The sequence below is a fragment of the Urocitellus parryii genome, chromosome 7, assembly GCF_045843805.1.
Source record: "Urocitellus parryii isolate mUroPar1 chromosome 7, mUroPar1.hap1, whole genome shotgun sequence".
NCBI lineage: Eukaryota > Metazoa > Chordata > Mammalia > Rodentia > Sciuridae > Urocitellus > Urocitellus parryii.
In genome coordinates this window covers 58,294,287-58,366,208 of record NC_135537.1, presented here as the reverse complement: position 1 = coordinate 58,366,208, position 71,922 = coordinate 58,294,287, and the positions used below count along the sequence as shown (strand labels likewise).

The 71,922-nt window shown below is 38.7% G+C and overlaps 3 protein-coding genes, 1 non-coding gene and 1 pseudogene across 4 annotated transcripts; 2 read left to right on the top strand and 3 right to left on the bottom strand.

Annotated features, from left to right (window-relative positions):
* Positions 1-1,016: 1,016 nt before the first annotated feature.
* On the bottom strand, positions 1,017-23,105 carry C7H8orf89 (chromosome 7 C8orf89 homolog). Its single transcript, XM_026397318.1, has 4 exons — positions 22,979-23,105; positions 20,169-20,310; positions 16,503-16,558; positions 1,017-1,165 (listed from the first exon to the last, which is right to left on the bottom strand). Exons 1-4 carry the CDS (start codon positions 23,103-23,105, stop codon positions 1,017-1,019), a joined length of 474 nt encoding a protein of 157 aa, XP_026253103.1.
* Positions 7,649-8,285, bottom strand: LOC113188815 (U2 small nuclear ribonucleoprotein B'' pseudogene; annotated as a pseudogene).
* Positions 23,106-38,520: 15,415 nt separating the features above from the next.
* Positions 38,521-41,768, bottom strand: Rpl7 (ribosomal protein L7). The gene is made up of 7 exons (XM_026397309.2): positions 41,670-41,768; positions 40,758-40,866; positions 40,346-40,512; positions 39,726-39,863; positions 39,492-39,601; positions 38,860-39,069; positions 38,521-38,584 (listed from the first exon to the last, which is right to left on the bottom strand). The coding sequence occupies exons 1-6, from the start codon at positions 41,714-41,716 to the stop codon at positions 38,861-38,863; spliced, it is 780 nt and encodes a 259-aa protein (XP_026253094.2). The 5' UTR covers positions 41,717-41,768; the 3' UTR covers positions 38,521-38,584; position 38,860.
* An 840-nt stretch (positions 41,769-42,608) lies between these two features.
* Positions 42,609-71,318, top strand: Rdh10 (retinol dehydrogenase 10). Its single transcript, XM_026397308.2, has 6 exons — positions 42,609-43,639; positions 45,209-45,444; positions 66,671-66,769; positions 67,962-68,107; positions 69,755-69,886; positions 69,991-71,318. Exons 1-6 carry the CDS (start codon positions 43,351-43,353, stop codon positions 70,112-70,114), a joined length of 1,026 nt encoding a protein of 341 aa, XP_026253093.1. The 5' UTR covers positions 42,609-43,350; the 3' UTR covers positions 70,115-71,318.
* Trnat-ugu (transfer RNA threonine (anticodon UGU)) lies at positions 47,363-47,435 on the top strand. Its single transcript has one exon. It is a non-coding gene; the product is annotated as a tRNA-Thr (tRNA).
* Positions 71,319-71,922: the final 604 nt, after the last annotated feature.

The following is a 71,922-nucleotide window of genomic DNA, read 5'->3' as shown; positions in this document are numbered from 1 at the left end:
CTCCACTTACCAGTATAAATGCTCCAAGATGTGTCAATGTCAGAACTTGCAAACTCAACTCAATATTAAGAAATATTTTTGCCTGTGGAAGTGTTACCTTGCCCTAAATTTTAAGGAATTAAATCATGACTTTATCAACTGAACTTAAGGTTTTAAAAATTATTATGCCATGAAGTTTTGTATGGGAGTTTTGAATCCTAGTAGGTTAGAATCTTAGTTCTTCCACTTTCTAGCTAGAGACATAGTATAAAACAAAGACACTCAATTTATTCCATTTATAAAACAGGAATAATATCATCTTATTTTTTAAGGTCTTCGTAAGGTTAATAAATAATACTAAATGTCAAGAGGACATGGTAGTTCAATAAATGAAATCCACCTGACAGTCAAAGAAGTGCTCGTTCAAGAGAGGTCACCAAATTTTTATTGAGAATACTTTTTAAGTATAGGTAGTATTTAAATCATTCTCAATCAAAATTTATATGATTTTGAAAATTCACATGTTCTCATATGATCAAAATTCATATGATCCCAATCAAAATATAAACAAATCCATTTAAATTAGTTATCCTCCTAGGAACTAATCCATTGTAATAATGCAGACAAACACATACATATTAATAGTGTATTTGTGTAAATTAATATAAAACATGCAAGGACACGGACTCTCCTCCTCTTTCCGTCTTCTTTTGTCTTCCAGGAAGACTTTCTGCAGCAAAGTTCATTGCACAGACAGGTACTCAAATAATGTTGAGTCAATTAAGTCTAAAGGAAAAAATCAATGTACATAAAATTCAGGGAATATAATTTCTCTAATGCTTATATTCCCTTAATTTAAATGACTCTTTGTGATATTAACAAAATACAAACCATTCCACGTATAACATAAAATATTTATTTCCTATTTACATTTCCATTTTTATGTAAATCATTGCACATCATATCACATATCAAAAAAAAAAGCAACTATAAACCTTAAAAAGCAGTGAAGAAAGCATCACATCATATGGTATTTATCAGCAGTCTCGTAACTCTCGCTTCTTGCCTTTTTTTGATTTTTTACTTGTTTCCTGACGAATGGTATTAAACTCCAAAAGAGCCATTTTGGAAAGTCTTTGTAAGTACTGAACTGGTGCTCCAGTAACAGGGTCACTGAAATTAGAATCTGTGGGGGAGAAAATCAGCTTTTCAAATTAAATTAAGTTTGCACGCATAATCAATCAGTTTACAAAAAATTGCGAGTAAAATAGTGATTTCACAGTGACCATAAAACACTATTAGATCTTCACATAATATATACTTTGAGTTAGAAATGCCAATGCCTTACTTCCCACAATATCTGTGACTATGATGGTAAGTCACATAAAAAATATTTAATTAAAAAATAATGCATTTGCCTGGGCATGGTGGCACATGCCTGTAATCCCAGAGACTTGGGAGGCTAAGGAAGGAGGGTTGCAAATTTGAGGCCAGCTTCAGCAACTTATTGAAGACCTTGTCTCAAAAGAAAAAAATAAAAGGGGCTTGGGATGCAGCTCAGCATTAGCATGCCTCTGGGTTCAATCCCTATATTTTTGCAAAATAATAATAATATTTCTATTTAATTATCTAAAACTATTTCTAAGTCTGTATCATGCTTCTTTTGGGAGGGCGCAGTTACCAGGGCTTGAACTCAGGAGCACTCGACCACTGAACCATATTCCAGCTCTATTTTGTATTTTATTTAGTGACAGGGTCTCACTGAGTAGCTTAGCGCCTTGCTTTTACTGAGGTTGGCTTTGAACTTGTGATCCTCCTGCCTCAACCTCACAAACTGCTGGGATTACAGGTGTGCACTCCCAAGCCTGGATTGTATCATGCTTCTTAAAACACAGGATGGCTGTGGAATTTATTCCAAAGTAAAAGCACAGTCTCCATAAAGAAATACCTGTTTCATATCTTACACATTCATCAAGTTATTTTCTCCAAATAAAATAGTTTCTCATAAATGCTAAGTAAAGTAATATAGCAAAGTTATATAGTTAAATAAATCATTCATGTAGGTGAAAAAAATACTAATCTGCTGAGAGCCATAGCTAAATAAGAATGATGCATGGCAATTTCCTTGTCAGCCATATTGGGGTAGCCATATTGCTTAGAGGAAGGACTCTCCATTGTAGAAATGGGCTTCCCTTGGACCCAGGTCATTTGCAGTGACATTGCATGAAAGGTGACCCTGCTCAAGGACCAGGGTGGATCCGGGTTTAGGGAGGATCCTGCTGGATTAGGGTGGGTCCAGGTTTAGGGTGTATCCTGCTGGGAATAGGGAGTATCCTGCTCCTTGGGTTTAGGGCGGTTCCAGGGTTACGGTGGACCCTGCTGGGAATAGGGTGTATCCTGCTGCCTCAAGCACCCACCCGCTCCTTGAGTTCCCATTGAGTTCTCGCGGGATTCAGAGAGTATTTGGGGATGCAGAGCCCAGTGGAAGTGTGGATTTTCCCCAGAACGTGCGTGTAGAGTGCCAGTGTGAGTTCGGAAATAAAGAGTTGCTGTTTGAATCTACAAGGTGTATGGTGGCTCGTGATTTTGTGCCCAGCCAGACTGCGGCACTAATCAAGCATCTATTATGGAATAGTAGTAATAATAATGGCACTTATTGAATTATCTATGTCAAGTTTACAACTATTTTATCAATACAACAACACAATAAAGTAGTAGTAAGTAGTATTATCCCAGATTCCAGATCTTTAAGAAGTGATTTAGGGAGGCCACCCAACTTGTCCACGGGCACATACCTAGGGACTCCATCAGCAGGGTTTCATCACAGAACCATTAAACTCAAAGTTCCCACATAGTCACTATATATTGCCTTAAATACGTAAATATGTAGAAATACTTCTATTGAGAAACAGATTGGTCTTTGAAAATAATATACTGACCCATATTCATTTAGGTACTGGGAATTAAACCAGAGGCACTTTATCACAAAGCTACATCCCCAACCCTTTTTACTTTTAATTTACTTTTTCTTCTTTCTTTTTTCTTTCCATTTCTTTTCTTTTGTATCAAGATTGAACATAGGGGCACTTTATTACTGAATTATAGTCCCAGTCCCTTTTGTCTTTTATTTGAGAACCTGCCACAGCCTCCCAATTAATAAGATTACAGGCATGCACCACTGTGCCCAGCTTTATTTTTGAGACAGGGTCTTACTGAGTTGCTTAGGGTCTCTATTGTAATTCTCCTGCGTGAACCTCCTGAGTCACTGAGATTATCAATGTGCCATGTTTCTTTAAAATACCATTATGTAACTTCACCTTGAATAGTTTCAAGTGTAAAAAGAGATTTTCAGTTCTCCAATGCAATTGTTTTTGTTTGTTTGTTTTGCTTCAAACAAACAAATGGGAAGCTGAGAATGAGAGAGAGATAAACCATAAGAATACAATCAGGGTTGGGTGGGATGGGACACACCTGTAATCCCAGCAACTCAGGAGGCTGAGGAAGGAGGATTGCAAATTCCTGGCCAGCCTTGGCAATTTCACGAAAGTCTCAGCAACTTAGTGAGACCCCCTCTCAAAATAAAATATAAGAACTCAAAAAACTTAATGCCAAAAAAACCAAATAACCCAATCAATAAATGGGCTAAGGAACTCAACAGACACTTCACAAAAGAAGAAATACTATTGATCAGCAAATATATGAAAAAAATGTTCAACATCTCTAGCAACTAGAAAAATGCAAATTAAAACCACACTGAGATTTCATCTCACTCCAGTCAGAATGGCAATTATCAAGAATACAAGTAACAATAAATGTTGGCAAGGACATGGAGGAAAAGGCACACTCACACATTGCTGGTGGCACTACAAATTGGTGCAACCACTATGGAAAGCAGTATGGAGATACCTCAGAAAACTTGGAATGGAACCACCATTTGACCCAGCTATCCCACTCCTCAGTTTATACCCAAAGGACTTAAAATCAATATACTACAGTGACATAGCCACATCAGTGTTTATAGCAGCTCAATTTACAATAGCTAAACTATGGAATCAACCTAGATGCCCTTCAACAAATGAATGGATAAAGAAAATGTGGTTCATATACACAATAGAATATCACTCAGCCATAAAGAAGAATAAAATGATGGCATTTGCCTGTAAAGGGATGGAGCTGGAAGATATTATGCTAAGTGAAATAAACCAATCAAATCAAAGGCCAAATGTTTTCTTTGATATATAGATGCTAATTCACAATGGGAGAGGGTTTAGAGAAGAATAGAAGTACTTTGGATTAGACCAAGGGGAATGAAGGCAGGGGAGGGGGAACGGGAATAGGAAAGATAATAGAAATAATCAGACAATATCCTATGTGCGTATATGATTACACAACCAATGTAATCCTATGTTATGTATAATCAAAAAAATGAGAAGTTATACTCCATATATGTAGAATACATCAAAATATATTCTATTATGCATAACTAATTAGAACAAAATTTTAAAAGTTCCTATTCATATAAAAATTAAATAAAATATAAAAAGGGCTGAGATGTAGCTCAGTGATTGAGTGCCCCTGGGTTCAATCCCTGGTAACACACACACACACACACACACACACAGAGAGAAAAACAAACAAAAAAACTCTCTCTCTCTCTCTCTCTCTCTCTCTCCACACACACACACACACACACACACACACACACACATATGAATTGAAGGTTGAAAATGTATAAGCCTAAGATACATGTTAGAAAAAGAATAAAATAAGCCCAAAGAACAAACCCAAACAGCATAGAAGAAAAAAAATATAATATAGGAAAGAGGGAAAATCAGTGAAATAGAAACCAAAGTTAGAATTTAAAGTGACAAAAGTTTTCATTGAAAAGTCGAATGAAAAAAAAAATGCTTCTGGCAAAAGTAATTAAGGGGAAAAAGAAAAGAAGGTGCAAATACCTAATATTAGGAAAAGAGGGACAGAAATACAGCTAGAGCAAAGAGTAACTTTTGGGTCAATAAATTTAAAAACTGAGATAAAGGCAGAAGTTTCTTGAAAATATAACTTACCAAAACTGATTGAAAGAATAGAATGCATTGAGTCCTAAAATTAAAATTACTGAATAAATATTAAATGATTCCCACAAAGAAAACAAGTAACCCAAATAATTTTACAAATAAATCTATCAGAGTTTCAACATAGAGATCGTTTCGAGTTTAGGTCAAATCCTTCAGAGAACAGAAAGAGAGAGAATACTCTCCAGTTCATTCCATGAAGCCATTATCATCTTGACATTGAATTCAGATAAGAACAGGACCAAAAGGAAAATGAGTGGCAGTCTCATTCTTAAAAAGGGATTTTTAATTCCCTTTTAATGTTGAGTAATATTCCATTATGTTTATAAACCACAGTTTCTTTATCCATTCATCTATTGAAGGGCATCTAGGTTGCTTTCACAGCTTATGAATTGTGAATTGAGCTTCTATAAACATTGATGTGGCTGCATTACTATAGTATGCTGATTTTAAGTCCTTTGGGTATAGACCGAGGAGTGGGATAGCTGGGTCAAATGGTGGTTCCATTATGGCATTTGCAGGTAAATGGATGGAGTTGGAGAATATCATTCTAAGTAAGTCAATCCCCCCAAACCAAAGGCCGAATGTTCTGATAAGTAGATGCTGACGCATAATGGGGGGGGAGGAACATTGGGAAAATGGAGGAACTTTGATGGGGCAAAGGGAAGGGTGGGGTGGGGAGGGGAAATGGGGGTAGGAAAGATGGTGGATGAGATGGACATCATTACTCTAGGTACATGTATGACTACACATATGGTGCGGCATTGTATTGTGTATAACCAAGAAATGTAAAATTGTGCTGCAGTTGTTTTACAATGAATCAAAAGGCATTCTGCTGTCATATATACCTAATTAAAATAAATAAATAATTCTATTTTTTTAAACAAATCTTTTTCTTTTTTTTTTTTTAGGTGTATTTGGACACAACACAATGCCTTTATTTTTATATGGTGCTGAGGATCGAACCCGGGTCCCGCCGATGCTAGGTGAGCACTCTACCACTGAGCCACAATCCCAGCCCAATAAATACATTTTTAAAACAGGGATTTTATTAAAATTCCAAATGAATTATTAGGTAATTTAATATGGAAGTACATAAAAAGATAGCAATCATGCCTAAACTGGATGACCCCCAGAAGGCAAGAGCCACTTAGCATCATATAATCTATACATGGTATTTTTCAAGTGAAAAAAAAATCAGATCATCACTTCAATCTATCCAGGAAAAATATTTGATAAAATTTTAACTCTCATTTATGGAAAAAAATCTTAGAAAATTAAAGGGGACTTCTTTAACTTCCTAAAGGATAACTACTCAAACCTGTAACTAAGCCAGGCTCAGTGGAGCACACCTGTAATCCCAGTGGCTGAGACAGGAGAATCTCAAGTTCAAAGCCAGACTCAGCAAAAGCAAGGTGAAGCAACTCAGTGAGACCCTGTCTCTAAATAAAATACAAAATAGGGCTGGGGATGTGGCTCAGTGGTTGAATGCCTCTGAATTCAATCCTGGGTATTCAAAAGAAAAAAAAATTTTAAACCCTGTAACTAACATTATTCTTATGGAGGAGATATTAAGGGAAGTCCCTTTGAAAATCAGAAATGAATCAAAGATGCCTACTATTCCTTTCTATTTTGCATTATATTGGTGGTTCTTGCCAGATTAGTGAGATAAGAAAACTAAGGTTTAGGATTCAGAAAGGAAGAAACAAAACTGACATTACTGAGAAATGACTATGATAATCTGCATAGGTAATCCAAAATAATCTATATATTAATGACAAAAAAAAACAAAAGAATTTCAGCCTGGTGAATGGCGAAAAGATCAAACTACCAAAAAAATAACTATATTTCTAAATACTTGAAATAGAAAGTTAAAAATTTTAGTTCAAAAAGAATTGTGGCAAGGTGTGGTGATGTACACATATAATCCCAGCAATTTGGGAGGCTGAAGAAAGAGGATTACAAGTTCAAGGCCAGCCTCAGAAATTTAGTGAAGCCTTAAGTCACTTAGTGAGACCCCATCTCAGAAAGGGCTGAGTATGTGGTTCATTGGATAAGCACTCTAGGTAAAATCCCCAATGCTAAAAAAAAAAAAAAAAAATTAGGGTAGCAAACTAAATTCCCCTTTCTACTCCTTCTTCCATAATGGAATTTTAGTTAGGCAGTTGGTCATTCAGGTACAGATTACATTTACTTTTTAGAGCTAAATATACAGAAACACTAAATAAATAAATTTCTGTTTTTTATAAGATCCCCAGTTTATACTAGTTTGTGATAACAGCCCAAACAGACTAAGACGTTTGGATCATTTGTAGGTCTGCCTCTGTTGTCTGTTCCTTCTCTTGGTTGTTGTCCCTCTTCTCTCTGGTAACTTTTTTTTTAATAAATCAAAGAAAACTTTAGTGTACAAAATTAAGGCCTTCATATTTCATAGTTCACTAAAGCTAGAAGAAGACTCTATGATTTTTATGTCCTTCACAAACATTTCACTTAACTTCTCCCCCCGCCTCCAACCATTTTAAAATGATTTGACCAAATGTTTTCAAAACACATACCATAGATAACACCATGTCCACTTAACATGACTATCCCAAATGTTATTTCTTGGCATAGGTTATCTTCATGGCATGGAATGGTGTGATTGCAACACCTTATAAAGCATCCTTTCCAAATTTGACAAAAGTAATGCCATGCCTCCCAAGTACCAGTCAAACTTCCCTAAAACAAGGGACCTGATTCAACGGCATGAATAACATTCTCTCATAGGTCAGTAGTTTGGAGGGTAATCAGGGATGTGAGGACTTGGTGTGGAATTTCTTTGGGGATTTGCTGGATTTGGGGTTCCCTGATCAGGCTTTTTGTTTGCAATTGTTGCAGTCTGTTCCACGGTTTTGGCTTATTTCTTTTCTTTGCCGGCAAAAGTGTCATGCAGTTTAGACATATATCAGAATCTGTTTTCACATGCTGGTTTACATTGGTTTACCATAAAATGAAAATCTTTGTAACTGTCTAGAAGTATTTGCAGATGAGCCCAGCTGCTTAAATATAACAATGCATATTTGTTATATGGGAAAAAAAAGTTCTCTCATCTTATGGCCTTTAAAGCCACAGCATCTACCATATGCCCAAACTGAGAAAATTGGGCATATAGGAAACTCTTCAATTCTTTTTATTAAAAAGATTTTTGTTATTCGTATGGTTGACATAAATTGTGTGATTTGATCTGATATCCATGTTTGGGTCAAATTCTTCAGATAACCTTAGGGCTATGTGGTCTCCCAAAAGAAGCCTGTCTGGTAAATATTAATTAAATATTAGACACTCTGTGCGATTGCCTTCAAGGATATAGTTCATTTTATATTACTCTAGAGATAAATTGATTTTCTTCTAGGTAGAAGGAAATATGCTTGAGGAATTTTGGCTCACTTCTCTTTGGTTATTCCTTCAGGATTTTGGCCTCTCAAGTCGTCTGCTGGTAAAGTTGTTCTAATACAAGCTATTCCTTCCATCAGAGTTAAAAGTAGGAATTTTCAAGGTCATTTTAAAAAAAGAATAGCTATTGAAATAGATGGCAGTTGCCATAGTGATCTTTTTAAAACTTAGACCACATTGAAATCATTCTTTTGATAAAATCATTCAATGGCTCCTCATTTCAATCAGAGTCACATTCAAGGTCCTTTCTAAGGTCCTACATGACTAGAGATCCCGTTGTTTCTCCTATCTCATCTTCTACTCCTTAGCTAAGCTAGACTCCTAATGTTCTTCCAACAGGCCAGGCACCATCCTGTCTTGGGGCGTTTTCTGGACCTACCAGAATAACTTAACTCCCTTACCTCTTTCAAGTTTTTTTCTCAAACATTATCTTCTCAATTATACCTACCCTCATGACCCTATTTAAAGCTGTAAGTTAGATTGTAAGTTAGAATGTGGCTCAGTGGAAAAGGATTTGCCTGCCTGGCATTCCTAAAGCCCAGGGTTCGATCCCCAGCACCTCAAAAAAAAAAAAATCAATAAATGTAATTCAGCACTTCAATAGTCTTAAAGACAAGAATCACATTATTATGTCAATAGATGCAGAAAAAGCATTAACAAAATGTAGCATCCATTTATGATTAAAACACTCAAAAAAACAGGAATAAAAGGATCATACCTGAACATTCAACATTGTAAAAACAATACATGACAAACTCAAGGCCAATGTCATTCTAAATAGAGAAAAACTGAAAGCATTCCCTCTAAAACCAGGAATAAGACAGGGATGCTTACTTTTACCACTTCTATTTAACATATTCCCCAAGTCCCTAGCCAAAGTAATTAGGCAAAAGAATGAAATAAAAGGATATCAATAGGAAAAGAAAAGCTAAAACTAGCTCTGTTTGCCAATGACATGATCCTGTATTTAGAAGATCCAAAAAACTTTACCAGAAAACCTCTAGAACTCATAAATGGAATTCAGCAAAATAGCGGGATACAAAATTAACACTCATGAATCAGTTGCATTCCTATACTCCAATGACAAATCAGCTGAAAGAGAAATTAGGAAAACCATCTCATTTGCAATAGCCTCAAAAAATAAAAATAAAAAATGTGGCAATCAATCTCACAAAACAGGTGAAAGATCTTTATAATAAAAATTACAGAACACTAAATAAAGAAATTGAGGAAGACCTCAGAAGATGGAAAGACCCCCTGCCCCAAGTTCTTAGCTAGGTAGAATTAATATTGTCAAAATGGCCATATTACCAAAAGCACTATACAGATTCAATGCAATTCCCATCAAAATTCTAATAATGTTCTTCATGGAAGTAGAAAAAGCACTCATAAAATTCATCTGGAAATACAAGAGGCTCATAATAACCGAAGCACTCCCTAGCTAAAAAAATGAAGTAAGTTGCATCACAATACCAAATTTAAAATTATACTATAGAGCTATAGTAACAAAAGCAGCATGGTATTGGCACCAAAACAGGCAAGAAGACTAATAGAAGCGAGTAGAAGGTGCAGAAACAAACTTGGCTCATCCACAGATACTTTGAGAAGTTACAAAGATTTTCATATTAAGGTTTAGCACAAAGGTGCTAATAACATACATTGGAGAAAAGATTGCCTCTCTCAACAAATGGTACTGGTAAAACTGGAAATCCATATGCAGCAAATTAAACTTAACCACTGTCTCTCACCTGCACAAAACACAGCTCTAGGTAAATCAAGGACCTAGATATTGACCAGAGACCCTGCACATATTAAAAGAAAAGGTAGGCCCAACACTCCAACACGTTGGCACGGGAACTGACTTTCTTAATGAGACCCTTAAAGTGCAAGAAATAAAATCAATAATCAATAAGTGGGATGGCATCAAACTAGAAAGCTTATTCACAGCAAAGAAAACAATCAAGAAAGTGAAGAGAGCCTACAAAATGGGAGAAAATCTTTGCTACCTGCACCTGAGATACAGCATTAATTTTCAGGATATTTAAAGAACTCAAAAAACTTGACAACAAAAGAAAACCAAATAACCCAATCAATAAATGGGCTAAGGAAATTAACAGACACTTCATAAAAGAAGAAATATGTTGGTCAACAAATAAATAAAAAAGTTCAACATCTCTAGCAATTAGAGAAATGTAAATTAAAACTACACTGAGGTTCCATCTCCCTCCAATCAGAAAGACAATGATCAAGAACACATGTGGTTGCAATGGATGCTCCTAGTATGAACCAGATTTATTTATATTTAAAACTATAAAATTAATTTGAAACAATTAGAAAAATCTGTGTATTGACTGAGCATATGGGATTAAGGAATTATCTGTGATTACTTCTGCTGTGAAAATATTATTGTGGTTGCATTAAAGAGCTCTTCCCATTTAAAAAAAAAAAAGAAGAACACATTTGGTGGGACTGCAAATCTGTGGAAAGCAGCATGGAGATTCCTCAAAAAACTTAGAATGGCAGGCTGAGGTTGTGGCTCAGTGGCAGAGTGCCTTCCTAGCATGTGTGAGGCACTGGGTTCAATTCTCAGCACCACATATAAGTAAATAAAATAAAAGGTCAATTGAAACAAAAAAATATAATAAAAAAAAACTTGGAATGGAACCACCATTTGACTAAGTTATCCCACTCCTTGGTATATATCCAAAGGCTTAAAATAAGCATACTATAGTGCACAGCTACATCGATTCTATAGCAGTTCAATTCACAATAGCTAAACTATGGAATCAACCTAGGTGCCCTTCAATAGATGAATGGATATATTTATATGGAATATTACTCAGTGTTATGGTTTGGATGTGAGGTGTCCCCCAAAAGCTCATGTGTGACACAATGCAAAAAGGTTGGGATGAAAAATAATTGGGTTGTAAGAGCCTTAACCCAATCAGTGAGTTAATCTCCTGATAGGGATTCATGAGTGGTAACTGAAGGCTGGTAGGTCATGGATGGAGGAGGTGGGCATTACTAGTGTGGCTTTGGGGGAATATATTTTGTATCTGGCCAGCAGAATCTCTCTCTGCTTTCTTATCATACTGTGAGATGCCTCACTCTGCCACATTATTCTGCCATGTTGTTCTGCTTCATCTCAAGCCCCAAGGAATGGAGCAGCCTTCTATGGACTGAGACCTCTGAAACCATGAGCCCTCAAGTCAACTTTTCCTCCTCTAAATTTGTTCTGGTCGGGTCTTCTAGTCACAGCAGCAAAAAAGTTGACTAAAACACTCAGCCATAAAGAAGAAAAACTTGATGCCATTTGCCAGCAAATGGATGGATCTGGAGACTATCATGCTAAGCCAAGTAAGCCAGTCTCAAAAACCAAACTTGAATGTTTTCTCTGATAAGTGGAAGCTAATCCACAATGGGGGGAGAGGGAGGGGAAGAAAAGAAGTGCAGTAGATTAGACAATGGGGAATGGAGGGAAGAGAGGGAGATAGGAACAGGAAAGACAGGGGAATGAAACTGACATTGTTTCCCCATGTACATATATGAAAACAAGACAGTGAATCCCACCACTGTGTACATCCATAAGAATGGAAACTAGAATAAGATGCTTGTGTGATTATATCAGAATGGATTCTGTTGTCATATATAACTAAAGAGAATAAATAAAAAAAGAAAATTAAAACTTTTTAAAATAAAGAGGAATTTACACACATACACATACACACAAAACCACCACCAACAACAAAACACTAGTTAGCCCATCAACATTGATGTTTCCTCTTAATTCAGGTACTACTAGGGGAAGGTGCCAAACCTCAATAATTAGGACAATGTTCCTATGAAATTTATCAAATCCCAACAAATAAAGAGTCCTTATTTCTCATTCATCCATCAAATAAGAACTACGTGGGGGTAACACTTTTGATATTTTGGAAGGGAACAGTTAAAATATTTTTAATCAGGAAGAAGTCATTCTCCCAAGTTACAGAAAATTATTTTCACTCACTAATCTGAGAAATGTCCTCAAACTATAATTACATACTTTGGTATAGTCAACCTATTTTCTTTATGAAGTCCTAAGTATAAAACATTGGTAAAATTAAATAATACGAAGAATCCAAGTACATACATTTCCAATTCTCTTTGAATATGAATTTATAAATGCCTCTCTAAAATAAAAAATGAGGGGAAATATATATATATATATATATATATATATATATATATATATATATATGCCTCCTTTAACTATATCCCATAATTTTCCTTACTTTGCTCTATTTTTATTGTTTCTATCATGCCTAATTTTTTTTGTGTGTGTGCTATTGGGGATTGAACTCAGGAACATTCTGCCTCTGAGCTATATCCCCGGCCCTTTTTAAATTTTGTTTCCAAACTTGCCATCTTCCTGTCTCAGTAGCTGGGATTACAGGTGTGCATCACTGTGCCAGGCTGTGCTTAATTTCTAACATGCTACATAATGAACTTGCTGATTGTATCAAGTGTTTGTGGGCTATATTTTCTTACTAGAATATACACTTCACAAGGGCAGGAATCTTTGTTCAGGGATGTATCCTCAAGGCTTAGTAACTAGAACAATACCTGACATATGATCAATACTTAATTCATGTTTGGTGAAAAAATTAACTGCCTTCTTGTATGTCTCTGAAGAAAATAATTTTCAGCAAGTATATTTGTTGCAGAACCTTACATAGGTACTGCAGGGGTACAAAGTTAAGTAAGACAGAGTACCTGTGGTTCTGTTCCTGCTGCTACACCAAAATAATGCAGGCTGGATAACTGATAGAACAGAAGTTTATTTCTCAGTGTTCCAGAGGTTGGGAAGTCCAAGATCAAATGCTGGCAGAATGGGTCACTTGAAGGCCTACTCTTTGCTTCCAGGATGGAGCTTTATTGCTATGTCCTCACATGGCAGAGTGGGGAAGGCCAAAAGGGGATGAATGCTGAGTTCTCAAAAGGGTGAAGGGCTAGGAGGGCACTAGGGTGCTCCCTTCAACCTCTTTTTTTTTTTTTTATTGTTGGTCGTTCAATACATTACATAGTTCTTAATACATCATATTTCACAGTTTGATTCAAGTGGGTTATGAACTCCCAATTTTACCCCGTATATAGATTGCTGTATCACATCAGTTACCCTTCCATTGATTGACATATTGCCTTTCTAGTGTCTGATGTATTCTGCTGTCTGATATAAGGGGAGGAAACAAGGACAGGGTAGGGACGAAGAACTTGAGAAGAAGATTTACATTAACAGGGGTGAGAGGTGGGAGGGAAAGGAAGTGAGAAGGGAAATCGCATGGAAATGGAAGGTGATCCTTCAACCTCTTTTAATAAGAGCACTAATCTACTCCTGAGAGCAAGATCCTCGTGACAATCATTCCCCCAAAGTGCCAGCTCCTCCTGTCATCATCACATTAGGTATTAGGTTATAACGTATGGATTTTGAAAAGGCCCATATATTCACACCCATTCTCAAAGAGCCATAAAGTTGAAAGAGCCATAAAGTTGGTCTTTTGGAAAATAGGCAAACAAATGTTTGTTTGGGCCAAGATGCAAAACACATGTCTTTTGTTCCGATTAACATTCTTATTTTTCTTTTATGCCTCCTGTTGATAACAGAAGTTTTTATGGCTTATGGAAATCCAGAGTAAGGAAATAGCCAAGGAAAATTTTATGAGCATGTAACCTTATGAACTTCCATAGATGTACTCACAAAGCTACTGTCAATTCTGTTACCAACCTCGTCAACAGAAGCCTTACAATTTCAGTTTTTGTTGTTGTTTTAAGTGTTGAATGCACTAGAAGATGACAACCATGGTTATGTTAAAAATAAAGCTGGGTGTGGTGGCACACGCCTATAATGTCAGCTACTCAGGAACCTGAGGAAGGACAAACATATCAAACATATCAAAAACAGAGAGGTGAGAATGCCTAATTTTTTAATATTTATTTTTCAGTTGTAGCTGAACACAATACCTTTATTTTATTCAAAGCCAACCTCTGCAATTTAATGAGACCCTGTCCCTGTGTTAAATGTCCTTGGGTTCAATTCCCATTACCACAAAAATAAATAAATAGAAAGGGTTTGAAAGTCTGGGAAGGAAATATTTAGTGCATTTGGATAAAGGATAGATCATTTGATAGCCTGAAAGACAAAAAGTAAATAACGTAATGCTGTGGGTGCCATGCTTAGACCAGTGTTTCTCAACTGAAGGGGATTTTGCTGCACTTTTTTTTGTTTGTTATTGTTTTTCAATATCTAGAGACTTTTTTTTTTGTTTTATTTTTCACAGCTGTGGGTGCCGGGGCGTACAGTGGGTAGAGGCTGTGGATGCTTCTAAACATTCTACAATGCACAAGACATGGCTCACAATAAAGAACTATCTAGTTCAAAATGTTAATACTATCACTGTTTAAAATCCCTGGCTTAAGCCTGGCGTGATGGCAAACACCTATAATCCCAGTGGCTTGGGAGGCTGAAGCAGAAAGATCAGAAGTTCAAAGCCAACCTTAGCAAAAGTGACGCACTAAGCAATTCAGTGAGACCCTGTCTCTAAATTAAAAATAAATAAATAAATGAATAAATAAAAAGGGCTGGGGATGTGGCTCGGTGGTTGAATGCCACGAGTTCAAAATCTAGTAACCCTCCCCCCAAAAAAATTAAAAATGAAATCCCTGGCTTAGACAATAATCAACAAAAGACCCCCACATTTTTTTTAATGGAAAAGTTTTAACTGTATGGCTCATGAATCTTTAACATTAACTTTGGACAAAATTACCTCAGGGAATAGCTAGAACTTAGATGCTAGTCATATGCATTATGTCATGTGTCAGGTATGGTTCCTTTGGTATAATTTCGTCATAAATCAGTCACATATAAAAGGAAGGAATGAAGCATAAGTGTACTTCTAGGAAGTTCCTTACAATCTTGAAAATCTGAGAGAACAGATTTTCCAGTTTCTATTTTTGAAAAATAAAATTCTGATCAAACAAATCAAAAACAGGGAGGTGAGAATGCCTAATTTTTTAATATTTATTTTTTAGTTGTAGCTGGACGCAATACCTTTATTTTATTTATCTTTATGTGGTGCTGAGGATCGAACCCAGGGCCTTGCAAGTGCTAGGCGAATGCTCCACTGCTGAGCCACAACCCCAGCCCCAGAATGCCTAATTTTTAAGCTTCAGAGGATGCGCTGTCCCTCTGAATATGGCAAAAATATATCACAGTGCTGTAAACCCTCTTAGTCACTGTACACTTCAGAATAAATTGATTCCAGAGTAGCTTTCGAGATTCCTGCAGTGGTACACATCTATAATCCCAGCTACTTGGGAGACTACTCATGAGGATTACAAATTCAAGGCCAGTCTCAGAAGTTCAAGCCTGTCTCAAAATAAAAAGGGCTGAGGATGTAGCTAAGTGATCCACGGTTCAATCCCCAGTACCAAACCAAAAAAAAAAAAAAGAACCCCAAACTAAAAAAGAGTGGTTTTTTGTAACCCAAACTGTTGGTGTAGTGAGATGTCTTTAGTAAACAAGATTCACAAAAAAATAAATAAATAAAATTAGAAGATAAGGTTGGAATGGAAAGTTAGGGGAAGTTGGTAAAGGGTTCAATGAAAGACGAAGAAAGTCATACTTAAGTCTGCAGGTAATGAGAAGCTATTGTTTTTTGAAGAAGGCAGTAATGTGATTAAAGATCAAGGTGTTAGGGCTTTAAGTCAAAGGATTTCAAAGGTCAAAAACTCAAAACAGGGTCAGTTTACAGGCTACTACATGGTCCAAGTGAGGGCCTATCCTAGGGTCCTGAGATTATAAATGTATGTGCATAATGGACTCAAGATCCTCTAAGTTTATGAAATAAATAAACAACGTTAAAAAGAGCATTAATAAAACAAAGACAAATCAATTAAAAAATAATAATAAAGGAAATAAAAAAGATAAGTATGTGACACTCTAACAAAACATTTGGTGGGAAAAAAGATGAGCCAGTTTACCTTTTGATTTCTCCTGAAGTGGTACCATGGCACATGTACCCTTTGTCTTCTTTACCCTAAAAGAGTATATATTATCATAAAGTCACATGTATATAAACTTTAAAGGATACAATAACAGGTAAACAACACACTTTCAGTAAAATTCACTTGTTTTGTTTTTTTGGTTTTCCTGTTGTGGGGAGGTGGGCAGTGTTGAGGCGGACCCAGGGCCTTGTACATGCAAAGAATGTGCTGAACCACTAAGCTACACCTCCAACCCCAGAACTCACTTGTTAAATGACATCACAGGGAACTTAAATAAATGTTAAAAAAGGAGACCCCTTCCATTATAACTAATCCAATCAGAAGCAGATATGAACCAACCCAATGTGTTGGGTTTCCTAGCAAGTTTTACCAGTAGATGGGTGCCATGTCTAACTTTTCCTACAATCTTTACTATAACACTTTGTTGTTATGACACAAGAAATACTAAGAGGAGGAGAATCAAGAGTAACATGATATCTGGATGTGTCAGATGCCAACTATTCCTTGTTTGTGTACTTCTTACCTATCAGCCACTGCAGTCTGAATTCTGTCATATTTAACTGTTGTTCCTGCTGTAATCGGCCTAGATAATAAGTGATTGTTAGGGGAAATACATCATGATTGAATCTGCTATGGATGAGATACTGGGTCATGAGAATTCTCAACTTCTTATAGCTATATGAAACTTTAAAAGTCAGGAGCGAAACAAATTAGAATTTTTAAAAAGCCAGCAGGGACTTTTAAATACTCTTCACCTCTAGGATGACCATTTTCAGTTATATTTCCAGAGTGTGCTGTGAGAGTCACCAAAAATTTCTGATCACCATTAAAGAAATTTGAAAAAAAAAATTCAATTCTTATCAAAGATTTTAATTTCAAATATTCACATATGGAGAGTAAAAGAGGGTAAGGAGTTGTACACAAAACAAACTAAGAAGAGTACTTTCCTGCTTTGCCAAAATTGTTCTTTCACAGGGCGCTGTGCGATGTGCAGAGGAGAATAAAATACTTGCAGGCAACTTGACATGTTCTCACTAGAATAGCTAAAATGAACACACGCATGTCAGAAGTAGGGGTAAGAATTAACATTTATGCTTGGCAAGCACTTTGTGTACATTCTATAACTTAGTCACCACAATTCCACTTTACATAGAAAGGAAGCTTGTCATAACATGAATAAAATGTGTTCAGATCATCCTTCGTTGGCTTAAATTAATTCACACTCGAGTCAACATAAAATGTTTAGAAATGGGGCTTGGGGGTAAAGCTCCTTGATAGAGTACTTATCTGGCATGTCCAAGGACTAGAGTTCCCTCCCCAATACCACAAAACACACACACATAAAAAAAAATAATTAAGAGTACTTTTGGTGCTGGGGAGGGAACTCAGGGCCTCGGACATGGTAAAGCATGTGCTCTCCTCTTGAGCTACACCTTTAACCCCAGAACCCACTTGTTAATTGACATCACATGGAAATTATATAAAGAGACAGAATGGGCTCTTTCAGGGGTGCTTTCCAGGCTTACCACTCCTTTAAGATGACTGTGTGTTGTGTTATGAAGGAACATACAAGACTGGTCTGTACAGGAACAAAGTCTGTTGCCACTGGCAGAGCACTGTGTCCACAGATGGAAATGATAGAAGTTAAAGGTCAGGGACTGGGTTCTTGGTAATGAGGTAAAATGACTGTCCTTGATAGGTTTTATGCTCATGTTTCAAAAGGTGTCTCATGGGGCTGGGGATGGAGCTCAGTTGGTAGAATGCTTGCCTCACATGTACAAGGCCCTGGGTTCAATCCCCAGCACCGCAAAAAAAAAAAAAAAAAAAAAAAAAAAAAAAAAAAATTATCAAAAGGTGCCTCATCTTTAGCATCTCAACCTCCTTCCCTGTAGATACACCAAACTACCCTGCTGCTAACAATTCACTATTTCTCTTCCATCATTGCTAAGGCTGTCTTCTTTTCTTATAACCTTACTTCAGAAAGAGTAGTTTTGTTTTTTATATTTTTATTGCTTGAAAATCTATCTTCAGATAATATTTAAAATGATGAGAAATGTTGTATATATGATTATTGTTACTTATGGTATTATTTTAAAAACCAAGCCGGGCATGGTGGCAAATGGCTGTAATCCCAGAGACTGGGGAGGCTGAGGCAGGAGGATTGCAAGTTCACCTTCAGCAATTTAGTGAGACCCTAAGCAACTTAGTGAAGACCTATTTCAAAATTTAAAAAAATAATAAAGTTAAAAGAGCTGGGTATGTAGCTCAGTGGTAAAGCGCCCCTGGGTTCAATCCCCAGCACCAAACAAAATGGGTAAAACATGGACATATTAATGGAATATAATGTAGCCAATAATGTTGTTTGAAGAGTATTCAGTAATATGAAAAAACACATAATGCATTAAGTTTTAAAAAGGCAAAAAAAGAATTGCAATTACACTAAAATCAAAACTAAAATAAATCCATGAAACTAAAGAAGATAGAAGAAAATGCCTAACAGTAAAAAATGGACATTTTAGAATGGGTAGATAATCAAATAATTATTTTCCTTTTTTCTCCAAAGCTCTTATTTATTTTCCTAATTTAGATAAATATTATCACAACTTTTCACTTTTAACATGCTCTAGTTTTCTATTTGTATTAGCACAATTTATTTCAAGAGTCCCTAACAACAATATTAGAGCTGGAAAACTCAAGAAATATATTCTAAAACCCCAGTGCTATGTATAACTGGATGACTTTAAAGTTCATTATTTCTGGAAGATACTATGAAAATATAAATCCTCCCATTTAAAAAGTTGCAATTTATAATACCATAAATACTTTTTTTTGGTGTGTGTGTGTGTGTGTGTGTGTGTGTGTGTGTTACTAAGGATTTACCCCAGTTTGCTTTACCACCGAGTTCCATTCCCAGCCCTTTTTATTTTTTATCTTAAGACAGGGTCTCACAAACTTGCTGAGGCTGGCATCGAACTTGAACTACTACTGACTCACCCTCCAAAATGGCTGGGGTTACAGTCATGTGCCACACTAGACCTCATTCTAGAATTGAATTGCAGGTTCTATGTTCAAGATACTGAAAACTGTTAATACTATTGAGTTAGGTTTTTTGTTGTTGTTGTTTTTTGTTTTTGTTTTTGTTTTTGGTACTGGGGATTAAACTCAGGGGCACTCAACCACTGAGCCACATCCCCAGCCCTATTTTGTATTTTATTTAGAGACAGGGTCTCACTGAGTTGCTTAGTGCTTCGCCATTGCTGAGTCTGGCTTTGAACTTGTGATCCTCCTGCCTTAGCCTCCTGAGCTACTGGAATTAGAGGCGTGTACCACCGCACTCAGTTAGAGTTAGCTTTTTTTATTTCTGAGTATTTCAATGTTCTCATGGGCATGATCTAGGGTAGGGTACTCAAGATTTTTCAAAGGAAGTCCCTAATCCTTTCTGGCAATGTTACACTTGAAAACATAGTAAAGTGCCTGTTGTCAATCTGAATAAAATGGTTTAGATTTTAAAACATAAATCCTTTATGAAAAAAAAAAATCAGTAGGCAAGAAAGAGATTCACTAAGAGAAAAAAATCTCTACATCGAACAGTATTTCTGTGAATAACTATTGCTCAAAAGAAAGTTACCTATCAAAATCTACCTGACTGTAGGCATCTGGGCGTCCGTGCGTAGCAGTTGTTTATGATTCTCCAGTGGAGTTGAACTTACACTCTTTTGGCATGTTGGCAATACTGGTAAATATGGCATCTTGACACATTCTTTGAACTCTTCCAGACCAAATGCTGAGGGGTATTCTGATATAAAATATTATCATAATCATCTTGGTTAAAGTATATTACTTTACTACAAACTCTAATTCATAATAAAATATATCTAATCAGCCATTAAGTAAGTTAAGCAACTGTAATTTATCTAGTATCTCTACCAAGAAAATGTCTTCCAATTCCTGTCCATGGAGTATACAGAATAGTAGGATAAGGGACTGATTAAAGGCTGGGGTTGTGACTCAGTGGTAGAGTGCTTGCCTAGCATGTGTGAGACATTGGGTTCAAATCTCAGCACAGCATATAAATAAATGAATAAAATAAAGGTCCATCAACATTAAATATATATTTATGAATTAGACTATAGAATTCATATATGTAAAAATTAGATTAAGAGCTGGGCATGGTGGAGCATGCCTGTAATCCCAGAGATCTGGGAGGCTGAGACGCAAGAATTGAAAGTTTACAGCCAGTCTGGGCAATTTAGTGAGACCCTGTCTCAAAATAAAAGGGTCTGGGGAATATAGCTTTGTGGTAAAGCACTTGCCTAGCATGTAGGGTTCAACTTCTAGTACCACTCACTGTTCACATTTTTTATTATTTTATTTAATCAGAACTGCTAGAATATTAGCATAACATTTAAATAAAGCACTTTCAAGAGTCTGGTATTACCTACAGCTTTGAATCTTTTCATTTTCCTGATTTTGTGCAAACAATTAACAGGTAGAAGTACATGATCATTTGAGTTAGCAATGAGAGATAAAAGAATTAATTCTCTTAGGCATTGATTTTAATTTTCTCTGCACAAAATTTCATAACAAATCTATAAATAGCAGCACTATGCAGATTGCTGCTTCTACTGACCTTACATATCAATGGACAAAGAGATTGTCAAATTATTTTTAAAAATTCAAAACAAAGGTATTAAATGGAAAAGGTAGATGAAGAAGTTTAAAATTGGGTGGTCTTTAAGCTTTTGTAAATGTGTCTACTAAGCAAGTCCAGCAGCAACATAGTATTTAAGATACAAGTTATTCCATTGAAAGTTCAAAATGCCATTTTACAACCTTTGATTTTTCCTCTTTTGGAAAAAATACTTTGACTAAAAATCTGTAATACAGATTCACTTTTCAACAGTAGATTGAGGGGTAGGAGAGTGGTCAATCAAGTATTTTCTGAGCACTTTTAATGGGGACCTGGTGAGAAACTTATAAAAATATTTGTATGTATAGCAACACACCCAAAGCTAGAAGGGATGAAATGATTGAGTAGTCTGAATTTCGCTATTTCAAGAATTTTATGTCCATCAATAAAGCTGAAGGCAGAGTTCAGAATAAATAAAAAACAGTTGTAACTTAAAGGTAAGGGGGGAAGCTATTCATACATATGTCAATCATTCTCAAACTAGTCTTTATTGAGCAACTGTAGAATATAATATAGTCTCCATTTAATATACTCAAAATAAAGTTTTGGTTGAATTTACTGACACATAAAGACATTGTTAAAGGTTTGGTGTCCTGCTGGGCATAGTGATATCCCAGCAGCTTGAGGAGGATTTGCAAGTTTAAGACTAGCCTGGGCAACTTAGTAAGGCCCAAAGCAACTTAGTGAAACCTTGTTTCAAAATAAAAAATAAAAAGGACTGGGGATGTGGCTCAGTGGTTAAGTGTCCCAGGGTTCATTCCCTGGTACAAAGCAAAAAATAAAAATAAAAAATAAAAATAAAACAAAAATTGAGTGTTCTAAAATATAAAAAAAATTGAGATATTTAAAAGGATACACTATTTATGAAAATTAGTGTGATCCAACAGAGACAGTAATGCATTAAATATGAAGAGAAGTAATTCTTTTTTTTTTTTTAAAGAGAGAGTGAGAGAGGAGAGAGAGAGATAGAGAGAGAGAATTTTTAATATTTATTTTTTAGTTCTCGGCGGACACAACATCTTTGTTTGTATGTGGTGCCGAGGATCAAACCCGGGCCGCACGCATGCCAGGCGAGCGCGCTACAGCTTGAGCCACATCCCCAGCCCCAAGAGAGAAGTAATTCTTTATTGTTTTTTCTCTTTGGAGGTACTGGGATTGAACTAAGGGCCTCATACATGTTAGGCAAGTGCTCTACCATTGAAATGTCTGTCACTCCCAGACATTTTATTATTTGTTTTATATGGTCTTGCTAAGTTGCCCAGACTGGCCTCGAACTTGCAATCCTCCTACCTAAGCCTCCCAAGGTGCTGGGATAACAGGAATGTACCACCACACCCCAGCTAAGAGAATTCTCTAAAATTGATCTGTCGGGGAAGGGAGGGGGCGTGGGGTAATTAATGATGGTGGAATGGGATGATCATTATTATCCAAAATAAAGGTATAAAGACAGGAATTTTGTGATTATACTATATATACAACCAGAGATATGAAAAAATGTGCTGTATGTATGTAATAAGAATTGTAATGCATTCTGTTGTCATATATACATTTTTTAAAAAGCAAAAAAAATTGATCTGTCACAGAATTACATTAATTCATTTTAATTTGCTTCCATTTTCTTTTTCATGAACAACATATTAATACTCATGATATAAATGTCATAGAAATTATAAAGTGTTTTTGACTGCTTCAAAAACAGGTAAATTCAAGGCACTATTTCTAGTTTTTTCCTTTGGTAAAATAACAATAAAAATAAATTTACCTTTCCTCATCTTCTCAGTTTCTAAAATTGCTTTCTTCCAACTACTCTCAAAAAGAAAATAAGTGTTCAGGGAACTTCTGGTGAAGTTAGAAGTCTCAAATTTGATTTCAGGATATAACACAGGCATTTTTTCTTCTTCTTTCAAATCTGATGAAAATGAGATGCTGCTCCAGGTACAGGGCGTGAAGGACAAAGAAAACAAGGTACGGTTTGTAAATATCTTATTTGTTTTTCATCATGCAGATCAAATATTAACATGGGCATTCTAGCCTATAAATACATATTCTGGGATTTTTTTAAATGATTTTTTTTTAAATGATGCCTTTAATTCAACTACATATGTAGTCAAAATTTTTTAATTTTTTAAAATATTTTAGTAAATTCTTTCCAGTTCCAGGTGACAGACATTTAGCAATATATTAAAAAAAAAAGAAGTAAAGTAACAAGTTGTCATCTTCAAAACAATAGAAAGCATAGGATTCTCTCAAAAATACAGTCATTACAAAATGCATCTGTGCCTGAAAAAAGAAGTCAAAATCTATGTCCCACAGAAAATAAACTTATCCTCAATATAGTCATAATTTTACATTAAACACAGACTAACCAATCATATATCCTGCTTATTTAATTTATTAAATACATATTCATTTCAGTCTTCTATCTTAGGTGTCTATTATGTGCAAGGCATGACTTAACCCCCCAAAGAGAACAGTCATGAGCAAGACTCATTGAAGAATGACAACAGCCACTATAGCCACAATTTATTGAATGTCCATAATTCCAGGTTCCTTGCAGAACATTTCTTTCCAATCTCCACAAGCAAAGAATCAGAGATGGCCAGATTCAGCTCTGCTCCTTCACTTGTACAAAATAACTTACTGGAGGTTGATTCTATGTCAGTAATTGCCCAAGCTTTTGGATAAATATACTAAGCAAATAGTCCCTGCCCTTGAGAGGGACTTAAGAAACTTAGAATCCAGTAAAGGAAACACAAAGAAACAGATAATACAGTTTAGTGGATGCTATAATGAGAGGGCAGGTGGGGGAACAAACCAATAAAACTGAGTGCTTGGGAACACACTGGAGGGAATCCTAGTAGGGGGGAAGCATGTAAAATCACCCCTAGGTGAGAGAAAGCAGGCTCAAGAATGTAGTTTAATATGGCTGGAGCATGCACATGTGTACTGCACATAGCAGGAGGGAGAAAAAAGAACAAGGACAAGAAGTAAAGGTGAGAGCAAAGGAAAGAGGAGGGCATGGGGAAAGGAGGAGAGGGAGACCGAAAGGGTGCCTCAGAGCTGGGGGAGTGGCAATGGGGTGACCTTCTCCAAGGAGGGCTATTCCTTAGAAGTCAGCTGTGTCCAATCCTGGTGAGGCTACTTATTAAAACAGGAGAAAATGAAGTAAGAATACAGGAGGAAAGTCTTTGGGTTTGGAGACAAGGTCTTAGGTCTGCTTGAAATGTATTGTTGGCACTTAAAGGTAAAGATGGTGACCACACCGTCATGAGCTACAGGGCAGGAGTGAAGCATGTTAGGTAACAGTCAGGGACAGCAAGAGGAAAGGAGAATCCAACTCTGTTCCAAGGGCCACTTGGGCTTCTCCAATCTGACCTGCCAAGTTCTCTGGCGCTGGCCCAGGCTTCCTTTCCCTGCAACAAGTCTCAGAGGCTTATTGTCTAATGAGGCCACCACCCTCTCTATTCTTGGGGTTGATCCTCTTCTAAGCAACAAAGAAAGAAGAGTGGTTCATGCTTTCTTTGATGTTCTTAAAGACAAGCTCTTAAGCTCTTTTGATTTCATAGGATTTGTTGCTAAAGACTTGAAAAAACAAATAGGGGCTCCAAACGCAATATGCAATATGGAGTAAATTATGATTTCCACACCCTGAAAAGACTCTTAGAATCATGCTCCAGACACCATCCCAGGAACTTCTTTCTCTTTTTTTATTTGTAGAGGTGGAGATGACCTGACAATGTTCTTTAAGCTTCAAGGCAGCCTCTTAGAAGCTCCATTTCCAGGACAGAAGAGGCTGGGACTAACAGTAAGTACCTGCTACCCTCCGGTGGACACTTGGGTTTCTGAACATCTCAGACCGGAGTTACCCAAAGATAGTCTTATTGAGGCATTTGATCCTGTAGGTCAGGAGAAAGCTTCTTTAAAACTGGATTCTTCTAGAAAGTTCAAAATAAACTCATGAGACTGGGGGAGGTGGCGCATGCCTGCAACCCCAGTGACGTGGGAGCCTGAAGCAGGAGGATCACAACAATTTAGTAAGGCCCCAAGCAACTTAGTGAGACCCTATCTCCAAATAAAAAATAAAAAGGGCCAGGGATGAGGCTCAGTGGTTAAGTGCCCCTTGGTTCAATCCCCAATACCAAAATAAATAAATAAATAGGATTCATTTTACTGTTACCTCTGTTTTTATGTTTGTTTGAAATTTTCCATTATAAAAAAAAATTTTAAACCTACATTTTCAAATATGTACAGCTTTAGGCATGTGCTGAAATAATTAAATTCCAAATTCTATTATTATTATTTTGTGTGCGTGTGTATGGTACTCAGGACTAAACCCAGGGGTCCTTTACCACTGAGCTATATTCCCAGTCCTCTCTGCTTTTTTTTTTTTCTTTTTCTTCTGATTTTGAGACAGGGTCTCAATAAGTTGCTGAGGCTGGTCTCAAACTTGAGATCCTCCTGCCTCAGCTTTCCAAGTATCTGAGATTGCACCAGTGTGCCACTGTGCCTGGCAAGATTTTCTTTTCGTAACCTAGTTTAGAACTAGAAGAAAAAGTTCAACAGATGTTTGTTTGCTTACTTATTATTAATCCATCCTTCCATTCATTTAATAACAATTTGCCAATCATGTCAGGCACTAAGGATGTGATAGGGAACCAAACCAGATAAGGTCCTGGCTTTGAAGTCTAAGTAAGCAAATACATAAAGTTTATTTCAGATAAAGTACAATGAAAGTAAATTCAATTCTCATTTTTAGTGATAGTTATGTTCTTCAGAGTTACTGCAAACTGAATTAGTGAACACTGAATCATTGTTCCTAGGAGAAACACTGGGGTAGGATCTTACCAGCCTCTACTCATTTTTAGCAACAGATTAATACATAACCTTGTTTTGTGTGTTTCTGTTTAAAGATCCCTAATTTACTGTATTTTTTATTCATTAATATTGAGCTCTTGGCCAACAGCATCATTGCCCAGGACTGAAGAAGCTTATCTCATACATGTATTTTCTATACAAGGCACAAGACGGCTTTCTTACACTTAAAAGCATAAGATAGCACTTCAGCATTACACTTAGGACTCATTTTATGTAACAAAATCAACAATGAAAAGCACAAAAATGTGAAAAACACGACACTCACCAGATGATGAAAAGGACACTTGCTTACAGTATGAGAACAAAAACAAGACAGAAAGGTATCACTTTATTTGATCTCTACTGGGAATATGTGACAGAAGTTTTCACAGTTCTGCAACTTTTCTTACCCCACTCATTTGAAATTGAGTCATATTTATACATTTAGATCTAGTGTGTTCATTTGAACTGCTGCCTATATCAAATAAATCATATGAATATGTAATTGTCCATTTTCCTACAGGTGGTCACATGAATTGTTCACTATTTTCCAATATTACAAACAATGTGACAGTTAAAAGTCTTGTATATGCATGCTTCTCCAGGGAAACATAGCTAAATTGGATTCCCTGGGCCTTAATGTATGCAGATTTTGAACTTTACATACTATTACTAGTTTATTCTCCATGTACTAGTCCCAATTTGCCCTGAATAAGTAAGTGGTTAATCAATTTATATTCCATAAAATTTGTTTGCCCACATTCTTATAATGAGTAACCATTTTAAATCTTATACTTGTAATGAATAAGCTATTTTAATTTTTTGCTAATCTTTGCATGTAAAATAGTACCTCATTGTTATTTTAATTTTTATTTCCCTGAAAACAGTGTTTCTTGGCTATTTATATTTCCTCTTTTGTGAATTGCCTATTTCTATGCTTTAGCTATTTTTGTTCAGGATTTTGTCTCAGTCTTATTGGTTTGTAGTAGTTTTTTACATATTCTGAGCTTTACTTCTTTATATGTTAAGTTTATTTCTAATACCTTCTTTCTACTACTAGTTTATTGTAACCCATATATGGTATCCTTTATTCTATCAAAAACTTTAAATTTTGGTATTCATATTGGTTAATTTTTTCTCTATGAATGTTATAATATTTAAGAAATCCTTTCTCCTACCTGAAAACATAAAGATAAAGCCAGAACACCTAATTCATTAGAGTCTGATTCTAGACCCTTTATACTGTTTCACTGATCTTATTGATTGCCTCTGAGCCAATATCACACTGCCTTAGTTTCTAAAAATTATGTAAAAGGTTTACTCCTTGTTTTACAAAGCTTCCTGAGAAGGGGAAAGCAGTGGGTAAAATTTTTGAGAACATGAATGTCTGAAAATTGTCTACATTTCCCCCGGCACTTAATGATAATTTGGGATGGGAATAGAGTTTTAGATTAGAAATTACTTTTCCAAAAATTTTGAAAGGACTGTTTCACTGTCTACATGTTTCTGATATTATTGCTAAGAACTTCAATGCCATCCTGATTCCAACTTCTAAAACTTTGTTGATGCTCTTCTATTTTTCTCTAATTCTTTATGAATTTATACAATTTTAATTTTTAAATCCTTTCCCAATCATTTCGATAAGATTTTAGGAGGGAGTCAATGGATGTGTTCAATCACTCTCTTTAAACCAAAATCATTTAAGTCATCTGAATTCCTTTTAATTTTCTACACAGGACATCTCAACCCAATACTACTGGTCTTGAAAGTGGGACAAATTTTTGTTGTGCCAAACTGTTCCAAGTTTTTCAGGATATTTTCCTAATCCTCCTGTTATTTTTCATACTGTCTCATTCTTGCCTTATCATGTCCATTCCTTCATCTTCTTTAGTGTGTGTGTGTATGTTACTGGGGATTGAACCCAGGGGTACTTTACCAAGTTACATCCCTAGCCTTATTTATTTATTCATTTACTTATTTATTTGAGACAGAGTCTAAGACTCCCCAGCCCTTTTAATTTTATTTATTTTTTGAGACAGAATTTCCCTAAATTGCTGAGACTGGCCTTGAACTTACAATCCTCCTCTCTTAGCCTCTTGAGTTGTTGGAATTAAGACATGTAATACCACACATGGCTCTTTTATTTCCTTGAATATTATACTTTTTTTCATGCCCTTCTATTACTTTTAGTTTGGGGGTACAAGTGTCCCATTTGCGTATCTGTTAAGTCTCCTTCCTTGTGGTTAATTTCTTCACATAATTTGTAATCCTTGACTGAGGCTTTATCTCTAGAGAAAATGCTATCTTTAGAAGTCAACACTTGCTTGAGCTAGGGACATCCTGGTAGAGGCTTTTCATTGGTCTCTGACTGGCCTGGAGTTTCAGAGATACCAGACCAACAAATAAGTCATTTTCTTGGACTATGGTCCCTGACCATGTAGTACCGTGAACTGAGACTACAGCACTGAGCCAGTAGAAGGTAAGAAGCTCTGATCTCTAGCAGCTGACTGCTGAGGGCCATTACCAAGTAGGTATTGACGCATCGTAATCCTTGCCAGTGTACCCCATGTTAAATGGACTTGCCTTGGAAATTTGCTGCGACCTTGCTTGTGTGTTTGAGAAAGATGACCCTGCTCAAGGTGATCGAGGGTGGATCCAGGTTTGAGGAAGTATCCTGCAGGTTTGAGGAAGTATCCCGGTCCTTGGGCTTAGGGTGTTCCCGGTTTAAGGCGTTTCCCGGTTTAAGAATATGGGTTTTAGGGAAGTTGAGGTTGAAGATTATTGCTGCTGGGATTAGGGTGTTCCTGTTGCTTGTTCCCGTTGAGTTCTCGTGAGATTCAAATGGGATTTTGGAAAAAGCCTCGTGGAGTAGGTGAAGTGTGCGGCAGAACGAGACTGCCCCTGAACGTGTGTGGAGGCTGGTGTGAGATCCGGAATAAAGAATTGCTGTTTGAACCTACAGAGCTGTGTGGTGGCTCGTGATTCTGTGCCAAGCCGAGTCATTGGCACTTGGCTTCGGCAGCTGACTCTTTTCTTACTGCAGCTCAGGTGAATGGCAAGCTTCTCAGGCCAACGGTGAGAATTTTTTAAGTTACCATCTCAGGGTTAAGGTACTTGTGACATGTTATATATTTTTCAAGTATAGATGCACTAATACACTTTCACATATTCTTCCTCCAATGTGATGTCAACACTCCTATGAGATCTGTGTCCCTTTCCCTTAAACTAACTTCCTCAGCCAAAAAAAAAAAAAAAAAAAACCAAAACAAAGGAAGTCACACAGTATGATTTCCAAGATTAGGTCATTAAAAAATGACTTGATTTTCACCAGATTTTCTCAGGGCACCATATTGTGTGGATATCAAGAGATGTGGAGAGTCTACATATAAAGGTTCCAACTGACAATCCACAGATATCAACAGTCAGTATCAACTACCAGACGTGTGAGTGAATAAGCCTTCAGGTGAATCTAGCCCCCAGCCTTCAAATCTTCCTGATGAGCCTCAGACATGGTGGAATACAGTCACACTGTCCCTGCTCTGCACTATCCGAATTCCTTACCCATGGAGTCCATGAGCACAATAAATGGTTGTTTTGCACCACTAAGTTTTGGAGAAATTTGTTATGCAGTCATAGTAACTGGAACAGTACTCCTTTGTGACTCCTAGCTTTCAGCAGATGGCTCAATGGTGGCTTTCTATGTGAATATTCCTTCATTTCAGGCACCTGGGGATTTCCTTCTCTTGGTTCCTGCTCAACCACATATCCATAAATCATCTTATATTTTACTTAGTATTTGAAAACTAGTGAAGCAAAATGGGATTCTTCCATGTCAGCCCACTCTGCCACAATACCCAGAAATTCCCAATAAAACTCCTCAAACACAAATAACTAAAGAAGTTCGATTTTATAGAGTTAAAAATCTTAAAATAATCCATAGAGTGCATTTATTAAGGAGCAGCTAACTCGTTACAGAAAAAAATACAAATAGTCATTAAAAAGTTCACTCACTTGTGCTCAAATAAAAGCAAAATAATATAAGGAGCTACTATTTTGGCCAATGAAAATGACAGGAACTTTTTTCTTTAAGTCAATAACAGACAGTATAGGATTGGGTTCAAGGAAAAAGGCACTCTCACAAAGTTTCAGTAGTAGCATGGTTTGGTTTATTTCCAGAAGACAATCTAGCAATATATATGTCCTAGTAATTTTAAATATATTTGACTCAGAAAGTTTTATTTTCAGCAATTTATTTGAAAGGAATAATCACTGATACACATAAATATTTATCTTCAAGGATGTCAAATCCTGTACTATTATAATAGAAAGGAAGCTGAAAATAATCCAAACATCAAAAAAGCAGGAGATGGTAAGATCATCTTTATTTTTAGTTTTGTTTGAACCAAAATAATTATCAAATGAACATGAACAAAGAGAATTATAGATTCATTAAGAAAGATATTTATTTATTCACAATGCCAGCATTGTGCTAGGAGCCAAAATACCAACATCATTAGGATATAAAAACATGCAGTCTATTGGGGGAAATAAAGTGAACAATGACAGTTCATTATGATAAATATTAATGATGAAGCTACATTTGTATTCTGTGGTAAAATTGCACCTTTGCTGAACTAACTGAATGGGGGCAGTGGCTGGGTTTTTGTTTTGGGGTACGAGCTAAGTCCCAGAGGTTTTGGCAAGTAGAAAATAATGGTGGCAAAGAAGACTAACTAGTCTCTCAAATTCTTGCTCCTCCTCCTAAGAATAGAGTTGTTCCTAGAGGTGGAAATGTGAGCAAACACAAGGTGTAACAAATTTCTACATGGTTTTAAGAAACATAACTACTTCATCCACACTTTATCTTTCCCTTCTGCTTACAGGATTATTTTCCAAATATATATTTTATTGTGTCTATTTAAGATGTACAGTATGGTGTGTGTGTGTGTGTGTGTGTGTGTGTGTGTGTGTGTATGTGTGTGTGTGTGTATTTAAAATAGTTACTATCCACTGACTGGATTTAGACAAGAATGAAACACTAATGAATGGCAGAGCCTGGTCTTTTTAGCAAATGAAAGAAAGCTACCAGCTGATTAGGAACACCTGTGTTGAAATTGTTACTGTGTGAATGATAATAAACTTCTATATGTTAAATCACTAACATGTTGGGACCTATTTGTCACTCCAGCTAGCAGTATACTAACACCTGTGATTTTTTTATTCCCAAGTATATATTAGTTTTTACTCAAATACATTTACTACCTATGTACTATGTACAAATCAATGTGCCATATGTATGAGAAATACAAAGACAAACTAAATACAGATTCTTCCTTCATGCAATTTCCAATACAGAAGGGGAAAAAATATCCACTTATACAACTGGAAGGCAGGGTGTGTAAAATTAAAGCCTTAGAAGATAAAGTATTGGTGAGTTAAGAGGAGGGAGAGAATACTTTCTGGTGGAGGTTCAAGAAAGATGTGGAAGAAAGAAGAAAACGAGATTTCAATAGAATCCAGACAGGCCAAAATGTGGGGAGAGGCATGCTACCCAGATATAAAAGTGCAAGATATCATGGAGATGGGATGTTTGTATTCTAGTTTGCCTGGAAAAAGGGGTTCAGATAAGGCCATTGTAAGAGATAATGAAATAATAGATTGGGACGAATCTGAATGCTGGGCAAATGGTTTATATTTTCTTCTCTAAGTAATGGAAAGCCATTGGAGGTTTTGGAATAGGGGTGTGGCATATATTCACTGCTATGCATTAGGAAAATTAATCTGGCAGGAAGAGTTAGACAGCTATTAATAAGAGTCCAGAGTGTGCAAATTAGAGCAGTGTGGCAGTGAGAATGACAGATTGATAGTAGATTGGATGTGGAAAGTTTGGAAAAGAATCAAAGATGAACTGGGATGACTAAAAAAATTATAGAACCACAAATTAATTTAAAAGAGAACATGTTAGTTTCGGCCTAAAGGGCAATAAGAGTCCAGTTTTAGATAAAATTGAAGTACAAGCCATCCAGTAGAGATATATAACCTGGACCCAAGTAGTAGGAATTGAGGATTATAGGCTTGGTTTGGAGATAAAAATGTTACCTATTTACAGGTAACAATTAAGGCCAGAAACTACATTAAAGTTAGCCTAGAAGATCCAAAACAGAAAAAAAGACAGATTTCCTTAAAATATATGCAAAGCAGAAAGATGAAGAAAGGGCAGAGAAGTGACTGGAGAAAAACCAGCATCACTGTAGGCATCAGACCGTACCAATTACACAGAAGTTAGTGAAGTAAAGAAATTAACATCAAACACAGGATCTCATTTCCTCCTCAAACTACCCACCTGTTATGGTTGGAATACAAAGCATCCCCCAAAAGCTCCTGTGTTAAGTAGTAAGAGAAATGATTATGTTATGAGAGCTGTAACCTAATCAATCCATCCTAATTTTGAATGTGCTAGGTGCTAAAGGTATGTGGGGTGGCTGGAAGAAGTTAAGAGGATGTGCCCTCAGAGATTATATCATGTCACTTCTGCCCCCCCCCCAATAAGCTGAGCATCTTTCTGTTTCATCTTTGGCCAAGAGTGGTGGCTGACCATAGACTATGCATGGGCTGAACCTCGGAAACTGAGCCAAAATAAACTTTCTCCTCTAAGTTGTTAGGTCAGGTATTTGGTTATAGGGATGAAAAGCTAACACACCAAAGAAACATAAATTTCAGCCAATGACTAAGCAGGAATTCAAATCCTACAAGGAACATAGGCATTGGAGTGAAACTGGATTCTAATATTGACTCTGCCCTTCAATAGCTACATAATCATTGGGTCCTGCCTCTGACCCTCATAAGGTGTATAAAGAATAAATTTTAAAACACTCGCAAAGTGTTCAGCACAATGACTGACATGTAATAAACACCAAGCATAAACTATTTTTTAAATTAATAAACATTTTTCCTTATCATGGCCTGCTGATGAAAAGTTAATTCACAATTTTTTAAAAAGATGTTTAAATTTTTTTAATTGTGTATTTTGATACTGGAACAAGTAAAGGGTATGCAATTGGGAAAAGGTTATTCATTATTTTCTTTTAGATTTATACTTAAAATTTTTTTAGTTTTAAAATATACATATAATTATACATAAAAAGCATTATAATTATACATAAAAACAATTTTTTGAAAGCAAGATCCAACCAAAATTGGAACTGTACATATATCTGAGCCTGCAATTCTGCTTTAAGGAATTTATTCTATAGAACTGTTCCTGGGTGTAAGAATGTTCATTGTTGCATTGTTTATAATAGGGAAAAAAAGGAACTAATCTCAAGTGGAAGAGTGGTTACATAAATTGATACATCTATAGTATGAAATACTCAGTACACCCCCTTAAGAATAAAATTCATATGGAAGGTTTCTCTGAACCTTAATTGGAAAAGCAATTTTTCAAAAGAATCCATACATAATTCCATTCATGACCAAAAAATAAAGAATGTAAGGATGAACACTAAATTAACTCTAACTGGGGTTAAAGAGAAAGTAGTGGAAAATAAAGAAGGCATTCATTCATCTCCAACTCTATATACTGTGGTGTTCCCATGAAAAGTACCAATGCACTATAATGTAATTTCAAAACTGTAAGGAAGAATTTTAAAATGAAAATGTCAGAAGTATTTTTTAAAATAAAATTCTAATAGCATACATATGCATACACAGTTGTATTTAAAGAGCAGAGATTTTTGTGCTTTAGGGAGTATAATGCTTTAAAATTGTTTGCAAAATTGTTTGCATTTATCCAGAGAGAGGCTCTACAGTTTCCATGATATCTATAACCCCAAAAAGGCTAGATGAAAAGATGACAATAGAAGTCTACCTGCAATGCAACTATTTTCTAGTAGCTTTAAGCCCTAGTGAAAAAAGTAGCACACAAATGATAGGTAAATCAGAACAAGCCAAAATTGGAAATGAAAACTGGGTTATGACAATCTAATAGGGTCAGCCTCCAAAGTCCTGGCCCATCTGGTTGGGTGCCAAGTGTGGGAGAAAGGCAGATACATGGCAATCAAAGAAGGAAGTAAGCACATCCCACACTCCCTTAAGGTTTAAGTTCTGGGAGGGGTGGAGAGTGAACCTGTAAGGGTGTGTCCACTTAATGAATAGATAAGTGGACGGTATCAGAAGGGGAGAGGGAATGGAATTTACATATCTAGCAAGCAAGCTTTCTTCTCCTGGTTCATTCCCCATCTCCTGTCACCAGACCCTTCAGTGTATACTTGATCAGGTCCTTGTGACTAGTTCTTTCTGGCAGCTCCACTTTAGAGGAACCAGCCCAGGTGTCTCTCTAGGTCGTTTTCCCCCTTCTTGGGAGGGGACTCATCCTCCCTCTCAGGCCTGACCCGGAAATGTCCCGGCCCTCCCAACCTCCAACGCCTTGGGGCTAGATGGCCAGGCGGCCAGGCACCCGCACTCACTGTCCCTGCAGCTCCTCGTATGAGAGGAAGGGCTTCTTGTGGTGCCGGGCCCGTGGTAAAAAGGGGGGTAGTTCTGGCAGCGACGACTGCAGTGGGGGTAACGGGCAGCGCGGGAGCCAGTGGCGGCCCTGTGCCGACTCGAGCTCCTGGCCCAGCCCGGCCACGTTGCTGTGCTGTCCACAGTGGTGGGACGAGGCAGTCGGCCGCGCACTCGCACGGGAGCTGCTCTCAGGACAAGCATGCTCATGCTCGGCGGCCGGCAGCCCTGCGATGCTGGGCAGCGTGGCTCAGCTCCGCCCGGTCCGGGGCAGCTGCAGCCACGCCCGTCCAATGCGCGCATTGGTTGCTAGGCGCCTGTCGCCTGGGGCTACGGGCTCCGCTCTACCGGGTTGCAGGCCAGTCCTGCAGAGGAAGGGACCTAGCCTTAAGGGACCAGGGTGGTTGCCTGCGTAAGATTAAGAGGCTGCACCAGAGGTCACTGCTTGGGGTGCTGAGGTGAGCAAGTGCTGAAACAAGGCTGGTTTTATCAGCGGTCAGTTGTGACACAACACGACGGGAAGGTTAGGTAATGGGCAATCAGACAGGTGTATGTAGTTTCTGGGTTGTTTGCTCATCAGCTAGTACCAAGGGCTAACTTTTCAGATTTAAAGTAATCAGGCTTTCATGGGTATTTTAACCCGTACTCTTTGATTCCTTTGAAAACTAGGGTGTCCCCTTTTAAGGCACAGCACACTAATTTTGCACAGTAGGATCTAAAGCCTCAGCACTTTGCCAAATTGTTTTTTGACACCTCCTCTCTACTAGAGCTATAAACTGCACATGATATGGTTTGACTCCAGGGAGACTGCTCAACACATTCATGCTTCAATTTTCCAACGCAAATTAGACCTGGAACTTAAGTGGCCCAACACTTAGAACCACTTACATAGAATTATGTGGATGAAAGCAGCATTGGGACTCAATGATTGTAATCAAACCTTTATTACTAAATGGTTTCTTTTCATCCCTTTTTTTTGGGGGGGGGCATTGAACTCAGGGGCACTCGGCCATTGAGTCATATTCTTCAGCTGTATTTTATTTAGAGAAAGGATGTCACTAAGTTGCTTAGTGCTTTACTAAATTGCTGGTACTGGTTTGATCCTCCTGCCTCAGCCTCCAGAGCCACTGGATTACAGATGTGTGCCACCAGGCTCAACCTCATATCCTCTTGGTCATTACATTCCTACTTGAAACTTCTGCCATTTCTGTTCTATCATCAGGGGTCTGAATTCTACCTCCTTTGTGAAAGCTTCCAGCTACATAGATAGCATAAATGGTATTCTCTTAACATGTTCTATTACTAAATGAAGTCTTCCCCACTCCTCTTACCATTCCCCATCACCAAATACCCAATGACTGCAACTGGAGACTCAAAATTTTAAATGGCTTAAGAGGTTAGAGCTAAGTGCCTACAATGTACCAGGCATTTTAAATATTAAGTCTTACACTGGGGAAAATGAATTCCAGATAGAAATGCTATAGCTGGAAGCAGAGATGCACACCTGTAATCCCAGCAACTCAGCAAGGTCCTCTCTCAAAACACCAGTTCAGTGGTTAGGAGCATCTTCGTTCAATTCCCAGTAACAAAAAACAAGAACAGACTGCTCTGACATCAAATCTGTCAAAACAGTGGGGGGAGTGGGGGTGGTGTGTGCCTAGAATCCTGGCAACTTGGGAGGCTGAGGCAGAAGGATCCCAAGTTTAAAGCCAGCCTCACCATTTCAGTGAGGCCCTCAGCAACTTGCCAAGATCCTGTCTCAAAATAAAAAGGGCTGGGGATATGGCTCAGTGGTTAAGCACCTTGGATTCAATCCTCAGTACCAAAAAGTGGACAATATATATCTAAACCCCAAAAAAGAAAGGAATAGAAAGTTGTCCATCTTCCTGTGGAGCTGGGCGCCAAAAGATATCAGGAGGCTCTGTACATCCCTGTAGCACTCAGCTTACCATTTGTTGTCCATTTCATCCATCAGATAAAGTAGAGGCTATTTTATATTGCTCCCAGTTATACATTTGAAGTGCTCAAATTTACTACCAATACCAAACATTTACATTAAATTTTCACTGAAATCCTATTAAAACTGATGCCATCATTTCCCCTATTTTGCTAATTAAGAAACTAAACAGGACTTATTGGCCCAGACTGAGACTAGATGTGAACACAAGCAGCTTGGTGCCAAACTTGCATTCTTAATCTAGACAACCAAAAAACAAGCCTACAAATAAATACTAAGTAAGGGGCTGGGGATGTGGCTCAAGCAGTAGTGAGCTCGCCTGGCATGCGTGCGGCCCAGGTTCGATCCTCAGCACCACATACCAACAAAGATGTTGTGTCCGCCAAGAACTAAAAGAATAAATATTAAAAATTCTCTCTCCTCTCTCTTTTAAAATAAATACTAAGTAAAATGGAAATCAAGAGATTAGGTGACTTTTTGATCCTACTAGGTGCCAAGATTCACATGAATGGGTAAGTGGAACATCCCTTTGCAAATTTAAAGAGGTAGGATTCAATAAGGTGCCAACCAGCATCTCCACAGTTCACAAAATATTTTCATACCCACACATTTCTATCCTCAGTTCATTTCACTTTATGCCCTAGGAAACTGCTGTCACCAGCAGACAGCAACGTTGTAAATTTTTCCTACTTACCTCCATACTCTCTACAACTATCTTTTGATTTCCTAATCACCCTGCATGAGCTTCAGAGTGGACAATCCTGGATCTCTACAATCCCTTCCCTGTTTCTCCACTCTGGTTCTATTTACAAGATGATATATCAATATAAATCCAGTGACTAACAAATATAGCACTCGGGTGGTGGTAGGGAGTTGAGAGAAGATGCTATATATGGAGACAGAGATGTGTGGTAACCCTTCATACTTTCTGCTCATTTTTGCTGTAAACCTAAAACTGCTCTTAAAACCTGGAAGTCAACCACGGTCAAACATCTTCTGAAATACTCCTCCATTTCAGGACAGTGGATGTGTGAAGACAGGGGTTTGGTACTCGTTTAACAGCAAAAAGAGGATAAGCTTCAAAACTCTTTGGCTCCACCTAGAGATTAACATACTATATGTATTTTTTTTTACACTGATCCTACAGTTCACTATAACAAATCTCTGACAAAACACAGATATTCTTACAAACATGTAACATGAAATTTATGAAATACTGTTTTTTTTTCTCCAGAATTCATGAACTCTTAAGAAACTAAGGCAGAGAAATAGCTTCTGGATCATAAATAATTTAAAGAAATTCCTAATGTATTTGTCTAGAAACTTCAATTACTGAAAATCAGTTAATGATTCTGGTTTAATAGTGCCAAAAAAAATCAACAAGGGATAAATTTCACATTGCTGCAATAAGGTCTCAGCAATAAAATCAATGACTACATGGGGGCTGGGGTTATTACTTAGTGGTGGAGTGCTCACCTAGCATGTGAGGCACTGGGTTTGATCCTCAGCACCACATAAAAATAAAATAGATATTGTGTCCACCTAAAATTAAAAAAAACATTCAGTGACTACAAAAACTTTGCTTTCGTTGTATACTTTGTTATCCTCTACATGTAAAGACTTTTTATTTCAAAGTTTTGCTCACTCATTTCAACTGCCAAGTGTTTTAATTTCACTTCTACTTAATATCCACAATGTAATAATGGAATTACTAATATCTCTTCTAAATTTGGGCAAAAGATGCAAAATAAGAATGAAAAAATGGAATACAAAAGGAAAAATAACACATTCACACAGTAGTTTTCAGACAAGCCAGTGTCTGAGACATGGGACTTCAGCAATTAAATGTGTATGATAAAATGTTTTTTCACAACATAAAAACTTGACCCAGGTTTTCTGTTGATATGACTGAATTCGTATACATCAAGATTCACCATCATAAAAAAAGATTCACCATCATAGCTGAAGGAAGGCAGAGGCAGACTAACAAATCACCAATACATTGAGAGCAGGTTTTATTAACTGACCAGATTACAAAAATACCATGGTAGATACCTGAAAGGGAAAGAAAACAAACCTATTAAAGACTCTTAGCAGCTAAAGATTAACATTAAATTAGGGGTATTTTTAAGGACACCCAACTTCCATTTTTAAATTGATAAAAAGGAGGGGGGCTTCCTTCCCTCCAGAAATGTCTTCAAAAGGAAGGAGAGGAGTAACTAAACCAACTAATCATATATCACCCCTCCCCCACTGAAGAGTACTGATTATATTCAAAATCACATTAAATTATTAAGACTACTACTTTCTCCCAGGATGCAGTTTCTCACCTTAGTTCATCCTTCTAATAAGCCTGTTGATCTGGTCTTCCCTGTTGCCAGCATCTCCACCTTCTACAAAATGGGTGGTCTTTTTCTTCATTCCACCTCTTGGAGAAGACAATTTGAAGGGCCACAGGAAGTTATTTGCTTCTTTGAAGCGTTTTCCAACAGTGTAGATCTCATGAATCAGATCTTCCATGCAGATGATGCCATATTTACCTGGAAAAAAATTCATTTGTGATTGCTTAAATTTTAAGGCATACAAAAAAGCACATTTACAAGCTGAGCTAAATGCAAATCAAAAGTAAACAGAATCATGTATACCGTATACCTAAAAAAGAAAAAAAAAAGAAGTAAACAGAAGGGCGCCATATTGCATGCTTATGTCTGAGTCACTGGGATTACTGGCACAGGCAGAGACAGAAAACAGAAGTTTGAGGACACTGTCTCAAGATAAAAACTAAAGGGCTGGGATGTAGCTCAGTGCCAAAGCACCCGTGCAATGAAATTATCTCATGTTTTCTTTAATGAAGGATTATAGGAAATAATGTGAAGATTCATTAGTGAGAAAATTAAGGACATGAGAGGCCATAAAATTTCACCATCTAATATCAAACTTCCCCCAAACAAAAAGAACCTACCAAGAGATCGAGCAATCAAAGCGTTATCTGTCAAGGCAATTCTTTTCTTATTGATTTTGCCGTATCCACGCTTGTAGATTAGTTCATTCACTGATTTCAGGTTTGGGTACCTGAAATACAAAAAGCAGACGTACATGATCAAAGAAAAAGGTTACTGCTATCAAAACATCTAAATTTCACCTCACTATACCAGTCTATTTGCCAAGCAGAAATCCAAGAAAAAAAGGCACTTACCCCCATGCAATGTAAGGTTCCACGATCCTCAGCATGTTAATTGAAGCCTTGTTGAGCTTCACGAAGGTGCCATTGAAGATCTGGCGAAGGCGAAGAAGTTGTAACACCTTCCGAACCTTTGGGCTCACACCATTGATACTGCAGTGAAAAGGGATCAAAAAAAAAATTTTTTTATCAGTTTTTACTGCAACTGACAGAAAACTAAAAAAAACTGATCACACATATCCCACAAAAACCAAATATCACTGATGTTTTTCCTCTTTACCCTATAATTCCCACCAACCTGCTTCCTCTCCAACTATTTTTTGGTAAGTACCAGTAAAAGGTCCTGACTTGTGTTATCACCTATCTTTGTTATAGCACCATACTGACTGTACACTTTAACTTCTTTTGAAATCAACTGACAGGACCCTGAACTCCTCCTGATTTAATTAAAGTAGACAGGAGCTTTAGGACAGGGCTTGTAACTAACCCCTTAAAATGACACCCATGCTTTTTTCTAGTCACACCTGAGCATTGTTATTCCCATGTTTTAGATAAGTCCTTCCTGAATTAACAGGAAATTTTACTGAGGCTTCTAAAATTCCCTTTAAACCAGATACAGTAAAAACTGAACTTACCCTCTGATCCTGATAACAAATGCCAATTTGGGTTCTGCAGGTACATAGAAGTTGCCCGCTTTTCTTGCCATTCTAGCCATCCGAATCTCTGTTCTGTACATTTGCCTATATTCCTTGTGGTAATGTTTGGCTTTTTCATAGATTAGCTTCCTCCTTGCCTTTCGAAGCTGAAAAACAATTACCAATTATTCATGATTCTTAACTCCCAAACAATTTGCAATAGCAATTTTTAAAATAATCTTCCCTTGAAATTTTTCTTGCCACAGTACAGTTAACATTCCCAAAAACTACATTAGGAAGCTTCAAGCAATTCCTTGGTACAACAGTGAAGTAAACAAGTCTAGCTAAGAACTTTCACTTCATTCTCCATCCCACATGGACTCCTCTCAAAGCTGAGTGCATCCAAACTTACCATTTTTTGGGCAAACTTCTTCCTCAGGCGCTTTACCTTCAGCTCTGCATAATTCCTTCGCTTTTTCTTAAGAGTTTCTGGCACAGCAGGAACCTTCTTTTTCTTCTCTCTGTCATTAGCATACAAAGAATATTATCAATAGTTCAGAAACCTTTCTGCCTTGCATCACTCCCATGCTGTACTGAGCAAAGTGTTATCACATGGGGCATCAGTGGCTCTTCACCATCACTGGTATCTTAAAGTTACCCTAACATGCTCCAGTCTAACAGAATTTTTAAATTTCCTTCAGTAATTTTCGCCCTCTAACACACATTTCAGATAAACCACAACCGCAAATGTGACATTAACAGAACGAATATTCCAGCTCCAGTCCTGGCCTCCAACAATTATACCTAAGAAAATATACCTAGAAAATATCTACACAAGATGTATCAAAACCTTAAGACTGCTACAAAGACACCTAACTTTCTGCCTAAAGAACCTGGGATTCTCAAAAATAAAAAGGCCAAATTCCACTCTGGTTCAAGTCCCAAGCCACGCATACTGAAAGCAAAGGCCTGTAAGCAAAAACGCCTGGGCCAAGTACTAAGCAAGGATGAATTCAACTCAAGAGGTTTTGTACCGGCCTCGATATACCTCGGTTCCATCGAGGGATGGACCTCTGCCCAACCGGCTTGGATGCACACATAAATTCTGCGCTGGTACCTCGTTCCCGGTACTTCCAAAACCTTCACCCTATGGCCGCCCGCATCCCATCCCAGCCCGGGGTCCCTACTGGTGTCATGGAGCGTCACAAACACACAGATAAGTGGGAAAAGGTAAGAAGTACAACCAGACAGGGAAAAACTGAGACAAATGGCCTATATTTTCGGGGATGGAGAAGGATTCTCGAGAGGACGAGGAGTAACTTACTCGGCACCCTCCATGGTTCCAGCCGGAAAAAGAGGAAGTTGGCGCATGCGCACTGCCCACTTAAAGACGGCGAGAGAAGCCCCACGATTTATAGGCGTCCTAAAATAAGCCGGAAAAGAACTCAGAGCTGAGAGCCCACCTTGAAGTTGCAAAATTAAGAAATGCCCGATTTAGCTTCTTCCAATCAACTTTTGGGGGAAACTTTTGTGGGAAAAGCAAATGCAGTAGTTAGACTTTAATCAATTCAAGTGCAAAGAGTGGTGACACATTGACTGCTCGGGGTCCTAATCCCTAGGTTGCGTTGACAGGATTAGCTCGACTTCCACCTTGTAAATTAACCAAATAACACGCCCCTGGGGAATAAACTACAAACCCCGGCATGCATCACTCCATGGTCCGCTCGACGGGAGGGAGACGCCTGACCAGGGCTGTGGGTGACTACCGGGGTGGTGATTTCAGCCAGGAAAATGAGAGCCTTTGGGATAATGTCCCAAACAGGTAGCAGCGATTCGAAGCCACTTTTGGCCGCTTCTCAACTCTCTGCCACCCGTAGTCAGACTCTGGCACCCGCCTTGCCGCGCTGCCGAGGTCCTTCTCGTTGTCCTCCAGCCTGCAGGGCTGTCTTCCTCAGCGCCTGATCGCAGGCGGGGCAGTCCGAAGTCCCCTGGCTAACGAAAGTGGCAAGACCGGGAAGAGCGAGGACGCGAGGGCCAGGGGATGATGGCCGGGGCTCCGCCGACCGCGCGGCCTGACAGGCGGAGGCAGGGACGACCTACGGCAGGGGGCGTGAGCTGCGAAGGGAGGTGCAATGAGAGCTGGAGACTGCGGCCACGGCCGTGTGAGTGGGGCTGCCCCGCGCGGCTCGGCGGACGACGGGCGGAGGGCTGGGGGCTGGGCCGGGGGCGGGGTGCGCCCGGGGGCGGGGAGGGCCGAGCGGAGGGAGGGCCGAGCCGATGCCGCCGCCGGCTCTTCCCCGTCGCGGGTTATATAGCGCGGAGCGTGGAACCCTCTCACAGCCGGCCGGGAGCGCTCCAACTTGCAAGCGGCGCTGTGCTGCGGAGCCCGGTACCCGAGTGACAGCCGCGGGGAGTGCAGGGCAGGGGGACACGAGACCGCAGGGGCAGCTGCAAGCCGTTGGGCAGCGCTCGCCTGAACCTACCGAGTCCCCTCTTTCCGGCGCTCCGCTGCCCCGCACCCCACTCTCCCACCCTCTCGCAACTTGGGTCAAGTTGACAACTCCTGCGGCAGCCGGCCAGCCGGTGCGGTCTCCACCGCTCATTCCTTCCCCGGGGTGAGAAGGAGCCGCTGCGCCGGCTCCGGGGACGCTCGGGCGGCGGCAGCTTGGCCATGAGGGCAGTGCGCGTCGCCTAACTCACGGCTGTCACCGCCGCTGCAGCGGGACCGGCCGGCAGGACTCTCCGGGACAGGCGGGCGGCCGCCGGCAGGAGGCGCCGAGCCGGGCGGCAGCCGCGGCGGGCACAGCCCGGGGCCACTGCGCGGAGCCCAGCACCGCGCTAGCAGAGAGCGGCGCCGCGCACTGTGGTCCGGCGGGCACCTCGGGGACAGGCGCGGGGTGCAGCCTTCTGGTCGCGGCCGCTCTGACAAGGGCTCCTTTGGTGTGCCTGGCGCGGGGTGGGCGCGGATAGGGGCTCTGGGCTCGCGCGGGCCCCCGGGCGTCGCGATGAACATCGTAGTGGAGTTCTTCGTGGTCACTTTCAAAGTGCTCTGGGCGTTCGTGCTGGCCGCGGCGCGCTGGCTGGTGCGGCCCAAGGAGAAGAGCGTGGCCGGCCAGGTGTGCCTTATCACGGGCGCCGGCAGCGGCCTGGGCCGTCTCTTCGCGCTTGAGTTCGCCCGGCGCCGGGCGCTGCTGGTGCTCTGGGACATCAACACGCAGAGCAACGAGGAGACGGCGGGCATGGTTCGCCACATCTACCGCGACCTGGAGGCAGCTGATGCCGCCGCGCTGCAAGGTAACTCGGACTCATGCCCGAGCATTGTTGGGTAAAACCTCTCCCCTCCGTGCACTCTCCCCTGGAAGGTCCCCAAATCCCACTGTCATGGTCAGCCCCCGCTCTAGAGAAAAAGAATACCCTATCATTCTTTTGGAAAACGAGTGGAATTTACCCCCTAATAAAAGAGAATGATCACCGCACTATTGGAAGGAGGAAAGTGTGCCAAACCCAGCCCTTTAAGGAGGTCCGTCCCTTTGGGGACGACTCTGGTGTTTCCTATGCCCTCTGAGCCTAGGGAAGGCAGAAGGAACTTGTTACCTCAGGATGAATTCCTTAAGAAATGTCTCTTGCTTGCATTCGCATGATGGGAAACAGAAGCGTCTTTGAGAAGTTGTTCCTAGACTGGACTGTATCAGTGTATATGTGTTACTGCGGTCTGAACCCCTTAGAAGAGGGCAGTATTGATGGTTTCGCTATAACTTTAGCCAAAAGAAAATAATTACATTGTTTCGCCTGCGATAAGTAAGTGCTTTAGTTACTACAGACCCCAGCATGACTGAGAGATGACCTGCCTCTTGAGAAAGTTATTGAAGGATTTCAGCTTCATGAATTCATGTAAATTTCTTTCATGTTTCTGGTCACCCCAATCTGCATTTTTTGTATAACCTGAATCTGAGACTTAAGAAGAAGACAATGAAGAAGAAAAAGCCTAAGTGGAAACTGTAACCAAACATAAAATATTGGTCCAGGAAAATTTGATGATTGTTCTTGCTTTTTGACAGAAGTTTTCATTTCCAGGAGAAATATTGAACTATATGAATATTTATTTGAGTGCCACTCTTTCTCTCTGTCCACCATTTGTTACAGACTTCTTGGCACCTGCTTTCTTGATTTAAATTTGGAAATGATGCTAGTGTGAAGGGGTAGCAAATACAGATTGTGTGTGTTCCCTTCCAAAACCCAAAGGATAAGGGTTTCCAGAGAAGAGATTTTGTTTTTAAGCCATTCAAGTTTTTATGTGGCCCATTAATTTATGTTCCACCCCAATAAGAACAAGTCAGGGCCCCTACTTTTTCATGAGAAACTTTAAATTCATTTTTTGCCTATGGATGAATTCAGATTACATCTTTGATTTATGAACTTTAAAGTGAATTTCTATTTTAATGGTGCTCATACTGAATTAAGAGCTATTTCTGGTCAATTTCCCCCAGCTTCCCCTCCCACCCCCCAAAATAGGAATGTGTAATGTGTGTGCATGTTATTCTCTGGGCTGAGATCTGTTCTTTGCAGGTGTCTTTAGCTCCAGCAAGCTGATCCCATGTGGTCTACTTGTTTTGGGCTTGTCACAATTACATGACTTTCCCTTAAGCAAAGTTATCCAGTAAATTGCTGCAATTTCCAAAGACTGGGGGGAGGAAAGCAGCTGTAAGTTCAGTCATTGGCAAGCCTTGTGGTGTCAGAAATTTGAAGCTCACTGTAGTACTTTTGTTTTGTGTGATCTTTGTCCTTCTGATTGCTATGTGACTCACTTTCTGTACCTCCTTCTCTGTTCCATTTTCTCCCCCTCATCTGGACTTCTGAGGACAGCTGGGAATGGTGAGGAAGAAATTCTGCCCCACTGTAACTTGCAGGTTTTTACCTACACCTGTGATGTGGGGAAAAGGGAGAATGTCTACTTGACCGCTGAAAGGGTCCGCAAAGAGGTTGGTGAAGTCTCAGTCCTGGTCAATAATGCTGGCGTGGTCTCTGGACATCACCTTCTGGAATGTCCTGATGAGCTCATTGAGAGAACCATGATGGTCAACTGCCATGCACACTTCTGGGTAAATATAAACCTTTTTTTTTTTTTTTTTTTTTTTTTAAGTCCTGGGCCCTCTTTGAGAAGGATAGAGATCTCAGTGCCAGCCTGAAAGCCACCTGTACTCCCATCACCGAGCCTCCTAATGAGCTATTCCCCCATGGTGAATTTCATTGTATGTTGGTTACTATTAAATCATTACTTTCTCCTCTCCCCCAAATTCAGTATTTCTTGAGAGGGTAAAAGACTTAACATTGTGAACTAGTTTGAAAAATTGCCATAAAAATAACAAGAGAGAGTATAAAACCCTGGGTTTGTTTATTTTACTTTCCACAGAGTTTATAAAACATTGGTTGTTCTTATGAATTCCTAAAGTCAGGGTTTAGGCTTCCAAATTACTGCTCAGCCATATTTTAGAAAGTGCCAAAGATTCTGAGATCAGCATTTGTGGTCCACTGGGAGTGATCAGGCCACCCTGGCCATCACTTATCTTCACCAGGATCCACAGCATTGTCCTGTTGGAGGACATCTCAGGACTTTTTCAGCTTGGAAAAATTTCTCAAATGAGAACATAAGTCACCTTGATAGGACCACAGAGCGGGGAGGGCATCATGAGACCTGTTGAGCTGTGGACTTCAACAATGTGAACTTCTTGCCAGCAGAGCTATGTAGCATCTAGGAATTGGGTGGTGGTGGGGGCTGTCTGCTTGGAGGGACAAAGTAACCATAACTTTTCAGCTGGATTATCTTTAATAAAGGCAGATGTGAAGCTCTCCTCTGTAATTCTGTGCACTGTTAACCCACTTTATGCTTTTTTTCCCTCATAGTATTTTCCCTTTTGTAGACAGGTTGAATCCAATAAAGAAGAAGTAGAGAGTGCTGGGAGTGTAGCTCAGTGGTAGAACACTAGCACATGTTGGGCTTGGTTTGATCCCTAGCACTACAAAAAAATAATAAAATAATAATAATAATAATAATAATAATAATAAGTAGAGGGATAAGGAGATAGGGTTTTATATTATTTTCCATGGGCAGATTAGTCTTCTAATAGAACACAACAAAGAACTATTTCTCCTAAATAGGTCACATTAAACCCCTTAATTTTTTAGCAACTGCTTAAAAACTTAATCTGGCTTTAGAAGTACTTATTTACATGTTGCTTATCCAATAGCAAGCCTATTCTCTGATCCTGGAAGAAGCTTATTTTGATGTTTTATTTTTTAAACATGAGCTTCATTTCCTTTCAGAACCTCTAGAAATGAACATATAAATAACCTGAGCTAACTCATGTCCATGTTTTGAATGAGTAAGAAGATAAAGTTTAGGGAAATGTGAATGTGCCTCTGTGTGTACATGCATGTCAGTGTGTGTTGGTTATGTGCAGTGGGTATGGGGAGCTGAATTAAAGGTGTTTTTTTGGTTTTGTTTTTTTCTGGCAACAAGTATCAAAGGGTTGGTTTAGGTGAGTAAATGCTAGTCCAACTAAATAAACTTGGCAGTATACTCTATCAAGAATCTTGTATGATTATAATTCTGACTAAAACAAAAAACTGCTATTTGGAACAAAAGACAGACATAAATTGCAGGTGTAATGTAGTTTCCATATTTGAAGAATGGTAAAAGTGAACTGTGTTGATTTCAGTCAATGCATCAGCCTTCCTTAAACAGATACACAGCTGTCAGTACCATAGTGTGCACCACAGGCAACTGGGAATTGTTTTTTTTCCAGTAACCTTTGACTGAGATGATGCAAGATTTCCTAACTTTTACCTACACCAAGTACTCTGAAGTTTCACCTCCCTGACTGTTCTCTGATTATTTTGTTGACTTGTAAAATTTCAAATGTAATCAGACTTTGGGTACCAGGGATTAAACTCAGGGGCGCTTAACCACTGAACCACATTCCCACCTTTTTTTTTTATTTTAAGACAGGATCTCGGGCTGGGGATATAGCTCAGTTGGTAGAGTGCTTGCCTTGTATGCACAAGGCCCTGGGTTCAATCCCCAGCACTACCAAAAAAAAAAAAAAAAAAAAACAGGATCTCACTAAGTTACTTAAGGTCTCCTTAAATTGCAGAGGCTGCCCTTGAATTTGCAATTCTCCTGCCTCAGTTTCTCAACCGATAAGATTATAGGCAAGCACCACCTCATCTGAATGTAACCAGATTTTTAAAGAAACCCCATATAGTCTTGGGTGAAAAAATATTTATAATAGGAGAACATCTTGTCTTCCCTAGACATACTATAAAATGAGTACTAATGTGTTAGGCTCAGAAAATCCATAGCCTCAGCTTTAGAAATGCACATAAATTGAAATATTGTATTTTTCTTTTTCTCTACATCCCCAGCTACTTTCAGATTTTATTTTGAGATAAGTTCTAAATTGTCTAGGCTAGCCTCAACCTTCTAATCCTGGTGGCCTCGACCTCCCCAGTAGCTGGGATTATAGGTATGTGCCACCATGCCCAGATAATATACTGTACTTCTAAGATTAGGTTCCTTTTTTTTTTTTTTTCCCTGATACGAGGGATTGAACTCAGGAGTGCTTAACCACTGAGACACATCCCTATCCCCAACCCTTTTTATTTTCTATTTCGAGACAGGGTCTCACTAAGTTGCTTTAGGGTCTTGCTAAGTTGCTGAAGCTGGCTTTGAACTTGTAATCCTCCTGTTTCCGCCTCCCCAGCCACTGGGATTACAGGCATGTGAGCCACCGTGCCTAGTCTACTTTCTAACATAAGGAGGAAATTGAATCACATCTCTAATGGAAAGATTATTCTGAAACTGAATCTGTATACCAAGGAGGAACACAGCACCTTTCTAGCATCCTCACTGTGCCTCAAGATGTTGTTTAACCACACAATTTAGGGAGTTCTTGGAAGCCTTGGTGGTAATGATGTCACTTCATATTAAAATATGGGAGGCTCCTAAATTCTCCAGCTGTTTTTCCCCTAAGCATCTAAACTTAAGAATTATTTTCAATATTGAGTCAGAAAATTCATTTTAGAGTTGGAATTTCTGACTTCTTGCCGAGACTTAAAACCTTTTGAGAAGAAATTGAAAATTTGCAACTAAAATTTAAAAGAAGGTATATTATAGTTTTTACAGTGATTTGGGTGGGAAGGTTAAGTAGTACTGTTGAGAGTACTTTCCTTCCAGTAGTACTCTTAAGCAAAAATGTTAGTGATGATTTTTCAAAGATGTGTTGGCCTGACTTGTGTTGTCTTCCTTCCAGAAAAAATAATGATTATATCTTTTTACTGTGTTTGGGTGAGGGAAAAAAAAAATTCCCTTATACATTTTTAAGTACGTCAGCTGAGCAAAGAGCTTGTTCAATTATTTGAATAGATCATCTTCAGCCAGACTTTTAAGTAGCAGTTAATGTCTGTTTTCGTAGAATAACAAATAGTATGTTGATCCTGACTCAGAGTTAAAGTTATGAACGGTGAAATAGAAGACCATGTCGATATCACTGAAAAGCTGTGGATGTTCCCACTTCCAAACCATTCCTCATACTGGTCTCGCTGCCTGGAATTGCCTCTTTCTCTACTCCCTGTGCCTTTTAAAGTCTAGTCCAAGTTGTCAGTCTACCCTTCCCTCCCCACTGTAGCCCTTCCTGGCATTCTTGGATATCAGAGCTAAAGGATCCTTAGAGACCATCTGGTCCAACCCCTTACTTTCCAAGGAAACTGCACTTAAATGACTCACATAAGGCTTTTCTTTCCCTGGGTGTTTGTTGTTTGTTGTTGTTGTTGTTTGACAGCATTTGTTGTCATTGCCATCCTTTGGTGCATAGTATGGATTTTTGGCATAATTTTGTCTACGTTGTGCCCTATCCCAAAGTAGACGGCAAGCTGTCTGAAGGTAGTTGGTTATATTCATCTGTTTGTTTTCTTCTGCCTGAAACAGAACTTTTTTCTTAAGTCACTCAATAAATATTCAATAATACGTAATACGCTTCTGCTGACATACTTAGAAGATAACCTATTTAGAGAATGCTCATGTGGGTCTATTGCAGTGAACTTTCAAAAGGTAAGTATTATGTTGAACTAACTCAAGCTGATACTTAAAGCATTTAACTCTAGCCCACATTCACTATTTGTATCTCCTTTTGTTTCCTACTGACTTGTGACTTTTCCAGTGGTCCTGCCCCACCTGTATGCTCAATTTTACAGTCGTGTGTTAACTCTGTTCATAGGTGTGAGGCTGAGGACTTTGAGAAAGCTGCTCTTGATATGCCAATTTGAATCAAGCTCCAATTGAATACATACCAACCAATCATTTTTTTCCCAATAACTAGGCCTCAAGGAGAGGACCCCTATAACATTGTTCTGCACAAGTCTGCAGTCTGCTGTGGCACTTCACCATTTAGTGTTGTTCTACTACCAGATTTCCTAGGAATCTTCTCTTGGTCACCAGTCAAGAAGTGATAGCTATGGGGTAGGCTTTGGTGTGCATAATCTGTGAAACACATAGTTGGGAGAAGGCCATTGAGAACAAATGCACTTTAACACTAGCATAGAAATCATTCACATAGGCTCTCTATCTCACTAAAATGAAAAAAAAAAAAAAACCTTGAAAATACCTCTGCATTCAACTTTGAAATATAGAAAGGTGATCTCTATTCAGCAACTGCAATCCTATGGTTCCCCTCCAAATATTAATATTGCTTCACTTGATGTTTTTTTCAGAGGGGGTATAGAATCTTGGTTGCTATTTCTAAAAGCCAAAGTTTATCTGTAGATCCTTTCAATCAAAGAGCTGCATTTGGCCTTTATACGTGAGCAGCACATTGATCCCTGATTAACCAAAAGGGGGAAGCAAAAGCATTTAACTCTAGGCCTTTTATGTTCTGAAGAAATTTTGCATGGTAAAGGACTAAATCTGTCAAATAGCTAGTAGGTAATTTACTTCTATTGATACGTTAGTCAGACAAGATAATTGGTAGTTAATTAATAGACCACTTAACTTAAAAGGTTTCACAGTTTTAAAATACTAATTACTGAATTAGGCATTTATCTATATCCAAATGTCTAAAGTCTATTTAGTTAAAATCCATCCAGGAAAAGTAAAAGCCCACCAGCTAGATCTGAGTAATGTAGCACTTAAATGCATTAGTGCTACCATTGTACCTAATATCTCATGGATGGTCCCTAATCGTTAATGTTTAAGTTCTTATGTGATTTACTGGTTTTTAATCTCACATACTGTATTCCTCTTTTCTCTGGTTAGAGAAAGCTAGTTTTGTTTTTGTTTATTTTTTTTCCCAAGCCCCCTTAGGTTTAAAATGTTAAAAAAAAATCATTTCTAAAATATTCATATAAAATATTTGATAGTTGCTCCTCCATACCATAATATTAAGAATTTTAAGACTAAACCATTTTATATAATATTGTTTCCTTATAGGATGTTATTAAGGTAGATACTAAAAACTTAGAATTTATGGCCTATTTTTAAAGTCTGCTCTAGAACTGGTTTCTGTCATAAGTAAATGTCACATGCATAAAAATTTGAGCTTTCAAAATAAAGACTTTTAATTCTTGAACCAGGTTGCAAATTGGCATAGTTTGTCTTATTAATTCTTGGTTATAGTCAAAAACAGGAAAAGAATCTCTTTTTGATGGTAACTGCCTGGATAGCTGGGACCGTTTATCTGTATGCACAAACTAGGATCACATGTTTATTGAACTTTAGTTTCTGTGTTTGATGTGTTACATCAGTAACTTGATGTAATAATAATAATTTTTGCTAGGCCCTAATCTTTTGTACTAGAAATCAAAATCCACAGCATGGAAAAGTGTCTCTTTATGAAATTAGTGTGAGTAGGGAACCAGACATTAAACCCTATGAGAAACTTCCCCACGTATTTGATCTGTGTTCTAATCTGTCTAGTTATCTCAGTTTGGAAAATACTGCAAAGTAACCAATGCCATCATTTCTAAGCTATATGAGTAGAAAGTGGTGCTCCCTCATTGCCAAATGCAGTGTGCAGCTTGATCTTCCACAGAACGTGACCATCTCCTTGAATCTTGAGTGCTTTAGTTTCCATGAAAAGTCACCTTTCTGTTCTTCTCTCTGCCTTCCCAGTCCTCTTGGCCTCCCCACCTTTGGAATGTTGGCTCTTTAGGATTGTGTGCTCGGACCAGTTGTCTCTGTACACCTCTTCCTAACTGCGTGAAATCAGCATGTCACAATACGAAACTAACTCCTCTTTGCCCCTTCTTGCATTCCCCAGTTGGTCAGTCACGAGGCTTGAGAACATCGGCATAATCTTCAGTTCTCTACGTGGGTCACCAAATCCTGACTGTTCTATCTCGCCACCGTGGACTTTAACTAATCCCCTTCTTTCCATTCCCACCCCTTCATGTGTACCTCCATCACCTCTCGCCTAGACTCAGAGCCTCTTAACTTCTTTCTCTGTTCCCATTTTTTGCTCTTCAATCCAGGGTTATCTAAGTAGAGCTGAGTTTGCTTGAAACCCTTGTGTGACCACATGACTCACAGTCCAGCTCATTAGCATGGCATCTTGGGCCTTTCAAAGCTGAATTACACCTGCCTTCCCAACTCAGCACCTCATACAGCCCCTGCTGTACTATAAACTCCAGCCAGGCTGCTCTTTACTGTGCCCCAAGAGAGCCCTGTGTGCTCATGCTTCATGGAAGAACCTTTGGCTGGCTACTCTGCCATTTGAGTCCCATTTTATTTGGAGACTATAGAAGTTGATTAGTATAAAAAAATATATATCACTCCTGCAAAAGAAAAATACAAATTGCAAGTATTTTCATGTTGACTTGACAGTAACTTTATATATTAAGGTGGTAGCCCCTATAAAATAATCATCAAATCCTAGATTCAAGGATTAGTCCCTTCTTGTTTGATCATGGAATGACAGGGGCTATTTGTCTCCATTCCTGAAAGCAAAGTTGTATTTGTTCTTTCTTGTTATTTTTTTTTCTTTTTGCTCCTTTTCTTTTACTGGTATTAGTAATTGAACTCAGGAGCACTGAACCTCTGAGTTATATCTTTAGCCCTTGTTTTATTTGAGACAAGGTCTTGCTAAGTTGCTGAAACTGGCCTCAAACTTGTGATCCTCCTGCCTCAGGCTCTTGAGTTGCTAGAATTCACGCCTTTATTACCATGCCTAGTCCTTCCTTATTCTTCCTTATTTCTCTATTTAGGACTTTATCCATTATCTGACCAGGTAGAAATTAATCTATAGGACATTTCAAAATGCAAGTATTCTTTAACTTATGCTAATGTATCACTGAGTAGCTTTTTCAAAAAGACTGAATGGAGAGTGCAGTAGCAGTCTTTAGCCATTCATTGCAGGACTGGAACCTAAACAAGAGCTACAAACCATATGGCTAGATATAACTGCTCACCTTCTCTCAATTCGTTCTCTTCCCTTAAATTTGTTTTTACGCTAATCACTTTTCAGATTTTCAAGATCTTTGCCAAGTTCCAGTAAATTGATTTAATAACTAGTGAATAGATAGTGGCAGTCTGAGAAAATTATTTTCAAGCAATTTAATAACCTTACTTGAAAATTGAATTTTTGGTAGGAAACTCCTTTTTTATTTAATGTTTTTTTCAAGTTAAGGAATAATTAATAACAGATTCACCTAAAATTTCTTAGTTTTTTCAGAAACTAAAATTAAGCCTCCCTCGTTTGTGATAAGTCACCAGTTTGCCTCTTTCTAATCTAGATATCTGCCTATATAAATGTATAGATGCTGTGATTTGTCTATTTGCTTTGTGTTTCACTATATTTAATAAGTAGAAGACACATGACTATGGTGCAGTCATAGCCATTAGAGCTGGGAAAGTGTACTTAAGTAGATCTAAGTCCTATAGACATGTTGAACATCACTAATCCAAACATCTGCAATCTTTTTTTTCGGGGGGGGGGGAACTGGAAATTGAATCCAAGGTGCTTTACCACTAAGCCACATCCCCATTCCTTTTTTTTTTTTTGAGACAGGGTCATACTAAGTTGCTTAGGGCATCACTAAGTTGCTGAGGCTGGCTTTGCAATCCTCCTGCCTCAGCCTCTTGAGCTGCTGGGATTACAGGCATGCACCACCATGCCCAGCTGAAATCTTAAACACTCCAAAATCTGAAAGTTTTTGAGTACCAACATGATTTCTGAAGTAGAAAATTCCACACTTGAGGTCACATGATGAGGTCAGTCAAAATGTAGACATACTAAATATAATGTATAAAATTGCCTTCCTGTTATATAAGGTATTATGAAACATAAATGCTTTGTGTAATTAAACTTGAGCCCCATCCCCCAAGGCATCTCATTAGGTAGATACAAATATTACAATATCCAAAACACTTTGGGTCCCAAGCATTTTGGATAAGGGATACTCAACCTGTACCTAGAATGTTTTTGGACCCCCAAACTGTACTATGCTGAAGTTCCACTAGGGGGTGTACTGGCAGGGTGGTTTTGCATCTCATTTCTTACACACAACCAGTATTTTCCTAAGAGAAAGGGGCCCTTTGTAACTAATCTTTGGAGTATGACAAAATTTCCAAAGATTAAGAAATGGGGAACTATTCTCTGCCTCTGTTGAATGAGATAAGTCCCATGTTTTGATCCTGTAATTCCAAGGATCAGATTAAAATGTGTTAATCTATTTTGGTTTAATTGGTTATTTCTTATCTCAGAAGTTAGTATAGTAAGTTAGCTATTCAAAGACCTATCCCTTCTTTTAGTTTCTGTCAACTGACCTAGAAACTCCTTTCAGGTTGAGGCCCATGTAAGCATAATTGGGAAATAACTCCAAAGACAGATGCTTTTAATTCTTTAAAATTTAGAGTAGGTAGATAGAACATACTGCTAGTCTGTAATATGGTAGCATTAGAAAATGAACCTGCATTGTGTCTTAACACCCTGTTAAGAGACCATTGTTGAGAAATAGATTGGCAGAGCATAGCCTCGGGATTTCACCGTGTTTACCTGATATACCTGGCCAACCAGTCCCAGTCACCTGGATTTATGCAGGTTCCCCAGCTCTGCTCCAGAGGGTACAGCTTTTCATCTGTAGGAATGCCAATGTCTTTTACCCAAAGTGGCCTACTCTTTTTTCTTTTTTACTTTATTTGTCAATTCTCTTAAAACCTAAGTTCACACCTGTCAGAGACCATTTTCCTAAATGCTCTGAAACTAAAATTAAGTGAGCCACAGGGGGGAAAAATGAATATCCTCTCATAATGATCATAAAACTTTCAACACTGCAGCAAATGCTGCTAGAATATTTAACAACCAAGGGCAATTACTGTGGAAACCTTGAGTGCTGTCAAATTAGCCCCTTACAATGACAAGTCACTTACAGTGAATTCACTTTTGGAAACAACATTACTTGGTCTGTGAAACGTTCAAAGGTCACACAAAGATTCGGGAAAGGCACCAGTGGTGGTGTTAAACATGGTTTGTTTTGTTTTGTTTTGTTTTGGTCTGGGGAAGTCACAAGTGTTTCTCTCTTATTTGCTGCTTGCATAAAATGTGAATTTCTTGCCTCTCCTTTAAATACCTTCATACTGGGATTTTTGAATATTAACAAGTTTCAGCTTCTTAGTGATATTCTAAGCAATGGGGCTCAAAATAACACTTCCCAAATCAGTGTAACTGAGAAAATATTTGTGGTGTAACTTGTGTAAACACATAGGTATTTCGAGGACAAGTGAAACTTAAAATTCAAAGCCTGAATTTTCCCACCTGCAAATTGTGATTAACATACTGCCCCCTACTGATTTCTCAAGGATTTTTTTTTTTTAAAGGGGGTCAGTTTTGCAATCTCTGGGGAAAAAAACCCCACAAAGTGTAATTGTTTTAAAATAATTTTTATTTGTAGTATTTCTACATTTACTGGATACTTCTTCATGAATTTTGATTCATAACTTAAATTGTTGTTCTCTGCTAGTAGAGAAAAGGGTTAGGAAGGAGGTGTGACTGGTAAGTGTTGTTTCCTAGCATCATCAAGGATTCTGGAAGAAAGGAGTGAGGTAGCTGAAGCAACTGCTTAGCAACATGCTCTCAAGTCTTTTTTTTTTCATGGTCCTATACTAAGTTTTAACCGGAAGTATGGTCAGGCTCTGTGTGGAGGGAAGGAAGGACTAGAAGATATACATAGTAAGAACCAGGAACTGCAGGAACTTAAAGAAGGAAACAACCTATCCAAAAATAGATAGCAATTAGAATTAAAATAGCCTGCAAATATATGCTTAATGAGCCTTGTGTACATTTACTATACTTTTTATGTAACACTTAAATTTACAAAGCACTTTTCTCATTTGAGCTTCACAGCAACTTTGAATTAAGTATTATCCCATTTTTATGGATAAGAGGTCCTGAAACTTCTGTAAGGTCACCACCAGGGAAGGAAGAAGCTAGGACCTAGACCCTCAGCCTGGGGCTTCAGGTCAGAACGTGTACAAATACCTACCTGGGCTACTTGTTCAAAGCTCCTGGTATAGTAAATTTTCCAATGAGTCACTTATGGTTTTTGCCCCGTGGTATAATGTAAGAATTAATCTTCAAATGTTGATTTTTTTTTATTAGCATGGTTAGCTTAGCAATAACTGATTAACTCTAGCTTAATATCCCCAGAAAGTTTGCTCTGTTTAATTAGACAAGCATGTAAAATTTTAGCCTGAAGAATCAATGCCACACTAGACTTTTATTACCAAAGCTCAACTCAGAGGTTTTTTTCTGAACCTTTTCTGTAATTTTCCATGACTGTATTCGAGGTAGCCAATATAGTACATCCTTTGTCACCCAGCCTCCTTCCGTTTCCTAGTGTGGGTGTTAGCTTTGGTAAATTGGACCTGAGAAGGTAGGCAATGGAAAGGGATCTTCTACAAGGACTGGCTTCATAAAGTTGCATAAGTGCTTGGGACCAAAATTTCAATAACACTGTGGTTTTAGTTTAGCTTGTTTTGTTGCCTTATCTCCTGGAAAATGTTAAACCTTTATTCTGTTATATAATAATCTTAGGGTATCAGAATTTCAGAAAGCTTCATAAGCTTCCCCTTTTGAGATGTTAACCATGGATTTTCAAAATTCTGCAGTTTGAGATGGTTGATAACAAGTCCAAGCTTAACCCAAACATCTGATTTATAAAGGGGTAATCTTTTTCTAGGTAGGATTTTCTCACAGACTTGCCAAAGTATGAAAGTTTCTGTGGTTCACTTGCCCAGGGAAAGGTGAAAGAGGGAGGTGCTGAGGCAGACGGGGTCTACGTTGTCTTCATAGGAATGTCTTCAAAGCTATGGATGAGAGGGAGAGGATTTTGAAGTCCTGAGGTCTCTTTGAGAGCTTCCTAGTGCTAAAAGTGGATCCAAGACAAATACACAGACAGTCCACAAGTTCTCACAGTTGTTCATACAAAGTGCTAAGGGCTCTTGACTTAATAATCACCATAATGGAGGTCAAGGGGCAGCAAGAAGAGAGATGTGAAGATTGTTCTGCCATTTTGCTGAATTTTGAGGAGAAACTGATCTGAAGCCACTTGAGATTTGGAGTAGACAGATTCCCCCGGCTCATTCTAGAACCCTGTTCTTGGCTTGTGGGCCAGAGTACCAGCAGCAGCAACAGCAGCAATACCACCTGGGGTCATATTAGAAAGAAAGGCTCTGGCCCCCTTCCAAACCTTCTGAATCAGTATCTGCATTTGGTCGCATTCCAAGCAATTCCTGTGCACATCAATGTTTGAAGAGAAACAGCTCTTCCATACTTCTTTTCCTTTCTACTTTCTCAATACCTCCCCCTATTTTTCCCTGAGTAAACCAGCCCTTTAGGAATCCCGTATATGTGCCAGGCATGGTTGCACATACCTTGGGAAGCCGTGGCAGGAGGATTGCAAGTTCTAGGCCAGCCTCAGCAACTTAGGGGGACCCTGTCTCAAAATAAAAAGGGGTGGGGTACATAGATCAGTGGTGAAGAGCCCCTGGGTTCAATTCCCACTATAAAAAAAAAAAAAAAAAAAGATGGTACATGAGGAAAATGTCAGATCCTGCACTCTGGACCCCACCCTTTTTCTTTTCTTTTTTTTTTTTAAGAGAGTGAGAGAGGAGAGAGAGAGAGAGAGAGAGAGAATTTTTAATATTTATTTTTTAGTTCTCGGCAGACACAACATCTTTGTTGGTATGTGGTGCTGAGAATCGAACCCGGGCCGCACGCATGCCAGGCGAGCGCGCTACCGCTTGAGCCACATCCCCAGCCCCAAGGACCCCACCCTTATCTACATTTTTGTTTTAAATTTGGATTAAGGTCCAGTATCTCAAAAGAGTGAGTCCAGGTGTTCTTTTGCTCACTACTTTCCCTAGTTGCTGTGCCCGTAGCCATGAGCAGCATGGCAGAAGGTAGGGATCGTGAAGGGTTGAGTTCTTCCTGCCCAGGACCAAAATAAACTTCTGGAATTAATTTGTGGGAGGTCAGGGACCTTGCAGGTGTTGCTGTGGATCCCTTCCAGCCTGGGGCCTGGCACATTGGGAACATTCATAATTGTTGGATGACTGAGGAATGGTTCCACATAGTCTTGCTATACTTAAAGGGAGTAGTAGTTTAAAAGTATACAAACTTGGTGCTGGGATCGTGGCTCAGCAGTAGAGCGCTAGCCTAGCACGGGCGGGACCCAGGTTCGGTCCTCAGCACCACATAAAAATAAAGGCATTGTGTTGTGTCCATCTACACCTAAAAAATAAAAAAAAAAAGTTTAAAAAAGTATACAAACTAAAGTGGTAGGATTTTTGAGCCCTTTTTTTTTTTTTTTTGTCTTCAGTGTTGGAGATCTCAGGGCCTCATACATGCTGTGTAAGCACTCTGCCACTGAGCTACATCCACAGGCTATATGGAGCCCAGTTTAAGTTGTGCTTCCCCCCCACACGCACACCAGCTTGGAATGTATTCCAAAACCTAGAAAAATGTCATTACAATGTGAGAATTAGATTTGAGGAGAAAACCATCACTGAAGTATGTGGAACTTGGTTTGCTAATGCCCACATCCCTACTAGATAGTGGGAGCCCTCGAGGGGTCAGTTTTGCCTTCAGGGGGACATTGGCAATACATTTTTCTTATCAGACTAGTGAAGCTGCTACTGGCATCTAGTGGAGAGAAGAGGATGCTGCCGAAACATCCTTGAGGCCCCAAAAGCCCCCCCAGGGCATAAAATAACCCAGCAATAAATATAATGGTGCTGAGACTGGGAAACTGTTCTAGAAAACTGGGTCTCAAACTTTCTACTTATTGGAGTCACCTGGGGAATGTTTCCTCTTACTGCCTGATTTCTCTCCTTTGGAGTTTCTGGTATAACTGGTCTGGAATGTGGCCTGGGCACCAGGAGTTTTATAATTCTAATGTAATTCTAATGTAAGGCAATTCTAATGTATAGCAAAGTTTGAGATCCACTTATTTAGAGAAAAGGTGGCTTCTGCAATCATTAAAGTTCTCTAAGAGGTTCAAAAAGGTTTATTTATTTATTTGGGGTAATGCTTAGCTCCATATAGGTACCATAAACCCTTATATATATTAAGTGACTTCTAAGTATTATATATAGTGCATGTTCAGGAAAAAATTTTTAGGAGTAACCTCTTGATTATGTCTATCCTGTTTTTAAGTAAAGATTTGTTGTTGTTTTAAGCTCACTAGAAAGCAGGAAAGAATTTGAACTATTTGCACTCATGAATTACAAGGGCTGATGATCATGGGGACATTGCTGGGTTATGCTCTTGGAAGGGGCAAAGGCGCCCTGCCACTTCAGATGGCCCAGCAGTGGTTAAGCTGGCGTGCATGTGCTTGTGCCTCACGCAAGTGGTTACTGGTCACTAGAGCAGAACCGAAGCCTCTGCCCTTTGGAAGATCTGTCTTTATTACCATTTCTGAGAAATGATGTGCATTTGGGGCAAAGCAAAGGGATTAATGATAGCCCCTTGTTTGGCAGGTGATTTGGCTGCAATTTTGTGGGTTATTTTCTTTATTCCATAAAGAGTTATTGAGGTGGGGGAGGGGCCTGGGTCTGAGCGAGATCATTGAACTCTCCTTTGATCATCTCTGGTCCAGTCAGGGGAGGATCAAGGGAAACAGCATTTTAAAAACAGTGTCCGGTGTTCATAGTTTTGTTGACACGTTGAACTGCCATGGGTTCAAGTAAAACAGAAAAACAACTATTTTGCACAGATAATTCGCAATATTAAATAGGCTGCATGAATTCAAGTTATATTATGTTAAAAGGCACAGCCATGACAACATATAAATGTTTAATGGCTAGATATTTTATTAATCACCAGGGGCTGGCAGCCACACTAATGGAGCTGATACCTTATTGAGTCATTTACGAGAGTCTTAGGCAAGTCCTACCTCAGTATTAAGACTTGTATTTTGAATGCACAGTAGGAACTGAAGAAGTCTTGAATATGAACCTAACATTTTTTTAGCTAAAAATCCTTGGAGATCTCCTCTTTTTGTCTCGCAAATGAGTTAAATGAAGATTCAGAGAAGTCAGGTAACAAAAAGAAGGTTGAAGCTTCAGCAGTCAGAACCGTGCAGATTTCTGGAATCCAAAGACCAGTGTACTTTCCAGATAGATTGAGTTTTAAGTCACCTCATTTCTGGTATATCTGCATAGCGAGCCCTAAAATATAAGGGATTATTGGGATCTGACTTGCAGCCTTGGGGTAGATTCACCCCATCCTTTAGCAGTGGGAAGACAAGTTAATGAAGCATTTATTTTTGCTGAATAACTAATGGTGTCATCATCTAGGTGTTCATTTGAAAAGCCTCGCTCTTTTATTAGCTTCTTGGTTGCAGGGCAACTGTAAGAGTATTCTTGTGCATGTGTGTTAAGTATTAACTGCTGATGCTGTTCAAATGTTAAACGAATCCCTGTAGCCTCACAATAATAATTTTTTTTAAAGGATGGTAAATGTAACATTGGTACAGATTTGATGACATATTCCTTGGTCTCCCTCTCTATCTAGAAAGAGATGTTTTGTCTCAGTCTGACAGAAATTAAGATGAACACTTTAAGTCAGAGACAGTAGTTCCAGGCTTCAGTTATCTTGAGGCTATTTTGCACAATTAGGAGATCTTTCTGTATCTGCAAACATAGCCAAATAGGAAAAGGAACAAAGGCCATTGTGCAGCTGCATGAGTGTCAGAATGTCTCCTGTCAGCTGCAACTAAAGTAGTTAAAGTCAGTATATTGCTTGCCAACAAAGGTTAGGCTTTATCTCCCAATTATAGATAGTTCCATAGTGAAGATTGCCTTTTTGAAATAATATTGTGGTCAAAGTAACTTTTCTAAAGTTTGACCATTATATTTATTATTTGAAACCAGCAAAATTAAGAGTATTTAGGTTCATATTCCTCTCACAGGGTAACTGGTGGTACATCACCATGTTTAATCTTTGAATGCAGTAATGAGCAATTAACCTTCTTAACACAGTCCAGTCTATTTCCAGCACCTTCAAAGTTTGTGTGGTTGAATCAGTATTCCAGGAACAGTAACTGAATTCTCAGAGAAGAGTGCCACCAGATGTCATTTTAGCCTTGTAAATATTCAAGAGAATATTTGATTATGATTCTGACAAAAATAAGTTACTCTGCTGGCACCTCAGGCAAGAGGAGAACAGGAGGAAAGCTGTTTACCATGGTAGGGACAGCATAAAGCATAAGCACGTCCAGGTAGATATTTTTGTTTGATGGACTCTGTTGTATTCTCATTTTCAGATCGTACAAAATGCTGTCATTTTAGAGATCTGAAAACCTACATCAGCATGCCATCCTCTATATGTGCCAGTTCCCATCGTAATATAATTTATAGCTCTCTGGAAATTAATGTTTAATCTGTTTCTTGGACATTCGAATAAGAGACATAAACTTCAAAACAATTCTTTTAAAATACTGTCACTAGACAGTCATGCAAATGCACAAAAATCCAACCTAAGGCCTTTTCCTACTGTGAAAAATTAACCGTGATTTTCCCTGGGTATAAACCTAGGGCTGTTTACAGATACAGGGAATGCCTTCTGGGTGTTTTACAGACACCATCTCAGAATTTCAAGTCCGGCTTTGCTAGACACCATGTTTCTTCACATTCTCTTTTGCTTAACTTTCAGCTAATTTGTCCTGACACCGCAGCTGCAGGCTCTGCACTGCACAGTCTGTCATTAAGAGCACCAAGAGTGATCTGCAGGTCAGAACTGTTGGAAGTTAATTTGGCGTAAACCCAACTTTCAAAGATTTCTCAAGCTATGACATGCCATGTCTATGTGCAGTCACTTACACTTCTGTGTGAGAAGTTCTTGCCCATATTATAAATGTGACCTTTACAGGTATCTTTCAGAGGGCCCAGTGCTTTGAAGAGGAACCCTGAGGAGCTATGGAGATATCAGACTTGTTAAATGTGTCTCATAGGAATGTCAGTGTTCATTTAAATGTCCTTCTTTCTTTTTCTTTTTCTTCTTCTTTTTTTTTTTTTTTTTAATCATGTAAGCAACCCTGTCTGCTGGCAGCAGATTTTTAACCTTGTGATAAAATTAATCACAAATAATCAAAGTTCTACATTTACCCTTTACAGCCAGAGTCAATTATTACGATTTTTTCTTTTTTAGCAATTAAGAGACCCTAGATCTCTTCCAACTCTAAATTCTCTAAACCTTCCTGGTTCAAATATAGGTAACTGATATTGAGACACACCCCCCCCCCCCGCCCCTTTAGATCAAGAGTTACTCAGATTTTCTTGATAAAGGACTAGATCTCCTCTGTTTTCTAAACATTCAACTAAGAGGACACAGAATGAAGTACAATTCTGGGTGTTTGGTTTAGCCTCCAGCAAACCTTGCCAACCAGCATGGGTGCCAGCTAACTCTAGAGACTGATTAAATGCCCTTCCTGTAGGGATCCCATCATGCTTGTTAAGTCCTGATCTAGATAATCTGTCCTTACAGTTGATCTAACGCAGCAGTCCTGGGGCAGTGAATTATCTGACTCTCCCTTCTCAGATCCTCCATGGCAGCATACCCATGAAATTCTACTCACACCGCTTGGGTGTGCATTTCAGATTTGCCCTTTATGTTCTTCTAACAACTCTTTGAGACAAAGTTAAAGATCATGAACCTTAGCTTGAACTGACTGGTGTCATGGCAACTAGAACTTCACCTTTTGCTGGTCCCCACCTCGTACATGCTACAATATTTGTGCACATTAATAATTCATTGCAAAGTGCCAGATTTCTTTGTTCTGTCAAGCTGTGTCAAGGACCGAATATGCTGTGCTATCTCAGATGTCATCTACCAGACTGTTGAGGGCAGGAGTAATTAGAAAGGAAAACTAGTTGGGTTACTTTGGAAAATTCCTGAAAATGCAGTGCTTTCTAGTCACCCATTTATGGCACTTTTTTCCTTGCAAAGTAAGGAACAGAATTAGTGTGGATTGAGGTTTATTTAATAATGCACCCCAGATCCCAGGTGGGGGTGGGCGTGTGGAAATAATGTACAAGGAGTAATTGCTCATGTCCATTCAGGCATCAAGAAATGATTAACAGCCTTAGTCACATGCCCTAGGGTCCAGCAGGACCCCAAGCATGGGCTTAAGAGAAACCCTGAGTGGTCCTGATGTGGGTGCTCTTGCCCAGCTTGCCTCTGATCAGCATAGAGTGAATGTCTGGCACCTGTTTTGGAAAACAAGCAGTCTGGGTCCCACAGCTGCTGGCATTACCTGCAGGGTTTCAGCAGCAGCTCATGTGTTGTTGACAGCCTTAGAAGTTGTGGTGATTGTGGTATTACCTAAGATTGAGTCTTTCTACATAAAGAATATGGTCTTTGTCTTCAAAGGTACACTATGCACAGACACATTGGATTTCATTTATAAAGAGATCAATTTGTTCCTATTTAGGCAAAGAAGTCATGTTTTAAACTGAACTTTGGCCCACTACTGCTTTAAATTTTTTTTGTAAATCCTCCCTCTCCCCCCCCCAAAAAAAAAAACAAAACTTTGAATTAAAACAAAGTAACCAACTTGTGTCACACTTCACTAGCTACTTAAAGTTGAAACATATTTCCCTGAACAATATGTTTATAACCCACAACTAGAAAATATTTTAATTATATAGCCGATTTGAATTACTTTGCTTCTATTTTTTCTTTCTCTCTTCTTTTTTTTTTTTCTCTTTCAATATAAAACCAGTATCTTAACTCCCCTGCAAACAATTATGGGGCAGGGGCACAGGAGCAGAATCAGAACCAAATCACATTCTTTGGAATGTGAATGTACAGCCCTCCTGCTTATGTGAGAGAGAAAAACTATAGAGATGGTTTACATTTGATGTATCAATTTAACCCAGTTTAATCCTGGTGAGTTTAAATTCTGCTTAGGGACAGGAATGAGACCAAGTCCTGTTTTACCCATCATTACAAGGCCAGATCGTGACACAGTAACCGCACATAACACATGTTCAAGAATGACTAGTTGAATGGAGAAGTGAATACCACCAGACTCATTGCAGGGGAGGGGTGAGGACTTTAATCAGTTTCAGAACCTTGCAACCAATTAAACTTAAAACACACTTAGGAACTTGTTAATCTTGTATCACCTGCCTTTATATGCTGCTGAGGATCTGGGTTAGTCATTTAACACCTACAGGCAGAACCTCAGCACATGAATATGGGGAACTCATTAGAACCAGCCCACTCTGGTGTCTGTGAGTTACTAGTCTGCCTGCCGCCAGCTGGAGTTAGGATGGACACTGGCCACAGATGCAAGCAGCTCAGTGAATCAGATCTGTCAGGTAGCCAAGTAGCAAATTCTTACTTGTATTTTAAATTGTGTGTAATTTCTTAGGATTTAATACTAAGTTCCTATATTTACCTGTATTAAGAACTTTTAAAACAAAAAGATAGAAAGGACTCTCTTCTAACACTAGGCAAATTTTAATATAGATGACTGTGTGACTTTATTACGAGTCTAGTGATATGTGGCATGATCCTGTCTCCATGCCCAATTGTTGGCTGATGTGAGCGCTCTGAACAGATTGGAGGTAGGCTAGGCTAAGCCCTGAAGGTTGATAGTTTGGGTGTATTAAGTTTAGAAGCGTCTATCCTTAGAAGCAATGCCTGGCTAACATCAAGAATAAATTTTGTACTTTTTAGTTAGTCTAGGAATAATTCATCATTAGTCAATTTATAGACGTGATTTCTTAGGGATATGTTTTTAAGCTTAGCTTGGAATATAGAAGCTTTGTGACGTGACTTGATTTCAGTTCTGGGATATAATGGCCATATTATAAGTTATAGAGCCTGAAGTTGAACTATAATGACCTAAATTACCAGTTCCCGGCTTTGGGGGGTATAAGGCAGACCAGAGTTATAATTACTGTGATAGTTGCCCTAACAATTGCCATTTGCAACTCTGAAGACAAACAATCCAGCTGAAACGTGTGCTGGGCCCGTGCAGTAGTGAGAGGTGAGCACGATCACAGGGTGGCGATTCTGCCTTAAAATTTGTAAGACTGACCTGTGTCATCCAGCTTGGTCTGACACAGCCAGATAAATAAGTATAAAACAATTAATCAAAACATCATAAAAGCTTGTAATTATGTGTTAGGATGAATGGTACCAACTATGTGTCTTAGAGAGAGATGGACAAAGTCAAGCTGGTCTTGAATAATAGATAATACAGGCGGGTGCATGGGCTGGGAGTGAGCTCCATGTCAGAGCACATGCTCATTCTGCACAAGGTCCTGGGTGTAATCCCCAGCACTGCAAAGCAATAGTAATGATGACACTCTAAATACTTTCAATAAAGGATTATTACAAAATAAAGGATACAATTAATATAAAGCACCTGAAATGCATTACAGACTGTATAACTCTTTGATCACTGTCACACTTTGGCTTATATAAAAAGGGATTGGGAATATAGATTCTTGAGAAGAATTTATAGGTAAAAGTGTGCAGGTGAGCAGAAGCATTAAGGAGACCCAGACAAATAAGGAACAAGTCCGGAATGGGGTACTGAGTGATGACCCAGGAGACAGACAGGGGAAGACCTTGAAATGCTTTATAGATTCATCTGGCAAATGTTCCATGAATTGGAGTGTGGAAAGACTTCTGAATTAATGAGATTGCTGGTTTTAATTTTATACATGTGAAAGTTATCATAACAAACTAAAGATTCATCCAAAAATTCAGTGAGTCCTTAGCCAAGAAATCTCTGAGAAGGGAACTCTTTTTTTTTTTTTAAGTCTGCTGTGTAGTGCTTTGTTTTTTAACTTCATAAATCATGGGAAGCTGTGTTGGCAGTAGACAATAACTCAACAGTGGACAGATTGCTCTTTTCCTGCTTTCTTTTAAGAAGCAGGTTATAAAACTGTTGGGAGCCTGGTAGAATAGTTAATAGATCATCTTAAGTAATTTGAAGGATTTTTTTTTAATGCGGTTCTGCATTTTGAAGGCAAGAGACCGAAGGGGAAAGAGAGTTTAGTAAGAAATCGGTGCCATCTCTGATTTTTACCACCTCAGTGGATCTGCCACATAGTCTGCCACCTTAAGTGGCCAGTCTCCTGCCTCTGTGGGATTTACCTCAGAGACCCCCACAGTGCAGTTTGGTCCTTTGAAATTCTACAAGTTCTTATCAGTGTAGCATTAGCATCATGGTATTTTTTTTCATTAAAATGGTTGTGTATTTTTACCATTTTCTACATTCTAAAGCACTTTACCTTCTGCTAGTGTGCACATGAACAGTGAACCTTTTGATGGTGCAGCAGCTCTTCATTCCCGGGGCTATCACTAATTAGATGTAGCGGTAGGATAAGCATTTATACAAGGCACCTGCTCATAGGGAGGCTTCAGGTCCTCAGAGCAGATGGCTGCGCTGAAGTGTCATGAGCGTAAAAAGATCTCTGCCCTGGGAGTCACTTTAGATTAACAGACAACTGTCACTTAAAGGTGGTAAAGACTCTTCCACTAATAGCTTTCTTCTCATCTCTAGGCATTGTCCCCCAAAGTCCTCGTGTTACCGTCTGGTTGGTCATGGCCTCTAATGGCCCTGTCATGCCAATGATATGGTACTGAGTTAACCAGACACATAAAGGATCTTCTCTTTTTGGGAAAATATAAAATGTTTTTAAATGAATTGGGACGTATAATATTGTATGGGTCAGAGTTTGTTCTGTGACCCTGGATTGGGTTTTAGAGGAAATTCAGCAGGTCACTTCTAAAACTTGAATCTTATCTTTCCTTTCAGACGACTAAGGCCTTTCTTCCTACGATGCTGGAGATTAATCATGGTCATATTGTGACAGTGGCAAGTTCCTTGGGATTGTTCAGTACAGCTGGAGTTGAGGTTTGTCAGATATAAAGCATTTCCTTCAGATACCCCGTGATGAACACCTCACCAGAGTACCTGCTGCCTGTACATTTGTGGAAGTGTCCAGTTGGCGTGCTGAATATAGGATGTTTCCCAATAAACCAGGGCCAGCTGTTGAAATGGAATTATACCTCTTCTGCCATAAAATCATTTCTACTGGCTTGACAAAGTCGCAGCAACAAGAGAAGTAGATGGGCCAGTCCTAAGTGTACCCCATTTCCATCGGCAGCCTTGATGTTGGTGGGAGGCACAGGGTCAGGAATGGAACCATGGAGAGCAATGGTAGTGCTGTGGGGAACAGATAAATGAGGCCAAAGGTTCACGTTCTGTTTTCATCATCTTGCCAAAAGTGAGCTGCCTTGTGTTGGCTCATCAGACGAGTTGGTTATGTTCAATATCAGATCTCTGCATTTTAAGTTTATAATAGTGAACTTCATCAAACCCTGTTCCTCACCATGTTGAAATTATAAAACATACGTAAACTATTGTTCTGTGCTGTTTGTCTTATGGGTACCTATAAATTGAAAAAGATAATTTCATGCATATATGCAAAGGAACACAGAATAGATGGCTTCTGCATTCAGGAGATTTTTATTTCCATTCCTAACTTAAAGTTAGGTCATGGACAAGCACTCTGTATTGTGTGCCCTTAGGTTAAGTTCTAGTTTAAGTTTACAAGCTTTGATTATCATTTTCATTTGAATTTCACCCTAAAGAGAAAGTCAGATCATAACAACTTATAACCTGAGCTAGACTTGCCTTTGTTCTTCTTGCATTAATTTAAACAAACAGGTTTTTCAGTCTCCTTCACTGAACAAGAGACCATTTGTAAATTTTCCAGACACTTCAAAGTGAACCTCTCTGCATTTTTAACTTCAGCCTGTTAGCTTTCATAGAATCTTTGGCAGTAACTTCCCCAAAGTAATTTGATACTTAGTAGATGTGGCAAAAAGCATTCATCTGTTTCTGCTGTTGCTTTGAAAATATTATTTCTGCACTGAACCACATCGGATATCTGTCTTTTAAAATGGTTTCCTTTTCTTCGCTTGGCCACCTATAACCTTTTGTAGCAAACATCTAGCCGGGGAAGATAGAACCAGGGAAGCTTCAGGTTGTCTGGATTTGGACATGTTCTTAGCATTTCTGTTATTTCTCCTCTCTAACTCAGGATTACTGTGCCAGTAAATTTGGAGTTGTGGGTTTTCATGAATCCCTGAGCCATGAACTAAAGGCTGCTGAAAAGGATGGAATTAAAACAACCTTGGTTTGCCCTTACCTGGTAGACACTGGCATGTTCAGAGGCTGCCGAATCAGGTGAGTGGGAACATATTACGGATAAAAAGGATAACACTGGGGGAATGTGTGGAGTTGGATTTTCAATCCATCTTTTGCTTTAATTGTCATTTGACAGTTAACCTGTAGTTAATTGGTCAGGGTTAATTGGTTTTTAAAATTGTGTAAGTTTGGCAAGCAGGAGACCTGTGCCACACTAACAGTAACTTTCAGAAATTAATTCAAGAAGCATTGTATGTATGTAGTAAGTGGCTTTTCCATCCCTTCAGGGAGAAAGTGTAAATATCCAGGATCTTTCTTACAAGCTATATCCTCAAGAGTTATTTTCTCTTAGTGTTGGTAAATAAGAATACCATAAGAAAAATTCTTAATATAACTTTGGTTTAGATATGAAATAGTGTCCCTGTCACAGAGGAGTAACATGCCTTTATTCTAAAAAAGACATTGCATATTACATTCCAGATTCGGAAATTTCTCTTTTTCAGCAAGTGTATGTTGCTAGATTGATTCTGACAGAACGAGAAGAATCATTTAGATTTACTAAAGATGAAATGAAAGACCCACACACTTAGAAAGAAGCACATGGGAATATAAATGTCAAGTTCCATCTGACTCACGTTTAGCAGAGTAAACACAACCACGAATCATTAAGAAGATACTTGTGAAGACACGCTTACTTTGAGATCTTCGCTTAAGTGAATCTCCCTGTTGGTCGAGAGCCATTCTTAACACATACTGAGCCGAACAAGCAGTGAATTCTGTGGAGGGCAATTTGAGTCATTCCAGTCTCAGACTGACTCCAAGTCTGGACTGAGAAATGAACTCTAGGGGGTAGGGATGCAGTTCAGTGGTACAGCACGTGCTCAGCATGCATGAGGCCCTGGGTTCCATCCCCAGCACCAAGAACAGAAAAAGAGAAAGTAGGAACTCTAGCTCCTTTTCTTGCATGTGTGCATGTGTCAGTGGATATTGGTTTGGTCTGGCTTTTTTCCCCCTTATGTATCTAGAACCTGTTGCTGGAGGTCTTGAGGAGTTCTGTTTCCTATTTAGCACAGTTGTATGTGCAGACGTCCAAAGCTGGGGTGGGAGAATAAATGCTAAAAGCAATAAATCGTGTTACTATGCTATTTCAACATGTAGCATAAGGAACTAAACTGTAGGGAGGATATCTGTGTGCCCTTCATTTCAGAACTCCCTAGAGACTATATTTTAGCTTTCCCTGTTCAGGGGAAAGGTGCAGACCTATTATTTCACTCAGAAAGGCTATGCCAGTGTTTACATGCTCACATTTTGGCTACACCTAATCCTAAAAGCTTTGCCTCTTGTTGGGGTTTAATGCTTGTTATGCCAGACACCTACTATTTCTACTTAAAGGAAAATAATATGAAATACATCTTGAAGCATCTTAAAAACACCACCTTCTCACTTTACAGAAAAGCAGACCATTTTTGCTTTTTCCCCCCCTACCTTGTTTTCCTTCATACGTAATCAGATATGTTCATAGTAGGAAAATTTGGGGGGGAAAAATCCAGAAAAGCACCATAAAGAAAGCAAAATGTACCCCATACCTGGTCATTCAGATAATGTCACAATGTTTTAAAATATGTATTTTCAATATTCACTATTGTTTAATACTAAATTTTATTTTTTAACATAAAACATATATAGGAAAGAAATTGAGCCCTTTTTGCCCCCCCTGAAGCCTGATTACTGTGTGAAGCAGGCCATGAAGGCCATTCTCACCGACCAGCCCATGATCTGCACCCCCCGCCTCATGTACATCGTGACCTTCATGAAGAGGTAACTGTGAAGGGCTCTTCCTCACTGACCCAGCCTTTCCCTACCTGCCCCAGACCCTGATTAACTTGAGGCTTCGAGTTTGTAACTGTGACTTTCCATTTCAGCATCCTTCCTTTCGAAGCAGTCGTGTGCATGTATCGGTTCCTAGGAGCAGACAAGTGTATGTACCCTTTTATTGCTCAAAGAAAACAGGCCACAAACAATAATGAAGCGAAGAATGGAATCTAAGAATCTTTTTGTATGAAATATCATTTCTATCAGAAGACGATCAAGATGTTTCAGTCCAGTGCACATCAGCGTTACTGACATTCTCTGGATTCTAACCCCATGTTGACTTTTTTAAAAAATCAACTTTTAAAAAAAATAAAGTGTAAATTAACTGACTAGAGTACTTGGGAAGTGTGATCAGTCAAAGTGAGCTAAGCTTGTTGTTAACAGGATCCTTTAGACAGGACCCTAAAACCAGTCTGATCTTTAGACAAGCACTGTGTGACATCTTTGAGCTGTCATTATTTTTTTTAATGAACAGAAAGTCTAGAAATGATAACTACAGTGTGTTTCACATGTGTGATTTTTCTGAATTCCCATAGAGTTTATGCATTCTTGTTAGTAAACTCTAGCCAACTGACATCCTTGCAACTTCAAGGACTATAGTGCTATATTTTCTCATCTTTTCTAAGTTCCAGTTGTGTAAAGCCTGTGTGGCTTTTTCATGATGTCTGTATGTTCAGCTCTTTTTGAAAACGAATTTTGAAATCTCCATCCATTTGAAGCCAGTGATGTCTGAGCATTACAGTAAAGATGATCAGGCCCCATTCTTAAACTCACATTGACTAAAGTATTAGATGATTTTTTTTTTTTTTTTTTTTTTTACATTTGACCTCTGAAATACTTCATTACGTATCTGGAGACCTAGTTATCCAAAAAGACACGCATTTTCTACCTATGAATTTTGCTGCATATAGAAAGTGCCCTTTCCTCAGGAGTTGCTGTGTTTTGTGTTTTGGGTTGGACTCTTATCTAGAGTACACAGCAGCTTTGCAAAGAACCCATTTCTAAAAATGGGAATTTCTACATTAAAAAGTCCCCATTTTTGTGCCAACTATGATTAGTGAGGGGGAAAATCTTATTCTATGGAGTATGTACGGAAGGGTGTAAAGATTCCTTTGGAAGGTTTATTCACATTGTAGAACAGCAAATGACATTTTTACAGTATTTTTTTGTAAAGCAAACTATTTTGTGCCTTGAATTTGGTATATGTGTATTAGTGAAACATTGTAAAAGTGAACTTCTACCTCTGTATCTAAATGTGTACCATCCACTTGTAAATTACTATGAACTATTATGTGATTGCTTTTTTTTTTTTTTTTTTTTTAGAATGTCTTGTTTAAATAGTGACCAATGTTTAAGGCTATTAAAATAAGCCAACTTTTACTAATTGGGAAGTTTTATAAAGGACTGATTAAATTTAATTAAATTACATACCAGTGACTGTGATTATTATCAGCAATGTTGTAAGGAAAATCATTCTGTTCTTTTTCTTTCATGCCATCCATACATTGCATGGTTAAATAAAAATGTTTGAATGGGATAGCATTTGGGAACAGACATAATAACCCAGGGTATCATGCACCCAAATTTCCAATGTTACCATCTACCTATGTAAGATAGCTTCATCAAAGGCTGCTTGTATTAAAGTGGGAGGACGGGGCTGGGGCTGGGGCTCAGTGGTAGAGTGTTTGCCTAACATGTATGAGGCCCTGGGTTCGATCCTCAGCACCACACGCACACACACACAAAAATTAAAGTGGGAAAACAGAAATACTCCCATTACCTGTGTTGTCTGGCTGCACCACAGATCAAACCTCACTGGATCCATGTTCAGGAAAGGTCCTGGATCACTGCCAACCTTTTCAGTACGGTTTTAAGGAAGAGCTTCATCACCTGTTTGAATTTCTCTTTATAAATGATAACTAAACCCTGAGGCATTTACCAACAGAAGCCCTGGCTGCCTCTTAATTTTCAGTTTGGGATTT

Excerpts from the sequence above, each read along its gene's own strand:
- Rdh10 (XM_026397308.2), top strand. The coding sequence starts at position 43,351 with ATGAACATCGTAGTGGAGTTCTTCGTGGTCACTTTCAAAGTGCTCTGG. Across the intron at positions 43,640-45,208 it reads TGATGCCGCCGCGCTGCAAG|CTGGGAATGGTGAGGAAGAA; the intron begins GTAACTCGGACT and ends TTCTGAGGACAG. Across the intron at positions 45,445-66,670 it reads ACTGCCATGCACACTTCTGG|ACGACTAAGGCCTTTCTTCC; the intron begins GTAAATATAAAC and ends CTTTCCTTTCAG.
- Rpl7 (XM_026397309.2), bottom strand. The coding sequence starts at position 41,716 with ATGCGCCAACTTCCTCTTTTTCCGGCTGGAACCATGGAGGGTGCCGA. Across the intron at positions 40,513-40,757 it reads AGAAGTTTGCCCAAAAAATG|CTTCGAAAGGCAAGGAGGAA; the intron begins GTAAGTTTGGAT and ends ATTGTTTTTCAG. Across the intron at positions 39,864-40,345 it reads TTTGTTATCAGGATCAGAGG|TATCAATGGTGTGAGCCCAA; the intron begins GTAAGTTCAGTT and ends TTTTCACTGCAG.
- C7H8orf89 (XM_026397318.1), bottom strand. The coding sequence starts at position 23,105 with ATGCCTGTGTTATATCCTGAAATCAAATTTGAGACTTCTAACTTCACC. Across the intron at positions 20,311-22,978 it reads AACTGAGAAGATGAGGAAAG|CATTTGGTCTGGAAGAGTTC; the intron begins GTAAATTTATTT and ends AATACCCCTCAG. Across the intron at positions 16,559-20,168 it reads GCCCAGATGCCTACAGTCAG|GGTAAAGAAGACAAAGGGTA; the intron begins GTAGATTTTGAT and ends ATACTCTTTTAG.